At 43.8% G+C, this 72,089-nt stretch overlaps 1 protein-coding gene across 2 annotated transcripts; it reads right to left on the bottom strand.

Moving 5' to 3' along the window:
- Positions 1 to 20,001: 20,001 nt before the first annotated feature.
- LOC107380764 (POU class 2 homeobox associating factor 1) lies at positions 20,002 to 53,590 on the bottom strand. 2 transcript variants are annotated; one of them, XM_015952096.3, is made up of 5 exons: positions 53,471 to 53,590; positions 36,818 to 36,945; positions 32,772 to 32,811; positions 32,409 to 32,698; positions 20,002 to 22,855 (listed from the first exon to the last, which is right to left on the bottom strand). In XM_015952096.3, the coding sequence occupies exons 1-5, from the start codon at positions 53,484 to 53,486 to the stop codon at positions 22,436 to 22,438; spliced, it is 894 nt and encodes a 297-aa protein (XP_015807582.3). In that variant the 5' UTR covers positions 53,487 to 53,590; the 3' UTR covers positions 20,002 to 22,435. The 2 variants fall into 2 exon arrangements, with proteins under 2 accessions (XP_015807582.3, XP_070399490.1); XM_070543389.1 differs by lacking the exon at positions 53,471 to 53,590 and adding an exon at positions 37,088 to 41,512.
- Between the last annotated feature and the right edge of the window lie 18,499 nt (positions 53,591 to 72,089).

The raw sequence follows: 72,089 nt of genomic DNA, 5'->3' as shown, positions 1-72,089 counted from the left end.
AAATAAATAGTATTTTACTGTGTTCAGGACACAACAGGAGTAAACACAGGACAAACACAGAGCATGGTTAAACAGCAGACTAACTGACAACCAACACAAGAACAAACAGGGTTTCAATAAACGAGGAGCAGTAGGCAGGTGCAAACAATAAACTAATCAGACACAGGAAACAGGAGCAGGAAACAGACCGTGACACCCGTATTTTCAACGTCTGACTAAAACAACTTTCCTGCATTAGTTGAGAATAAAATCAGAATTGTCAAGGCAAGTTTTTTACCCCCGTTTATTTCTTATTCTCCTCTATAACTACTTCTCTCCCAATCCTGTTCCTTATTCCCTTCTGTAAATTTCCAGAACACCTGTCTCATTCAGAAAACATGAGGCCAGCTTCATGCCCTGTTGATATTCTCCCAACCGCTTGCTTCATAAAGATGTGGTTCTCTCGTTTAATCAATACATTAGCAGCAATCTCTTATAGGAATGAATGCCTTTTAAGTCATTCTCTGTTATATAAATACGCTTTACGTAATTACTTACTTACTTAATTACTTACTTACTTAATTACTTACTTACATACACCCGAGTTGCTCAGATCCGTGTTACTACTCCTCCATGACAAGAGGAGGCAGCGGTTTGGTCCAGATTTATAATTAGTCTTCTGGACTCCTGGAGGGTGTTTTGGACATGTCCTTCTTGAAGGAAGCACTGGGGCTGATCCAGGGCATGCTGGGAGGATTATCTCTCCAGACTAACCCGTGAGCCCCTGAAATGACATATTATCCTACCAGAGGAGCAGACAGAAGAGGAAGTTTTGAGTTTCCCTCCTAGGGCTGCTGCCCCTGTGACCCAGACCTGGATAAGGGGAGAAAATAGAGCACGAAACAAAACTGACAAGGAGTTCTTGAACTGTGAGTGATATTTGTTTTTCGGTATAATAAATGGAGGAAACTCATGGCTTTTGTTGTGTTCTGTAATCACTAGGGGGCAGTAGAGCTTGTACAGTGCAGATTTCTCCACTAACTTTGACAGTTTCAGCTAAATTTTCAGATAAGATTGCTCCAGTCAGACAGAAATTGCAGCGTCTGCCACTGTCAGTGTCAGATAAAAAACATGACAGACTTCTGCAAGCTGGGGTAAAAATCGATGCATGCATCCTCGTAGTTTCTCCCATTGTTTGATTCAGAAAAAAGGAATCTACTCTTGATTTGGAGTCTACTTATTTCCAGTAGCCCTTGCATGAATAAAGCAGAGACCCGACTGCTATCACTCAGAGTGCCATATAAATTGGCTTCAGCACCATCTGTGTTTCAAAAGATGCTAGCTGAAGCATTAGCTGGGGAACCAAATGTTGCTCATTACTTAGATGACATAATTGTATTGGGTATGGCACAGTGTCAACATGATACTGCTCCTGATTATGTTTTGCAGAGGTTAAAAGAAGCATGGCTACAACTGAACAAGAACAGATGTCAGTTTAACAAGACCGGTTTGCATTTTCTAGGTCACATTCAGCCTGATGATGATCACCTTGCTGCCATTGTTAATGCCTCTGATGTACCTATGGGACTGTTGTTATGGTACAGTAAGTCCATACCAAACTTTGCTACATTCGTCCAACCCTTATTGTAGTTTTTGTCAAGGGGTTGAGTTTCAGTGGTCAGCTGAAGGTCAACAGAGCTTTGACTCTGTGAAACAAGCTCAAGTTGACAGCCCAGCCCTAGCCAGCCTACTAAAATTTCAACTGATGCCTCTGATTATGGCTCAGGTGCTGTTATCACCCAGGGTCATGGTGACACCATGCACATAATTGGATTAGCCTCTAGGACACTGTCTACTGTGGAACATAAATACTCCACCAAAAAGAAGCCCTTGGCTGTGTCTGGGCTGTTGAACGCTGGCAGACTTATTTGTGGGTTTGTAGATTTACATTATGCACAGATCACTAGGTTCTAACCACACTGCTCAGTTCAAAGGGTACTGATGGTGCAGGCATGTGTTTGACATGTCTACCTGCTGTGTTATAACTATGATGTTGTGTACTGACCTAATTCTGAAAATTGTGTTGATGATTGGCTGTCATGTTTACCTCTTCCTGCAGACACTGATTCTTGTGTGGGCCCAGAACCCGAGTTTGTTGTCATGCTGTCTACAACTGACTGTGAAATCACCTATAGATTTTGCTTCTGACCTTACGGTGCAGGTCATTCCACAGATGATTCAATTTAGGAAAGCTAGAGCCAGGCTAGTGCAGCCTGGCTAACTCTTTAATAAAAGCTGTCGCAGAAGTCCAAGCAGGAAGTCATAAAAGCACGGACTACCATCTCCAAGTGTGCACACGTCACTAGCAGCTTGATCCTGGATAGGCGGAGAAGATGGAAAAAACAACAGCATTCCACCCCATTTATGTCACGGACTGGGTTTTCCCCTGCCATTCTCTGAGTGGTCGTTGAGTTTCCCTCTGCAGGTGGGGGTGTCGGGAGGTGGCCAAGCTGCAGATCATCAGCCGTTCAGGTGTACTTAAGCAGCTGAGAAACACTATCACTTCGCTGGATGATTACTCTACCTGGGTACCTCCAAACAGCCACTTGAGAAAAGTTCTTTTGAGTATTTTTACTCTTCGAACCTTGTTTGAGTTTTTGGATTTCACATGCCTGATCACCCCTTTGCCATTCTTTTCAGAAGATCCTCCACTCCCATCTTTGACTGACTGAATTTTGGATATCTCTACACACTGCTTGTCTCTCAGTCCGCCCCTGACCTTCCACGTCCTGTTGCTCCCCCACCAAGACCCACCTGTATCTGGACTTCCTCAAGACTCAGCTCCCTCAACCTCCTCCACTGGATTCCTATTCCCTGTAAGCCCCTCCAACCCAGACCGGACTACCCTCCCTCAATCGAGCCGTTACGCCTAAGACCGTAAGTCCTCCAAACCCACAACCTCCCTGTTGTTATTTTGAGCTGGACCTTAAACTGCCTTTGTCTGCAGATTCCTGCACCAGATCCCTGTCGGAAGAACTCAGTTATTTTGCTACTCCTTTAGTTTTCTCCCTTAATAAATTTTTGTTTAAAACTTTCACCTTTGTCTGAGAAATGATTCTGTATGTCATGGGTTAGTCACTTACCTCACAACATGACAGAATCATCCAGCTAATCCTCTAACCTCAGTACCGAATCAGTTCTTCCCGTCATCGCCGCAACCTTGTCTCAGCACATTTCCACACTCCAAGTCCTCTCGGATCAACTCACTAATACTAACCAAACCTTGTTTCAGCTGGGCATATTGGTGAAACAACTCAATGACAGACTAACCTCACTGGAACCCACTGCTCCTCCAACCCCGAGTCCGCCCGGACCTGTTTCTCCTGCACTATCTGGACCGCCCAACTTTCGGGTCGCCACGTCACCTCCTCCTGAGACGTTCAACGGCAACGGAAATGTTTGTAGGGGTTTTCTCCTCCAGGGCCATTTGGCTTTTCAACGTTCTCCTGAATCCTTTGCAAACGACGCAGCCAAGATCTCCTATATTGTTGGACTACTGCGCGGCAAGGCACTCAGGTGGGCAGAGACAAAGAGCCGTACCTCTAGCTTTCTCACGAGCTCATTAAGGTATTTCCTGTCGGAGTTTAACTTGACATTTGATAGTTCCGAGTCTGCTTCAGGGCTCGCAAGACAGATTTGGAGTTTACGCTAAGGTAAACAGTCGGTGGCTGATTTCGCCATAGAGTTCCGGATTTTGGCAGCCGCTTCAGCTCTTGATAATGCCTCCCTCAAGGGAGCGCTCTCACAGGCCCTCAACGCACAACTCCAGGATTAGCTGGCTTTTTGTCAGGAACCCCCGGATCTAGAGGGCCTGATAACATTATGTAACCGGATCGAGAGGAGACTCCTGGCTTGACACAAAGGTAATAAATCATTTGCTCTTTTCCATAATCACCACCAGTTCAGCTTATCCCAGTCAGCCGCAGCTTCACTCCCAAGCGAACCCATGCAGATCGGCCAGACAAAGCTAAGTCAAGAGGAGAGAAATAAATGAATGGGAGCTGGCCTGTGTTTACATTGTGGCTTATCTGGCCATTTTGTTTCTGAACATCCCAGACAGTTAAACCCCGAGGCCCATCAGTAGCTCCAAGAGTACTGGTGGGCGGTTCCTCAGCTAACATGACTTCTCGGTGTGCCTTAGATTGTACCATGTCTTATAACCAGAACACCATATCCACCCAGGCTTTGATTGACTCAGGTTGTGAACAGAACCTATTAGACCAACAGCTAGTGGAGCAACTAAAGTTCACCACCATTCCCCTGACAAACCCCCGTAGGGTTTCATCCTTGGACGGCAGTTCATTAACCCCATCACCCACAGGACTGCTCCCGTTCCACTCCTCATTTCAGGTAATCATCATGAAGAATTATCATTTTTTGTGTTCCCATCTCCTCAGTCTCCGGTCGTCCTGGGACATCCTTGGCTCGAGAACCACAACCCCCACATCAACTGGGTGTCCAACAAGGTCGAGATGTGGAGCAATACATGTCACACCACCTGTCTAGGCTCAGCCCGTCTCAGTTCCGAGTTTCAATCCACAGAGATATCACCTCCCAACCTCACCGGAGTTCCCACCATATACCATGACCTTCAGTAGGTATTTTCCAAGGACAAGGCATCCTCCTTACCTCCACACAGGCCATATGATTGTGCTATTGACCTGCTTCCTGCAGCACCTCTTCCCTCTAGTCGTCTTTACAGCATCTCCAAGTTAGAACGGTAATGCATGGAGAAATACATCTCGGGAGTCCCTGGCTTCTGGCATAATCCGTCCCTCTACATCTCCCCTTGGGGCGGGTTTTTTCTTCGTATCCAAGAAGGACGGTTCCCTCCGGCCATGCATTGACTACCGAGGGCTAAACCAGATAACAGTAAGAAATAAGTATCCATTACCCTTACTATCATCTGCATTCGAACCCATACAGGATGCAACCATTTTCACAAACTGGATCTCCAGAACGCTTACAACCTGGTCCGGATAAGGGAGGGGGATGAATGGAAGACGGCTTTCAAAACCCCGTTGGACATTTCGAGTATTGGTAATGCCATTTGGTCTCACAAATGCCCCAGCCGTTTTCCAGTCCCTGGTAAACTCGATTTTGAGTGATTATCTGAATAAGTTTGTCACCATTTATTTGGATGATATTTTGATTTTCTCGAGGACGCCCGAGGAACATTCCGGACATGTCCGTGCCATCCTCCAATGCCTGCTGGAGAACCATCTCTACGTCAAGGCGGAGAAATGCGAGTTCCACGTTCCGACTGTCAAGTTTTGGGGGTTTGTTATCGAGAGTGGGAGACTGGGACCGGATCCTGACAAGGTACAAGCAGTCCAGGTCTGGCCCACACCCACGACACGCTAGCAGTTGCAAAGATTTCTCGGATTTGCACATTTTTACAGACACTTTATCAAAGGGTACAGTCAAATAGCCACACCCCTAACTCATTTGACCTCTGACAAGGTACCTTTTTCCTGGAACCCCGAAGCCACCAGGGCTTTTTCTGCGTTAAAAGAGAGATTTGTTCAAGCTCCTGTTCTCACCCATCCTGACCCATCTCAACAATTTACACTCAAGGTTGATGCCTCCGATACAGGAGTGGGTGCTGTTTTGTCTCAAATCTCTCCCACAGACCACCATCTCCATCCCTTGCCTTCTTCTCTCGACCCCTCTCCCCTGCCGAGAAAAACTACGACGTCGGGGATCGGGAACTGTTAGCAATAAAACTCGCCTTAGAGGAGTGGAGACACTGGTTGGAGGGAGCTGAGCACCCCATCGAGATATGGACGGATCACAAAAACTTTGCCTACCTAAAGGAAGCCAAGAGACTAAGTCTGCGACAGTCCAGGTGGTCTCTGTTTTTCTCCCGGTTTCATTTCATTATCTCTTACAGACCTGGCACCAAGAATACAAAACCTGATGCCCTGTCCCGAAAGTTCTCTGTAAACCCAGATCCGGAACCAGCTACAATCATTCCCCCAGACTGTGTCCTTGAAGCCATCACCTGGGAGATCCAGGGCCAAGTACTCAAGGCCCTGAAGACTGCTCCCAGCCCAGACAAGGTACCTCCCAACACTCTGTTCCCCCCTCTGTCAGGAACAAGGTCATCCACTGGGCCCATACTGCAAGGTTTTCTGTTCACCCTGGAGTCAGCCGTACTGTGGCACTCATCCGACGGTCGTTTTGGTGGCCCACCATGTTTAAAGAGGTGAATGAATACATAGCAGCTTGCCAGACGTGCCAGAAATAAATGTAATAATCAACCAACCAGTGTCATGGTCTGGGTTTTCCCCTGCCATTCTCTGAGTGGTTTTTGAGTGTCCCTCTGCAGGTGGGAGTGTCGGGAGGTGGCCAAGCTGCGGATCATCAGCTCCTCTGCCGGCCAGGTGTACTTAAGCAGCTGAGAGACGCTATCACTTCGCTGGATGATTACTCTACCAGGGTACCTCCAAACAGCCACTTGAGAAGTTCTTTTCAGTATTTTTAGTCTTCGAGCCTTGTTAGAGTTTTTGGATTTTGGATTTTACATGCCTGATCACCCCTTTGCCATTATTTTCAGAAGATCCTCCACTCCCATCTCTGACCAACTGAATTTTGGATAACTCTACACACAGCTCGTCTCTCAGCCCATCCCTGACCTTCCACCTCCTGTTACTCCCTCACCAAGACCCACCTGTATCTGGACTTCCTCAAGACTCAGCTCCCTCAACCTCCTCCACTGGATTCCTATTCCCTGTAAGCCCCTCCAACCCAGACCAGACCACCCTCCCTCACTCGAGCCATTACGCCTAAGACTGTAAGTCCTCCAAACCCACAACCTCCCTGTTGTTATTTTGAGCTGGACCTTAAACTGCCTTTGTTGGCAGATTCCCACACCAGATCCCTGTCGGAAGAACTCAGCTATTTTGCTACTCCATTAGTTTTCTCCCTTAATAAATTATTGTTTAAAACTTTTGCCTTTGTCTGAGAACTGATTCTGTATGTTGTGGGTTAGTCACTTACCTCACAACATGACAATTTATATGACTCTCTAATTTAAATGCTGAGTCCTTCTTCTAGGGCGCCAGCGAAGAGAGGTTAATTTTCTACTTTGAGGCATGGTTATCACTGGGAATAAAAAGAATCAACTCTGTTTCACCCTTATCAAAACTCAGAAAGCTAGAGGCCATCCAAAACAAATGAGCTCTCAGAAGAAGAAGAAGAAGTCCCAGTCCCAATTATCAGGCACAGACGATAGACTACCACACAGGCCAGCACTACCGAGCAACTTCTTCTCAAATGCAAGATCCGTCACTCACAAAATGGATGACATAGGGCTACGGATGGCCCCAAATAGCTTTAAATGGATCTGCAGTGAGACAATCATCACACAGACATGGCTGCACCTATGAATCCCCAATGCACCAGGCCGCACGCTACAACGAAAATGGGAAAATATGTCTCAGACACAAACCACCAACAGGGCTGTGTCCTCTCTACTCTACTCTTCTCCCTCTACACTAACAGCTGCACCTCAAACCACCAGATGGTGAAACTGGGCAAGTTTGCAGATGACACCACTGTCGTTGGTCTTATCTCAGATGGGGATGAGTCTGCATACAGAGGAGAGGTGGAGCTTGTGTCTTGGTGCCAAAATAACAACCTAGAGCTGAACGAGCAGAAGACAGTGGAGATGATTGTAGACTTCAGGAGAATACCGGCTCCACTGCCCAGCATAATCATGAGAGACAACCATATTTCAACCGTGAACTCTTTGACTTGAATGTATGTTTGCACCTTGTCACCGAAACAAATTCCTAGTAGATGAGCCTCTCACCTACGTGACAATAAATCTGATTCTGATTCTGACGGGACAAAGACGGTAATTCATCTAAGAACAAAAGGGGAGGTTTATGTGATTATGTGCATAAGGACTGCTGCAATAACAGCAGGATCATTCCCACTAGCTGTACTCCAGACCTAGAGGTCCTGACTGTCTCATACAGACCTTTAATCACCCGAGGGAGTTCACAGTAGTGTTTGTGATGGCGATCTTTATCCCACCTGGTGTTAATGTCAACACAACCCCAGGCCTGATGCTAAACTTCACAAACATACAGCTGCTTCCCCATCCTGACCGGATTTTTATCATTGCTATAGACTTCAGTCAAGCACCTTAAAATTCAGTACTCTCAAATGTTGGCCAATATGTTCAGGATGCCATAAGAGGGGAAAATACTGTGGATCATGTGTACTCAATGTTAAAACATGCTTACAAATTCACCCCCTTCTCCAGTCTGGCTGGACCTGACCACCTCTGCCTGTCCCCCATCCCCACCTACACTCCCCTGCAGAGGCCAACAAAGCCAATGACAAAGTCAGTGAGAACATAGGTTGAAGCAATCACCTTACAACCACAGGACTGCTTCTCAAAAGCCTCTTTTATAAAACAATCGCCAAAAAAGCACCATGCCACCAAAGTGCTTACATAAGACACCCTGGAGACAGTATTATGCTGAGTCTGTGCGACTCACTCTGGCTCCTCCAAGAAAAAAACAGTTCTGATCGACTCTAAGCACCATTGTGTGTGCGACCGGCACATAAATAGTGTGGCTGTCAGAAACCTGACAGTGCTGCTGTGCTTCATTTACCTACATTGCAGTAAAGTGCCACTTTACACGCCCAGTAAAAGTAACGGTGTTCCATTCATTCATCCATTCATTTTCATCTTCCACCTATCCAGAGTCTGGTTGCGGGGCAGCAGCCGAGAGGCCCAAACTCCTCTCTCTTCAGACATTTGGGCCGGCTCCTCCGGAGGGATGCCTCCTGGACGCCTCCCTGGTGAGGTTTTCTGGGCACATCCAACCGGGAGGAGACCTAAAGGTAGACCCAGGTCACGTTGGAGGGACTTTGTCTCTCACCTGGCCAGGGAACGCCTTGGGAATCCCCCGGAGGAGCTGGCCCAAGTGGCTGGGGAGAGGGAAGTTTGGGCCTCTCGACTTAGGCTACTGCCTCCGCAACCCAACTCCGGATAGATGAAAATGGATGGATGGATAACGTTAGCTTGATATGTTAGCTTCCGTTCAGCCAGTGGCGGCTCCAGTAATTTTTTTCTGCAGGTGCTATGAAGGAGCTACTCTTTTATTGAGGGTGCTATGAAGGAAGTGGTCGTGCGTACCTATTGTTCTCTAAAATACCTTCAACACTAGCAGATACACACTCGTGCACAAAACCTCAACAACACCTGAAACAATCATTAATATACATCATAAACATATGAACAATCGCTGACTTTTCCATGAAATCATAAACACATACAGCCACACAGAAAACCATCTATAGTTGTTATGGAAAATTTTATGTTTATTAATTCTTGATCATGCACTCATCCAACTGGATGTAATATGTACTGCTTTATGCCTTTCTGCATCCTCTCATACACACACATACATTCTTGTATTCATACACACTGACTCTCCCTCTCACTCAATGACCTCACTCCTCCTTTCTTATCTTCCTTTCTATAAATAAAGTCTGTGAACAGATGTTCAGGGCATTTTGCTTCGACGTTTTGCCACAGTTATAACTGTTCGACTTGTCTGCTCATTGTCTCCTTCTCTCTTCACTATAGGAAATGGGTTATTGATAAACATATTGATAAAATCCATGACAATAGTGTTGCAAGGTTAGCTAATGTTAGTGTTAGCATTTCCAGCGGCAAAACCCTCAACTGCTGCGGCAGTTGAGGGTTTGACTCTCTTCATCCAGATCCGTAGATTTTTGTGGGTCTGAGATCACTTCCAAAGATTCATTCGTTTCTGACTGAACCTGCGGAAATTTGGGCAACATAAACCGATCCATTTTACAACTAGCTCTACCTTTCACTCGTTCACTGGTGGAAAATGAGGTCAAAGGTTAACATCAATTTCCTGGTTTGGTTTAAGTTTTTACTATCTATATGACAATTTACTGATTATTTTTGTTTTGTATGTTAAATATTATCACACCCGCACGTTAAATTAAAATAAAATTGTAAAAAAAAAAATCTAATATTTACTTGGGGGTGCAATGACTAATCCAGGGGTAGCTATAGCGCCCCCTAGCGCCCCCCTGGCGCCACCACTCCGTTCAGCTAATGGTGTGTTTGCTTTGTCCTCAGAACTCCGAAATTCCGACTAGAGGAAAGCGAACACACTCTAAGGTTTGGCTTTACTTCACTAAATGCGATGGGCTATTGGGTGATGAAACCAGCGACAACGATTTAAGTGCATCTTCATCTGCTCCAGCAGCAAATTAAACAGTTTAATATAATGTTAGCTTGATAAATTAGCTTCACTTTCTCCTCGGAAATTCCAACTTTGGAGTAGGAAATATCTGCAGTTTGAAAAAGAACGGCAAAAGTAATAAAGATACGCAGTAAATTTAGTTTAGAGCTGGGTTTTAGTTTGTGAAACACCAAAATATTAAAATGAAAACTGTTATATGGTATTGAAGTTTGTTTTAGTTTCATTTATGTTTATTTATTTCGCAGACGCTTTTATCTAAAGCGACTTACAATCTATTACCTATAGGGCATGTTGTGATCTGTGGGGGAAACCGGAGTACCCGGAGGAAACCCACACAAGCATGGGGAGAACACGCAACTCCACGCAGAAAAGCCGCGGCCGAGTTTCGAACCTGCGACCTTCGTGCTGCGAGGCAACAGTGCTAACTACTGCGCCACCATGCAGCCCTTTCGTAGATTATAATACATGGTTTCCTCATCATAGTTGTTCCAGAGAGCTTAGAAGAAGAATAGGCATACATGGAGCAGGGTTTCAATTTTTGCATCATTTAAAAACAGTTGTGGTCAAAAATTTTCATACTGAAAAATTTTGTACAACACTATGATAATAATGATGAAAAAATATGAAAAATCTTTTATTTATTGTGATATTTATCAAATATAGTTATATAATGAGAAAAAACATATTTAATTATAAAAGCTTTAATTAATTATTAAACACTTAAAAGTATCGAAAACTGGTACCGTTAAGTAACGGTATCCACAGGTACCAGAAATTGGTACTGTATTGATTCAAATATCAAAGGTGCCCATCCCTACTTACCTCACTAATTAAATTAAAAACAATGTTATCATGATAAAAACATTTTAAAAACCAATGTGCTCGGATGCAGGAAATTACATCTTTCTCACTAACTGATGTCCAGGGGGGGGCACGTTCTCCGTCACATTTGATGGATATTTAAAAAGGCATGGGCCATTTCTCTGTCAGCTTTTGCGAGCCTGTTGGGGAGCCCTTGTGCCGATGTGTAATGGCGCCGTTTGCCTTTGTATCCATGCAGATGGAAAGTATAAATCAGGCTTTAGACCTGGGACTACGTTACAACACAGCACTGCTGTAAGCCGCCAAGCTGCCATCACCTATCTACCACCCTACTATGCTGTCACTTCAAGAACCTGTAGTGGATATGAGCCTATTAGCCACGTAATGGTGTTTTTGGTAGCAGACGTCTTTTAGGACTGATGTCCATGCACAATGCAGCGGCGTTTTGACGTAATGTAGTCCCAAGTCTAAATCAGTTCCTGTAATTCTCTCATGTTACTTACTTTTCTCATTTGCAGTATTAAGGTATTATTAAGGTCACCAAGAATAATTAGGATTATTACAGAGTAATTTTCATACCCTTTTCACATGAAAGGCTAGCCTTTACCACTATCTTACATTGTTTATGCTAAGTTAAAGCAAACTGGATACTGCCAGATTAGAATGACTGGGCTGGTTAAGAAATGCTTTTTCTCACTTATCCAACAGTGGGCAATAAGGCAACAGACTCACTTTCACTTAGGGGTGGAATATTTCTTTAATAATAAATGTCATTTTTATTCACAGTTCAGAGTTTGGTATAGGCACCTGTTGGCTGTGTGTGTTTGTGTGTGTGTGTGTGTGTGTGTGTGTGTGTGTGTGTGTGTGTGTGTGTGTGTGTGTGTGTGTGTGTGTGTGTGTGTGTGTGTGTGTGTGTGTAGTCTATAAGGCTGTAAATGTGCCCTTAATTAAACATTTTACTATCTCACCAGCTGCCTTGCCAGGTTATCCATGTCCAAATTGTGCTCACACCAGGTTCAAAGTTTGCTAATACTTGTGCGCATTTTTCCATCAAGTTTTTATTTTTATGTAAATCACAAAGTTTGCGTGTAAATTCCCTCACACAGTTTTCAGAGCCGTTTTTTTGCTTCAGCAAGCTTTATAGATGAGGCCCTGCTCTTTACTTAGTAAAACATAACAGTTTTTAAAAGGGTGGGGCCAGCAGGTACATTTGTAAACATGACAGCAAAATGAATAAAAGGAGCATGGAGGGAAAGTGACATATGTGTTTTCAGGTTCCTTGAGGAGCCAGGTTTTGAGTCCCTGAGGCATAACCTTTCCACAGAGTTTAGTGTGTGAGCTGTCAGAGGTGCTGCATAGGCTTGTTTCTACAAAGGCCTTTTATAAGGAGTCGCTGGGGTTCAGTACAAACATCTTTCACCATATTCTGAACGTCTTCCAAAAAAGGTTGAGTTACTGTGTGAAATCCAAAGTAAAGAAGGTGGGTCAAACTGAACTACTCTAGTCACAGTCAATCACAATTAATAACGGTTATTCTTAGGAACACTACTGGATTTTATAGATGGGGAATGCTTGAGTTATGCATCAGACTGATGCATAAACTCTCAAAATAACACGATCAAACTGAATCAAGCCAAAATAAAAAAAATAAATAAAAAAATTGGACTTCATACTTGTGTCAACAACAGCACAGATTTATGAAGGCTCATTAGTTTCATTTAGTTTTATTTGTTTTATAAAGCCTCATTTTTTGTTTTATTTCAGTTAACAAAACATATTTTTTAATTTTTTTTAATTCTTGTTTTCATTATTTTGTTCATTTTCATCAATGATAACAACCTTGATTGGAGGTCTATGTCAAGGCGCTTGGCCTAGCAAATAGTTCCTGTTACCAGAGTTCCTGGTAAATAATGTGAATAAGATCCTGAGAGGTCGGATTATGTGACGATGGGGAAAAATGTGTTGGCAAACCCAAATGCAGATTCAGAGTGCTGGGTAATAACCAAGGTGGGACTCTAGGCTCTCAGAGATGGGTGGACTGGCCTAACTGGCATTCTGGCACTGTCCCGGTGGGCTGCTTACTCGACGTGGTGGACCAGCGAAGCCCGATATCCTCAGTCAGCTTACCTAGTTATGATATCATTACTGAGCAGTCTGGAAGTGCCTTCAATTTGGAGTCGCTCTACTGTGTTTCTCTTGCTAAAAATGCCCACAAAAACTCTGTTAGCTTCGGGTTAGCATACAGCTAATGTCCCACTGCTCTCCGACCGTGGATCATGAGCTGATGTAAAAGGCTACGGCTCCCAGCTATAATCGCAGCAGTCTGAGGCTCTGTTTGCAATGTAACAGTCCCAGTCCACATTAGATCTCTACAGGTGACCAGCATGACTACAGCCTCACACGGATGACTACAGCCTAACACGGAAGCCCGTCAGCCATGCAGATGGGCTTCCACGGAGCCCTTTCTTAGTTTCTTGGGATAAGCTGAGCTAGCTAGTAGCTACATTGGTTCATTTGTTCCAACCGTAACGACCCCATCCTCAGCTCCACCTCGTTTCCCATTTTTGGATTGTTTAGGCGTGATGTGACTTTTGACATGGTCAAAATGGTGGTGGTGGGAATCCCACATTTGAAATTTAAAAAATGTACAATTTGAGCCTATGGACATTATTTGTCCAGCATATATGTCGATGGTGATAACAGACAGGCAAGTTATGCTACGAGCGGCTAGCCCACAGGAACAGGCCAGGATGGCCAGCTGGCTGTCAGTGTTGCTCAACGGCAGCCAGGGTCCGTGCAGCATGCTGAGAATTAGACGGTTTAGGAGGATACAAGAACCTCAGATAGAGATGAGAAAGCATGAATGACTGAGCATTTGCAAGGCAAGAAGAGAGCTTATGTGGGTCTTAGCATGAGTGACGGAACAGAATATGTCCAGTACCACCTGGCAAACTCAGGTAGAAATAATTAGAAACCAGAGAATAGCTAAAACATGCATGAACAAAACACATCAAAGTTGTACTTACAAGTGCAGTAGGGTGATTGTTAGGTCTGCATCCAATTAGATTCCTTAGCTATCATGATTCAGAAAACTCCTGATGTTAACTCTTGATTGACCCCTATTGTGGTTGGATGGTTTGTTTTCTTTTTCTTTTTTTCACTCCATAACAAAAATGTTTTCTTTCTTTCTTCTGAGGCCCCATCATGAAGAACATGTTACAATAAATGCTAATTTCATGTAGCTCATCTGTTCTGAGGTATAAACCTGGATTAGAGCGTTAAAGGGGACAAAGAATCTAAACCAACATTTTTTGTTGTTTGTGAATGAAGACAGCTTGTGGTCAAAAGTAGCAACTTTTAATCTTCAAAGTTTAAAATTGCAAGATAAAAACTTATTTTCTGAGAAACCTCTCATAAAACAACGTGGAACCCATTCTCCTCCAAGCTGCAGTCTCCAGTGTCTGAGGCCTTCTGGTTTAAATCAACCAATCGGCAAGCAGCTCATTAGCATATTCATGTCCAGGATTGTAATGGTGGCAGGATACCCCAGAAAAGTGCTACGGCCTCTGTTGGCCTAGCAGGGAATTGCTTCGCAACACCCCCCAGGTAATGGAGAAGTCTGAAAGACTGTGTGCAACTTTACTCGAGCTGACATAAAGAAATAAATTAGGCTTGACTGCTTCACGCAAGATAAAAGACTTCAGCAGAGCAGTCTGGATACTCTGAAGTTGCAAAGTGTGGTTTTCTAGCCACAAGGGGTGGAGGAGGCTGAGTGACTTTTTATTAACCCTGTATTTTTTGGGACATTTTACTTTTCTGTGTCTGGTGCTGTGAAGCTTGGAGGATTTTTACTGCTATTTTTTCACTTTTTGAGCATTTGTTATGATGTGTATCCATGGCAACAAGCTGGTTTACAATCGGGAGCAGCTGATTAACATTGGGAAGGCTGAAATGATACCTCAACTGAAGCCACAAATCCCAAATGAGCTAAAACGCAAGAAGCGTGGGTGCAGAACGGGTGCAAAACGGAGACAGAGAAAGAGGAAATTCAAACCATCTCTTCCATCAATCATAATGGGCAATGTTAGATCAGTGGCCAACAAGACGGATGAACTCGAAGCCCTTTCAAGGACTCAGCCAGAATATCAGCAGTGTAGTGTTATGTGTTTCAGTGAGACGTGGCTGCAGGACCATATCCCCAATTCCAGTGTCTCTTTGCCAGGATTCTTGACTGTACGAGCAGACAGAGTTCTGAAGAGGACCGGGAAAAGAAAAGGAGGTGGAGTGGTAGTGCATGTCAACAACAGATGGTGCCATCCATGTCATGTTTCAGTGAAATGTTGTCACTGCAGCCCAGATGTTGAACTCTTGGCAGTAAGTTGTCGCCCATATTATTTGCCAAGAGAGTTCACCAGTGTTGTCTCGGCAACTGTTTATATTCCACCTTCAGCCATTGCTGAAAATGTATGTGATGCCATCAGTTCCGTTGTGGCTAAGCTACAAACCCAGCACCCCAATGCATTTGTGGCTATATCTGGTGATTTTAATCATGCCTCGCTCTCTGCTACACTTCCAACATTTCAACAGTTTGTCAGCTGCTCCACCAGAGAAAACAAGACATTGGATTTGTGTTATGCAATTGTAAAGAATGCATACATGTCCAAAGCTAGACCTCCTCTGGGACAATCAGATCCCAATCTTGTTTTTCTCTGCTCAGAATACGGACTGTGAGAAAATGGTAACAGGATGCCGAAGAAGCCCTGCAGAGTTGCTTTGAGACCACAGATTGGATGACTCTCTGCCAAGGATATGAAGAGAACATCAATGCCATGACTGGATGTGTCACTGACTATATAAACTTCTGTGTGGACAATATCATATCCACCAGAAGAGTGAGATGCTTCGCTAATAACAAACCCTGGATCACCAATGAACTGAAGAATATGCTAAATGAGAAAAAAGAGCCTTCAAGGAGGGAGACAGGGAATTATTGAGGAGTATACAGAAGCAACTGAAGAGACAGCAAAGGGCATACAGGAAGAAGCTGGAGAACAAACTACAGAGGAACAATATCAGAGATGTCTGGTCAGGGATGAAGAAGATCACAGGCTTCAAGCTGAGGAAGGATTGCACAGATGGCAGCCAGGACACAGCCAATGAACTGAACAAGTTCTTCAATAGGTTCTGTAACTAACCCTAAAATGACATCTTCTTTTGCTTGTATTTTAATTTGGCACAATGTGCCTTTATTTATAATCCGTTTTAACTTCCTGTTTGAATGAAATGCTTTTACTTTGAAGGGTATATTTCCTGTTCTAACAGTTAATGCAAGCTAGCTTAACAGCGATAAAACGGCCAAAGCAGCTTTGACGGAGATCTAATATGGATTTTGCTATCAGCAGCCCCCTTGATAGAGGCACAAGGTAAATTTATTATCTCAATGTACTTATCCATCCATTTTCTGAACCCACTTAGTCCACGTAGGCTCGCGGAGGGGCTGGTGCCTATCTCCAGCAGTCAACGGGCAAGTAGGCGGGGTACACCCTGGACAGAGAGCCAGTCCATCGCAGGGCAATACAGAGACACACAGAACAAACAACCATGCACACACAAACTCACACCTAGGGACAATTTAGACAGACCAATCAACCTAACAGTCATGTTTTTGGATGGTGGGAGGAAGCCGGAGTACCCGGAGAGAGCCCATGCATGCACAGGGCGAACATGCAAACTCCATGCAGAAAGATCCCAGGCCGGGAAGCGAACCCAGGACCTTCTTGCTGCAAGGCAACAGCTCTAACCACTGCGCCACTGCGCAGCCTTAATGTACTAATGTTTTAAAAAAGTTTTGTTATAAAATGGTTAGATCCAAATGCATTGATTTATTTTATAAAGCTAAGGAAATTGTAATTTATGGTGTATGTTGCAAACTGTTGTAAACTGTTAATAACAGTTGTATTGATGTAAGAGTATGGATCTATTTACATGGGTCTTTTTTGTACACATCTCCAGCTCTTACGGTGAAATTGAGGGTCATCGTCATTAAATCCAAAACTTCATCAGTAAAGTGTCATCCTTCATGTATGCTACAGGTTCAGGTCAGTAACAAACCCAGCATCTTCATCGCCTGTCCCCAGCCAATCAGACATCCCATCCTCCTCTGATCCAACATTTTCCTGTCACACGCCAGCTCTTTTGTCCTCTAACGCAGTCATGGACTCTTCTGGTTCTATAAATCTGTCTTCAATCAAGTCAGGAGATGCTGCTGCCCCATTTACCTCCCCCTCCCACCTATCTGTCTCTAGAAGTCAGGTGAAGGGGCAGCTGGAGAGACTGAACAGGAACAAGGCTTCAGGTCCAGATGGTGTCAGCCCCAGAGTACTGAAGGCCTGTGCAGAGCAGCTCTGTGGGATTCTGAAGCACCTCTTCAACCTCAGCCTGGCCCAGGAGAAGGTTCCAGTCCTGTGGAAGACATCCTGCCTTGTTACAGTTCCAAAGAAAACTCGCCCATCAGTCAATGACGACTACAGACCGGTTGCCCTGACATCCCACATCATGAAGGTCCTGGAGAGACTCCTGTTGGTCCACCTGAATAAGCGAACAGGACATATCAGGACCCGCTGCAGGTTTGCTTATCGCCATGGAGTTGGAGTTGAAGATGCCATCATCCAGCTGCTTCAATTCAATTCAATTCAAAAATATTTTATTAATCCCAGAGGGAAATTGATTAACCAACCCACTGTCATCTGGACAAAGCAGGCATCACTGTCTGGGTCATGTTCTTTGATTTCTCCAGTGCATTTAACACAATTCAATCTGATGTACTTTGCCAGAAACTCCAGAAGGCACAGGTGGGGAACTCAACTATCGCCTGGATTAAAGACTACCTGACAAACAGACCACAGTTTGTGAGGCTGAAGAACTGCATATCAATCACGGTGATCAGTAACATTGGAGCACCACAGGGGACTGTACTCTCACCATTCCTTTTCACCCTGTACACCTCAGACTTCCAGTACAAATCAGAGACCTGTCATCTACAGAAATACTCAGATGACTCTGCAGTCGTCGGGTGTATCAGAGATGGACAGGAAGCTGAGTACAGAGAGCTGGTGGAGTGCTTTGTGGCATGGTGTGGAAACAATCATCTGACCTTGAACGTGAACAAAACAAAGGAGATGATTTTAGACTTCAGAAGAAACAGGGTGCAGTCAAACACAGTTTCCATCATGGGAGAAGAAGTGGAGGTTGTTGAGGAATACAAATACCTTTGAGTTCACCTGGACAACAGACTGGACTGGAGAAAGAACAGCAAAGCCGTTTACAAGAAGGGACACAGCAGACTGCACTTCTTGAGGACGCTTAGGTCCTTCAATGTCTGTAGCAAGATGCTGCAGATCTTCTACAAGTCTGTTGTTAAGAGTGTAATCTCTTCAGCCATCGTCTGTTGGGGTAGCAGCATCAGAAGCAGGGACCTGAAAAGGCTAAACAGCCTAATAACAAAGGCTGGTTCTGTTCTGGGGACGACTGTGGAACCACTGGAGGAAACATTGCAAAGAAGGATTCTCCAGAGAATCAAGAAAATTATGGACAACCCTGAGCATTCTCTTCAGAAGACTGTCCAACAACGGAAGAGTGTCTTCAGTCAGAGGCTTCTTCAGTTTCGCTGCAACACTGACCACTACTGAAGATCCTTCCTGCCCACAGCCATTGTAATATACAATAACTCTTTGATGAATTGATTATTATTATTATTATTATTATTATTATTATTATTATTATTATGAGCTACTACAGCAATCAATTTCCCTCTGGGATTAATAAAGTATTTTTGAATTTGAATTTAATAAAGATAATTTTAGCACATACTGGCTCAAGTGTTTTTAATTAAAATTAAATTAGGATTAACTTACTTAGTTTCCCTTTATTCAGTATTGGCAAACTACCAATTTCCACATTGCGAGCATTCTTTAATTTGATGTAGTTTTGAGACAACACATGTGCAAAATGTTCCCTTTTCTCTACATAGTTTTTGAGAACAAAAATGACTAAAAATGTCAGAATTAAAGACAACATTTTTCCAACTTCCCTCAGATCACTTCGACTCTGACGACCCCTACTGACATAAACTATAAACAAAGTTTAAGTATAAACACCAAGGTGTCTTATCAAATCAAATGCACTTCTTTTCTCATTCATTATTTTAGTTCTGCAATAAATTAAAAAGAACATTATAAGCTTGTTAATGTGCTCTTTTCCTCAGAATCTATCAGCTACAGTTCTGGGCACTGCATTTAACATTTACATGTTAGGATTAATTTTAATGGTGGATGATTTTACTTTTTTTTTTTTTTTTACATTCTTGTCATTGCTTGCATCAGTCTGTGGTCCCAATCGTCACACGATTTGTTTTGTTGTTTTTACAGTTTTTGCCATCTGCATGAAACAACCCAAGCAACACCCGCCTCTGTTCACACGTGTGCAGCACTGCCGCATTTCTCCCTCTGATAGGATCTGCACAGTTTCCAGGTCACGGATTTGACAAACGAGTTGCTTTTCATCCCATCATGTCAGTTTCCCCCGAGGCAATCCCCGAAACAGGGAGGTCTTCACTGCCAAGAGCAAGTCAACTGTATTTGCTGTAATGCCAATAAAAGCATTAAAGCAATCACTCGACTCTCATTTAACCAACTAGCAGTTTTTTATTAAAATAAAACAGCATAGATTAAAGTCATGAGGTTGGTCCAAAAAGAGAAACATTCAGGGAATGCATCATCTCTCAGAAAGTCGTCTTTGTTTTGGTGAGGGTGGATGAGTCGCGTTCCTACGTCTCTGTTCTGTCGCTTTCAACACAACTGATCATTCTCAGGACTTACAGACATTTACTAAAGTGTTTTATTATTTTTTCTTATAATGTAATAAATATTTAATTTTCTTTGTTAATGACAAACATGACATTTTACAAACACAGACAAAAGTAAAGGCATAAATTCTGTGTCTAAAACATCCATTATTAAAGAATTAACTGCTGGAAACATGAAAACATTTAAAATCCGTAACAGGTCTTGTACTTACTTATCTTTAAAAAAATCAACATGAGTTATAATTATGGATTTTTATAAAAGGTATGGGAAACGCATTTAATCAGTACATTTATAGTGGCCTGTTGTAGGAATGAATGCCTTGCAAGCCGTACTCAGGGCAAAAAAAAAAAAAAAAAAAAACAAACAACAACACCCAGAATCGCTTAGATCAGCGTGGACAAGCCAGATTTGGAGTCTTATTTCCTGATATTTAGACAGTTCGCCTCTGATTGGATAACAGCACTACCACTGCCTTGCAACATGGATTTTTTTATCCCCACAAATAACACAAGCCTGAATAAGTTCTGCTGTGTGGTGGAGTTGCTAATGGTTAGCTTCTACCAGTAGGGACATTCGCTGCTGTCTCCTGGACACTAAACCAACAACAGCCTTCTCCGTCATGAGCCAAGATGGGTGAGTCCATGAATGCTCAGTGACAGTGTGACGTACATCTGTCAGGGTTTTCAAATCCTAGAGTTTCACCATCTCAGAAGTTAATGCAGAAGGTAGGTGGAGGAGACCTTTTTCATGTTCAGCCTGCAAGAAAAACTCACAGTGACCTATAGAGCTCCGGACGTCACGTCACTCTCAGAGAGTAGAAGCCATGTTGGCAGGCAACAAACGTAAACAAAATGAACGGGATCGGCTTGAATTTTACTCCGCTGGACTTTACTTCACACTTTAAAACTGAAAAACTCATTTTTTATAGTCAGAAATTAAATAGACTAAACATCTCCGACCCTTACAATGCCCCTGGGATACTTTTTAAAAACGCCAGATGCTGTCGGAGCGGACTTCGGACCTGGCTGGGGAACCCCTTGGGATTCCCCCGGAGGAGCTGGCTCAGGTGGCTGGGGAGAGGGAAGTCTGGGCCTCTCGCCGCTACTGCCCCCGTAACCCGACTCCGGATAAGCGGATGAAAATGGATGGATGGACAAATAACTGATTTACATGTAAGTAGTTTAAATAGAGTGCTGTGCTGTTTGAATGTATAAACTGAACGCCAAGAGAAATCACTAGTCTGATTTTTTTTTCCGTGAATAAAATAAATATGTAAGTCAGGAGCGTCTCAGGATCTGTCTGAGATCTGTCTCGGTGAGACAGATAATAGCAATCCAAAGTGCTTTTTATGTGTGATCTGACACTTGATCAACCATTGCTTAAAAATTAAATACAGCTTAGCCGGTTAATTGCTGTGATCATAAAACATGTAAACGGCAGCACGCAGAACTCACGAGGCAACGTTTTACGTGATGTTTACTTGCTGTTATGAGTAATAAGACAGAAAAAGCCACGCCAAAATAAGTTTAGGAAGCCCACTAAGAATCGTAATAAAAGCATTTAAAATAAATACAATACACAGTTGAGGAAACGTTGGTTTAAGTACCTGATAAGAAGTGGTCGCTGCATTAATGAAAACCTTTACTCTCGGGATCCCACAGTTTCATTTTAGCCCGGTCACTAGTGCGTTTAATTACAATGATCCAACGTTTGCGGCGCTCCGGATCTTGGGGAATCCTGTAGAAGGCTCATTCCTTATGTCATCTGCGTCTGTTCTGCATCCTGGGGCACAACAGGAATCTACCGTATTTCCTGTCTGATTGAGTTTTCTGACAATAACAAATAGCCCAGCTGCCGGCTTCTGCCTGCCAATATGGCGCCATTTCGATTTGAACTGTTGCATGCCGGGAGAAGTGACGTCAACTCCCGGAGCTCTATTATAATCAGAAATAATCACTAAAACGTTTTTAGAGCTCCACACCTTAAAGCCTTAGATAGGTTTGAGGTTTGTAGTTGTAGAAGTTTGCATCCCACCTTTCTGAGCTTTCCAGCAATCGTCTGCCAGAAAACATGACTGCTGCTATAAACACCTGAGTGGGGGAGGATTTAAACATCTGTGGGGAGGGCTGCAGACATGCAGCAAAAAGAGATGGTTACAACAATTCCCAAATATCAGAAGAACTGGACACAGGTCTGAAGTGACAACTAAAAACAATTATTTTAAAAGGAAACTTGTGGCATTTCATGATAAAAATGCAAGCGAGTGTATTCCATGTTTCTTGTGTTTCAAGAATTTCAGGAGATCATGGTGACCCATCTTTGTTTCTGAATGTTTCTAGAGCCACACCTACAAAACAGACCCTCAAAAACACTAACAAGTGGTTATTCATTCACATATGTGAGAAAGAAAAGGACTTAGTTTCATGGAGAAACTACAGTCAGTTTTCAGATGTTAGGCAAAAAAAGGGAGTTGGTGTATGAGTCTTTGTCCTCTTCTTCATCGTGCCTTTTCTGATCCTCCAGAAGTTTGTCCAGCAGGTTGGATGATTCTGATTCTTCTTCTGTCTCTTCACTCAAAGATTGCTCTTGTGGTTCTGGGTCCAGCTGATCCTCTGAATGATGTGGGAGGTCCACGATTTGGGGCTGAGGGTTTACACCCTGGGCATCAAGTTGAGGGATCACAGAGGTTAAAGGCAAGGACAAGGGCATGTGGATGAGAGGGGATGCTGAACCAGGAGGAAACTGGACTCCTGGATTGGGTAAAGTAGATATGGTGGTGAGGGGCTGGGCCCACAGAGGGTAGGCTAGCCCCGAATCTGGGAACTCCACTGAAGAGAGGGATGATTGGCCGGGGGCCACTGGTATCTGAAAGGAAAATGTATTCAGTTTTTATTAAAACTTAAAGACTGACCAGAAAACAAAAGAAAATCTACAGCTTACAGACCAATGTTGCTCTCTCGGTCTAAAACACTGAGACTTTTTATCACAACAACATGTAATACGATTGTTGCATCAATATGATTTTTTTTTCTTTTGCAAGCTCTAGTAAAGCAAAATAAATAAATATAAATATACACAGTAAGCCTAGCCTCTCTGTTCCAAACACACCCTGAGAACATGGCATAAAACATAACCAATGACAGATAAAATTTAGAACAATATTCAAGTTTCAAGAGCAAAACGGTCCCAAACAAGTCCTGACTACATATGACTAAACCTTTTCAGATGATGGATGTTTCTCTTTTGAAAACCCTTGATTTATTGATTTCATGTATAAAAATGAAATCTTGAATTTGTTGTCAAAATCTGTCAACTTTATCCATTCATCTTTTTTGTCAGTAAATGCCTCTTAAACTGAACAAGCTCTCTCATCTGATGTTGACAATAGTGGACACACAGACAGGAATATCTGCATGTGCAACAGTGATTTACATTGATATGTTGTTGGGTGTTCCAGGCCAGCTCCAAACAGTGCTGCAGAAGTGTTTACAGATAAGGTGTCTCTTTTATTTATTGTGATTGCAAGTCAAACTTGAACATTTAGATTTTAGTACAAAAGGTAATTAATTTCAGTAATTATGCAGTGAAACTAGTATATGAGATGGAATCATTCCATGCAAAGTCAGACATTTTAAGCCTTTGTTATAATTGTGATGACTATGGCTTACTGCTTAAGAAAACCCCAAATTTTAAAGTTAGAATGTTGTGAAAAGGTTCAATTCTCTGCCTTCTTCCGATCAGAGACGAGCTCCTGCCCCAAGTGGAGGAGGGTGGGTATGTCAGGGCCTTGTTCACAAATGAGGGCAGGAGATCGACGGACGGATTGGTGCTGCATCTGCAGTGATGTGAGCATTGCACCAGTCTGTTATGTTGAAGAGAGAGTGCAGATGGAAGGCGAAGCTTTTGGTTTTTTGGTTGATCAACATTCCCATGGTCAGAAAAAGCGATCACGAATATAAGCGGCTGAAATGAGTTTTCTCCGCGGGGTGGCTGGGCTCTCCCTTACCCCGGCTTTCCACGGGAGCCGTCAGCAGCACGTTACTGCAGCAGCACGTCATAGCTGCTGATAGGACCCGCTGTGGTCAACAGAACCTTTTCCACTGGAGCCGTCAGCAGCGCGAGTTGGCCGCGTCTCAGGAGCAGCATGTCGCGGCCTTTACGCGCCGGTTCTATTTCCTACGCGCGACGCCTCTGAAACGGGTCAAGTTCGACATTTTTTTTGGGAAGGAAAGACAGGAAATCGGACGCGGAAATGGAGAGAAGCTACCGAGATTTTCAGAATAAAGAACGTACTGCCTTCCGGTTGCTTTACTTTAAAAAAAGTTACTAACTGTGCGGCCCCGTGAGAAGTTATCACCTAGCTAGCGGTCTCCTTTGTTTTTCAGGTCCGTATTGGCGATTATAAAACAGACAGAACATAAAACACAAACCATGTTGTAGTTTTCTCCTGCTTGTTGTTGTGTTTACTGACGAAGTCACTCGTGTGACTTCGTGCTCGGTCGGTGACAGCTGCTCCCCTGCTGCTTCGCGTCTCGTGGGAAGGGCCAAGCAGCAGCTTACGCGAGCAAGACGTGCTGCTGCAGTAACGTGCTGCTGACGGCTCCCGTGGAAACCTGGGGTTAGAGATAGGGTGCGAAGCTTGGTCATCCGGGAGGGGCTCGTTGTAGACCCGCTGCTCCTCGACATCGAGATTAGCCAATTGAGGTGGCTCGGGCATCTAGTCAGGATGCCTCTTGGTCGCCTCCTTTGTGAGGTTTTTCGGGCATGTCCAATCGGGAGGACACCTAAAGGAAGACCCAGGACACCATGGGGTGGACTATGTCTCTCAGCTGGCCAGGGAACACCTTAGGATTCCCCCAGAGGAGCTGCTCCAGGTATCCGGGAAGAGGGAAGTCTTGCCCTCCCAGCGTACGCTACTGCCCCTGCGACCCGACCCCGGATAAGTGGTTGAAAATGGATGGATGGATTTATTTTGATGCAGGTCATAGCTTCAGTGATAAACTGTTTTGAATGTTACTGCTGAAAGGATATTGTGGATGTGCTTAAATGTTCTAAATAAGTGGTGGGGACACAGAAAGTCCCTCACAGCTGTATTGGTTTGAAATTTCAATGAACCTCGACTTGACCTGCTCCACCTGTAGGCTTTATAACTTTACAACAACGTCCCCATTAACTCCTTTGTCTGTTTTATTTATGCTATCTGAAAATCTCTGAAGCTCACACTGAGGAAGAGTGATGGGGCTGTAAGAGCCTTGTGATTTTTATCGTGAGAGGTGCTGTATTAAAACATTTTCACCCCTCTTTTGTGTGTGTGTGTGTGTGTGTGTGTGTGTGTGTGTGTGTGTGTGTGTGTGTGTGTGTGTGTGTGTGTGTGTGTGTGTGTGTGTGTGTGTGTGTGTGTGTGTGTGTGTGCGTGTGTGTGCATGTTAACACAACAGCTGGTGTTTCTCTCAACACTCTGCAAAACCCATCAGTGGATGACCTGCAAAGGCGTGTAAATGGATGATTTTTTTTCTTAAAAGCAAGTGTTTGTTTCAGTTAAAGTGTCATCACAATGAAAGGTCCTAACACCATTGTGTATGAACAAGAGAGACATACAGCTCTGTCATGTTCTTCTCCTATCTCTGGCACCTACTTCACACTGGAAGCATCAGTGATGCGGAACGGCAGCGCAACGGTTTACTTGCAGCTTCCGTTGCGTGCCAGTGCATACTGGGAGAATCTCAGCCACAGAGCAGCTTCTCTGCCGCTCTTCTTGCTGGATTCTCAAGATCACAAAATCAGTCAAGACTTCATAGGTCATGGTTTGTTTATGCCATCTGCCATTAAACTGAAAAGAAGGAAATTGCATTTGGTATTGCTGTTTGATGTCATATATGATGTTGTTCCTCTCCACTGCCAGGATTAAAGCCATGAAAAAAAAAACCACACTGCTGCACTTCTGGAATGATACTGGGAGTAAGTAAGCCACTAGGTCACTTGTATTGACATAATCTATATATATTTGAAATTGCTTCGCTGCAATAGTCTTATTTTTAAAATTACTGGGGGGGGGGGGGGTTACTCTGAAACCGTTTATGATTTCTTGTCTAGCACTGTGTTAACTGCAGAAATTGTGTCCCAGAAGTGGCTCGTGGCTAAAATAGATCCTGATCCTATTGCCGTGAGCCGGGGTGAGTACTCGCTCTCACAAACTATCTCTGAGTATGTTCAGAGGAGAGGGAGCGGCAGCTGCACCACATCGGATGATTAGCGGGTCGATGGAGCGAGTCTTCTACTAAAGGAGATGGTGAACACAGCTCGACGCCGGATGATTACTGCGACTTGGTAGTGCCCAGCCCTAGCTCTAGCTCTCTTGGTTTCTCGTGATTACTCTCTGTGTATTTTTGGCTCTTGTACATTTTTGGACCTTGTGTAATCTTTGTATTTTTGGACTCACCCACCTCAGGCTCTTCGCTCATCTGGAACTACTCACTCGAACTCCATAGGACTCCTGGACTCCGCATGCAGCCACGTTCATCATCCTCCTCCCAGACCGCCCCGCTCTCACTCTCAAGCCCTGCGCTCCCTCTCCAGCTCAGGAGATCTCCCTTCTGGATCATCCCAGACTCTCTACCTCCCCTCATTACCCAAACCAGATCATCTCCTGTAAGTCCCCTCTCAGTATTCCTGCCTCAACTGTTTCATGATAAATGACCCGCACTTGTATAGCTCCTCTCAGAGTAAGGACACCAAAGCGCTTTACACTACAGTGTATCATTCATCCATTCACACACACATTCATACACTGGTGAGGATGAGCTACGATGTAGCCACAGCTGCCCTGGGGCGCACTGACAGAGGCGAGGCTGCCGAGCACAGGCGCCACCGGACCCTCTGACAACCACCAGCAGGCAAGGTGGGTTAAGTGTCTTGCCCAAGGACACAACAGCAGCATTCTTTGTCCGGAGCCGGGATCGAACCTGCAATCTTCCGATTACTGGACAACCCGCTCAACCTGTTGAGCTGCAGCTGCCCCCAAAATTACATGCCAAGCTGACTGCACAACCACTTCGCCACTACATCTTTATCACGTGGACTCACCTCTGGTTTGCTCTCCCTCAGACCCTGGTTCCCGTATTCTTCCCCTAAACTGCTGGAATTCTCAGCGCGCCCTAAGTTCCCCTTAAATTGTTCTCTCCCAGGTATCTTCCTCGACTCCACCCGTGTGCTTTTATTCTCCCGCCGACTGACGCCAGCTGAGAGCCGGTACGACGTCGGGGACAGGGAGCTGCTCGCAGTGAAGCTCGCCCTCGAGAAGTGGCGGCACTGGTTGGAAGGAGCAGAGAAGCCATTATCTGGACGGACCACAAAAATCTGGTTTACCTGAAGGAGGCAAAGAGACTCAACCCCGTCAATACAGGTGGTCCTTGTTTTTCTCCCGGTTTTATTTCCAAATCTCATATTGCCCAGGTTCAAAAAACACAAAACCCAATGCCCTGTCCAGGCAGTACACTCCCGACCAAGAGGCAGAACCCTCCACCATCCTTAACCCGGCGTGCATTGCAGGTGGAGTCACCTGAGACATCAGGGACCAGGTGTTGGAGGCCCACAAGAATGACCCAGGTCCAGGGCATGCCCCCCGGACAGACTGTATGTACCACAAACCCTTAGGAGTAAGGTGGTCCACTGGGCCCATACAGGCAAGTTTTGCTTTCACCCTGGAGTGGGATGCACCATTCCACTCATTAAACGCAGTTTTTGGTGGCCATCTATGTATAGAGACGTCAAGGACTATATTTCAGGTTACCACACGTGTGCTCAGCAGAAAGGAGACCATCGTCCTCCTTCAGGTCTGTTTTGCCCACTACTGACTTCTTCTCGCCCCTGGTTCTATATAGCCCTGGACTTTGTATATGTATTACCCGGCTCACATGGTTACTCCGCAATACTCACCATTGTCGACCAATTTTCCAAAGCATGTCACCTGGTTCTTCTCAAATCTCTTCCCTCCTCTGCTGTCACTGCTCAATTACTCAAACACATTTTCCGTTTACATGGCATCCCCGAGGAGATCTTATCAGATCGCGGACCCCAGTTCATCTCGAAGGTCTGGAAGGAGTTCGCGGAGACCCTGGGGGCCAGGGTCGCTCTCACTTCGGGTTACCATCTGCAGTCCAATGGCCAATGCGAACAGATGAATCAAGAGCTGGGTGCCATGCTACAATGTGTCTGCTCTGCTCATCCCTCTTCCTGGAGTTCCCACCTCGCCTGGGTGAAATACGCCCACAGCAGCCACATCTCCACAGCCCCAAGTCAATCCCCATTTGAGTCCTCTGTCGGTTACCAACCTTCACTCTTCCTTCTGCAGACATCAGTCACCTCCTCGGTTCCCCAGTTCCTCCGCAGTGCCAGGCGTGCCTGGTCCACAACCAAGGCAGCACTGGATCGCACGGACATCCTTAATAAGCAGTTGGCAGATCGGTGGCGGCGACCGGCTCCAGCCTACACTCCTGAGCAGAGTGTGTGGCTGTCATCAAAGGACGTTCCTCTGAAGGCCACCTCCCGGAAATTCATGCCGAGGTTCCTGGGTCCGTTCAGGGTCCTGGCGGTTCCCACTCCCTCCACGGTTCGGCTGGACCTCCCGCGCTCCCTCCGGGTTCACCCTGTCTTTCATGTCTCCCTCATGTGGGGGGGTGGGGGGTGGGGGGGATGAGTACTCGCTCTCACAAACTATCTCTGAGTATGTTCACAGGAGAGGGAGCGGCAGCTGCACCACATCGGATGATTAGCGGTTTGAGGTAGCGGCAGTCGCATCGCATCAGCTGATTCAGCGGGTCTACTACTAAATGAGATGGTGAACCAGGGGCGGATTAAGGACTGAAGAAGATCCGGGGCTTAACACACGCGCGCACGCACACACACACACACACAAGCGCGTGTGCGTGCACGCACGTGACACGCACTAGTCAACATCATTGACATACATACTCTTTATATTTGTCTTGTACCACATAATTTTTAATCTGAAGCTACATATTAAGCATATTCAGGGCAGAATATTGTTCCTGTTAGTGTTTAGTGTGAGATGATAGTAAATATTCCCTTTCTTTCTCCATCAACGTTACCTGATAGTAAACTAACTTTAGGCAAACCAGCAGCACAACAAATATTTTCAAATAAGACTCACAAACCTGAGTCAAAACCAGTCTCATCAAAGCTGGGGTCCTGTTGCGGTATTTTTGGTCCAAAAACGTCCTTATGTCCATCTTCACTCATGCGTTTCAGGCAGAGTGTAGAAAAAAACAGGCACTGCAGAAGAAGCCGGCTGCTGAAGGGCTTCTTCAGTGGTGGAGGCTCAGGCAGGCTGTGTACAAACTACTGCTAGCTGCGCCCTCTCTGTTGGACTTTGGTACTGCATGTTACTTCCACGTTTGATATCCGGGGCTTTTCATTAAAGATTCGGGGCTTCAGCCCAAGTAGCCGGGCCTAACGCCACCCCTGTGGTGAACACAGTTCGACGCCAGATGATTACTACGACTTGGTAGTGCCCAGCCCTAGCTCTAGCTCTCTTGGTTTCTCGTGATTAGTCTCAGTGTAGTTTTGGCTCTTGTATGTTTTTGGACCTTGTGTAATCTTTGTATTTTTGGACTCACCCACCTCAGGCTCTTCGCTCATCTGGAACTACTCACTCGAATCCATAGGACTCCTGGACTCCGCATTCAGCCACGTTCATCATCCTCCTCAAAGACCGTCCCGCTCACACTCTCAAGCCCTGCGCTCCCTCTCCAGCTCAGGAGATCTCCCTTCTGGATCATCCCCGGCTCTCTACCTCCCCTCATTACCCAAACCAGATCATCTCCCGTAAGTTCCCTCTCAGTGTTTCTGCCTCGACTGTTTATCTCCTGGACTCACCTCTGGTTTGCTCTCCCTCTTCCCCTGATCCGCTGGAATTCTCAGCGCGCCCTAAGTTCCCCTTTAATAATAAATTCTGTTTTACTTACCTTCATTCTGTGTATGGAGTTGTGATTCTGCATGTCTGGGGTTAGACTCATGCCAAAAACCATGACACTTATCTTTAGCAGTGAAGCGTGTTGCTTCTGGGATAGGCCTGAAAATTCCCATGTCGCTGCTAAATAACCCCATAGAATATGATGGATGAATTTTAAGCAGTGACATTCCTCTGCCGTTCCGTGCCACTGATGTTTCCAGTGTGAAGTACACTGTCAATCCAAATTGTTGAAAATATTCAAATATTTTGAGTAGGTGAAACTCATAATAATAAAAATAATAATGTGTTTAGTTAGTTCAGCCTTTTATTTGTTTTAAGTGCATAGAACTCAAACGTTTGAATTAAACTGAACTATTTCCTTTTTTATTAAGCGTAACCTAAATAAATTAATAATGAACAACTTAACTGGAATGAGTAAACATAACTAATAAGTGATGAATTTATAATTTTATGCTCAATTTTTTTCCCTCTTCACGTCACCTGAAAGTGTGTTTGATAAACAGACTTAAATATTTTTTTTTTATATATTTGTTCTTAGTTATTACTTTGTTCAGTGTTGCAAATGTGGTGTTACTTGTTGTGCCATGTTGGCACCATAAATGAAGAGTTTGGTCAAGGGAATGACCACGCTGTGATGTTCCTCTATTAATAACGATTTGGTGGTTTATGCCAAGTCCTCTGGACTTGGCTTTGGGCAACCATGGGTGTGTGAGGCATTCAGTGTTTGTGTTAGTTTCCACCTTCACTCTTCACCTGCCTGCCACTGTGCTTTATTAAGTAAATTCAAATTATCTGGGTTAACAGTAGCATTGTTAAAAGTATTTTATATTTTGATATAATGTCCTGAAATCCTGTCCTTAAAAGTTATGAACAGAATTGATGACAAAGGGCAACCTTGATGGAGTACAACTCTCACTGGAAATGAGATTGACTTACTGCCTAACCAAGCTCTAACACCTGTCATACAGGGGCCTAACTGCCTGTATCAAGTGGCTTGGTACTCTATACTCTCAAAGTACCCCCCTTCTCCAATCCACAAAACACATATAGATTGGTTGGTTGGGCGAACTCCCATGCACCAGAGGTGTGACCAAGTCACTGCTTTGCAAGTCACAAGTAAGTCACAAGTAAGTCACAAGTCTTTCCAGTGAAGTCTCGATTCACGTCCAAGTCAAAGACAACCAAGTCCAAGTCGAGTCCAAAGTCAAAGATGTGGAAGTCCAAGTCAAGCCTAAGTCTTTAACTTTGAATTTTCAAGTCATAATCAAGTCATTTGTCAACTTTAATTTAATGGCAATGATAATAAATAAATAAATTCCAGAAATAAAGCTTCTTAAAGCTTCATTTATTTGCTCCAACAAGCAGAAAGTGCAACTGAAACTGTTTATAAACAAAGTGCTGCTGCATTTAGCAGAACAAGATCAAACCCAGAGCCAAGAATGATTTATGATTTTTGTCCATGTCGAGTCACTTTTGTGCTAAAATATCAAATATGCTCAAGTCATCATCAAGTCAACAGATGTAAATCGATTCAAGTCGCAAGTCATTGGCGTTCAAGTCCAAGTCAAGTCGTAAGTCTTTATACATTTTATCAAGTCACGTCAGAAGTCATTCAAATAAAGACTCGAGTCCACGCCTCTGCCATGCACCCTCCAGAAACCCCTCAAGAGTATAGAGCTGGTCCGGTGTTCCCCGGCCAGGACAAAAACTACATTGCTCCTTCTGACCCCAAGCTTCAACAAACTGACAGACCCTCCTCTCCAGAACCCTGGAATAGTCCTTACCAGGGAGGCTCAGGAGTGTGAACGCCTTTTAGTTGGAACACACCTTTTTAAGTGGAATTACTGAAATAAATTGAGTTTGCACCAGATTCAGATTTTTTGAGTTTCACCAAAATAAAAAGGTTAAAATGCAACACTAGCGGCTACTTTCAGACATTTATTTAGTCGAGTTGACTCATCTGGCTCTGTATATCCACTGAACACAGCTAAACTCCACTGCTGTAGATCAACTATATCTGTTTATAGTTTTATGGTCTTTGCACAATCTCAGCAGCTCTATTCTAGACATTTTCAGAATCAGCCATTTCCGGGCTCTGTCATTTTTATGTAAACAGGCTGTTGCTGGCCACGCTAATCCACATCCTGAGTTGCTGCCATGAGGTGAAGAACTTTAGGAGGGGCTCAGAAAACTTCTTAGTGCAGGGGCCTCCTTTGTTCTATGCTAAGTTCCCTTATTGTGATGTCACAAAAAGGGATATTTTCAAATGGCTTGTAGAAGCACCTGGTTTTTAATTATGTCCGGAGGTGTATAGAGTCAAAAAGGGAGATGTTCATAATACGTTGCCTTTATTCAAAATATTTATCATAATGTCTTATCTTTGGTTCTAAATCTGATTTTAGGTTACCATTAGGATCTCCTACTCACCCCAAAGTTAGTCAGCAGTGGTGTGTGAGTGTAGGTTAGCATGGTGTAGCTGGGGCACAGTGTCTGCATGTACACATCAGCAGCAAGGGCTGGGGCAGCAGGGTAGGCCAGAGTCTGAGCAGTGGGGTCCTGCTGGTTGTAGTCAGAAGGAGACCAGGCCATGACAGCAGGTTGCGGAGCAGCATTGGTGACAGAGGACATTGTTTTCCACCCAGCACACAGCAGCCCTTCATCACCAGCTGCAGCCAGCTCAGCTGAGGAACCAGCTGCAGCATCAGAGCCAAAACTTCCTGGGTATAAAACAGTGACGCATAGAAAACCTTCTTCCTTTCAGTTGATGTTTAATAAATGTTAGACACTTACCTTGTGTAAATGATGACTGATTGTTATGAGCCTCCACATCCTAACAAAAAGACAGATTACTTTAACAACAGCCAGGTGTAATGACCTTTAATGACCGGGTGTAAGCAGCATATTTGAGTTTGTAATTACAGCCTGACAGTTTATAAGTGGCTCGTGTCCCATTAGCTCTAATGCAAATCCAGCAATAGACACAAGCCTCTGTTAATGTCTACATCCAACCGCTGAAATCATAGTTGAGTTTGTGACGTTTGCACAAAAGCAAAATATGTTTAATGTTCAAAAACAGACCGCTGTGTAAAATTATTTCATCATTTGGTCTCTGCTGACATGGAACTGACCGAAGATCATCTGGAGGTTTGTAAATGTAAACATTTGGTATTTAACCATTCCAAAAAGACCACAGTGGATTCATGTCTTCCTCAGCCTTTGATTCTCAACAAGCTGTAACCTGATCAAGTTTGTAAACTGATGTGTTTCTTGAAAGCAGCATAAGGTCAGTCTGCAGTCACAGGTAGATTAACTGTTCTCAGAAGCATTCTGTTTGATTTATTAGATAGCAGAAACAAGACAAAGCAAAAAAGCATCAACTGCTCCCACTTCTGAAGCTTGTAGTGTTGGGAAAGTTTGTTTTACAAATGAACTAGTTCAAAGTTCAGTTCACACATATTATAACAAACTAGTCCAGCTCATGGTTTTTAATTACAATTGTTAAAAAGCAGCTGAAAACTCACCTGTTCAAGCTGACTTTTGAGTGATCTTCATCACCACCCCCTCCTTATTCTGCTCTTTCTACTTATTCCGCCCTCCCTGGGATCCACTGCTTTCCCTCTTTCCTATTCACTCCCTCTCTTTCTTTGCATTTTTAAATGACAATTGTCTATTTTTGAGACTGACTGAAAACAGTTGCCATAAAACATGTCCCCCTTGCCAGGTATGTTCACAGACCGGGGGGGGGGGGGGGGGGGGGTATGTGGTGTCAGGCACCTGACTGATGTTAGAAGAAGAGAGGTTAAAACTACAGCTTTGACAGGAGGTGAAGGGTTAAAGCACCACGCCAGTACAGGAAAGACAGGTTGCTTAACTTCTCAATCATCACTTTTACTTGAGATCTGAGGGAAGTTGGAGCTCTTTTGTGAGCAGCTGTTTTGTGAGATATGTGTGAATGTACAACCCATTCACTAGATCTGTGGAGTGTGTGTGCTTGTGGGGGAATAGGGGATAGGGGTGATTGAACTTATCAAAGCAAAAAAAAAAGCCATAATTGTTGCGGTTAAGTATCCGAACATGCTAATCAGATTTGTCTGTAAACTGGTTGAACTGAGACATGAGACTCTTCGTGCTCCCTAAACACATCTGGATGTGCACTGAGAATGAGTGCATTTCCTTTGTGCGTGAAAGGACACTTCAGATTGATGGAATGAAAACATAAATGAGGTTTGACTGTAGGCTTTCAAATACTCCACTAGAATTGAGAAACTGTTAGTTTTTTACTCTGGGAGATAAGAGACCAGAGTTTGTACTGGCCAGGACATGTCACACTTCACAAGAGGCTCAAGTGAAGATCTCTGAGGAAATAACTGTCAAAAAACAGACAAGAAAGAGGTTCAGCCCCAAGAATGTGGTGAGAACAAAGTGTTAGAGAAATTCACAATTCATTTAATACAAGCCCAAAAATCATTTGATGCTCTTAGCTTTGGTATTAGCAGCAAATCACGAACATCAATTAACTAACATATAGTTTTATTATATTGATGAATGAAATGAACGACTATTAACTACTATTATTGTTATTTATAAAGTCCAAGAAAAGACCTCTAAGTATGCCCTCAGTGACTCTTTAGGTTAATATCATAGAGGTGGTCCACACATACAAATACATTGTTGTCTGGCTTGATGACTCCCTCTTCGTCAAGCACCACATACACTGAAAAAAATATAAATACAAACAAAACACTTTTGTTTTCACTCCCATTTCTTATGAGCTGAACTCAAACTTCTGAAAACCGGGCCGGTGAAAACTCCGCTGGTGATTGATTCAGCCCCGGGGGGTGAAAATACTATGGCGCCTAAAGGGTTAATGAAGGTGACCAATGTCCCAACCTCCTGGTTGATAGAGAAGGCCATCCCACTCGAGAATACAGTTCATAATGATGGGTCAGTGGTCTATGGTTAGTAATAAACCTCAGCGAGGCACAATAACCCACATCAATCTTACCAAGAAACTGTGCTGAGGCATTCATATAAAGGTCTCCATAATCCAGAATGGACAAAAATGTTGCAGTAACTAGGTTTATTTATTTATTTATTTATTTATTTTGCCTCAAAAGATAAACTGTTTATTTGAAAAAAAAAAGAAACCCAGTCTGAGTTTGAGTTTCTTCACAAGACTATCTATGTGGGGCTTGAAGGAGAGGGAGCCGGAGCCAGACACCAAGGTATTTGTGTGTGTGGACCACCTCTATGATATTTATCTCGAGAGGGGTCAATGAGGGCATACTTAGAGGTCTTTTTTTAGAGTTTGAAAAACAACATTTGTTTAGCCTAGTCAGCACTGAGGACCAATTTTAACTGCAGAAGTGTTCACTTTTATTTTCTGTTCTCTTTAAATTGTCAATATACATGTTTGGTTACACATCCTGACATTCCTCCGTCCGTTTATTATGTTTAATGAATGTGTATGACTCTAATTTAAATGTGTTCTAAGAAATATATTTCCGGCTACATTTTCACTGGAAACAGGAAATATTAGAGTATTAATTTTACATCAGAGTGACTAAGATTTCAGCTGAGTAGGAGCATGGACTTCAGACAAAATGAAAGGTAAGACCATACAAGATTTTCAACCTTAATTACGACAGAGAGAGATCAGCCCCAAAAATAAATTAATTTAAAAAAGTCTAATTTGACCATACATGTTATTTTGTATTGTTGAGAAGTTTGGAATTGATTAAAGCATAGTTAAGATACTTAAAAGCAATAAAAGTAAAACATCAGATTCTATTTTGGGGTCAAAAATGTGTATTCAAATGTTATACTCCAGAAGTGCCTCACCAAGTCGCTGTCCAACCCAAACCCATCCTGAACACGAAGCAGGAACTGATTGCTTTTAAATGGCCCTGCAGGATGTTTCTGTCAGACACCAGCAGGCTTTTACTTAATGTCAATGGATGTTCTAAGCAAAAATAACTTCAGAGGTTTGAAGAAAATTTCAGATGTGTGATCTCAGATGTGACTTAACAAATGTAAAAATTGCTCTCACGGGGTTGGGTTTCATCATTTCAGTATTCAACTGAATTTTCAGGAACAACAAAAAGTAAAGGAACCCCAATCCTTCAAGACATTTCAAAACACTTTCTTTTTCCACAGGAATGTTAGCTATCAGAGAATTCCATGTATCATCAGACAGAAATCATATCCACGTGTAGATAGTTCCTGTTATTTATTTTTGTTTGGTTTCTTTTCTTCTTTCTTTATTTATTTTTTTGTCTTCACATTGCATGTATGATGCACATGTGTGCTGTGTTGTAAGTGTAATAAATAGCAAGTGGGAGGGTTCATTGGCAAGACTGCAAGTTAATTTGCATAGGGCTGCATGCCCAGCCCTGGAGCCATGCAGAGAGAGAGGGTTCAACTGTAATGGAAAAACACCTGGATTATATAAGGATCAAACCCCCTCTTCACTCTCGAGTGCTGCCTCCCAAAGGCTTATTTGCACAAAGAGGTATTTTCTTTTATCCCTCAAATATCTTGTTTAATTTCATGAAAGTGTATCAGTAATAATAATGTTTTTCTAGTCTTTCGGAGCTAGAGTGGGTTGTTTAAATGCCCACACATACATTTCTCATCAGTTTTAATAAAGGTTCTCTGGAATCTGCTTTGTTTACGAAATGGGTGAATAAGTCAAATGTTGGTCAAAGACATGGGAAGCATTTGTGAGAAAAGTTCCCCACTTCAGAAAATGTGTTTTATCACAATAAAAAGGAAAACTTAGATAAAAGTTAAACAGAAAATGAACATGAGAGGCCATGTAAATCATATGTTCTCACCGCTGCAGGAAGTGTGTTCTTGGTGTTTTGGAGCTCCAGACTCCTCTTCCTCCTGAGCAGCTCTTTCACAGGATCTCGGACTCGGACTCCTTGGTAAGGTCTAGACCTGCCCAGTTCTGATGGAGATGCTAAAAAAAAACAGACCCATCAAAAAGGAAGGGAGAAAGAAAAGAGAAGAAAAATAAAACCAATCTCCACGCACATATCCACGCATTATGGATGTTTTATATCTGCTTTTTACTGATATCCAATAAACCAATATAGTCTCACTGTCACGGTACGGTGTGGGTGGAGGCGGACCATGTGTGGTGGAGCTGGACCAGGAGGCAGAAATGCAGCTCAGGTAAAAATAAAACGGATTTAATGAGTACTGGCAGATAGGATACAGCAGGAGCAACGTAACAGGGTGGAGACACAACAATGATCCGACAGGGGACAAGTGCAGAACAGGGGGTATAAATACACAAGGATAATCAGGAACACATGGGTAGGATAACAAGGGGCAGGTGAGTACAATAAGCATCTAATTAGGGGTAGACGGGACCAAGAGTCAGAGGGGTCGGAGCAGATCCTGACACTAATTCTTATTTCTGATACCAACATTCACCAATACCAATTTATGCGGAGTCAGACTCACATAAATAATTAAGCAATACTAAAGCATTCTAAGTTACTAACATCAGATTGTACTTATCTTTGCAAAATATAACAACTTTAATTTTAGTTAGGCTATGTAAAAAGTAGTACATTTCTTTTGTCTCCAGCAACAGCTGAATCACAGGGTTTAAGCCTGACAAATGCCTTCCACAAAGGGCAAATATTTCCTTCTTCATAAGGTCTGCCAAACAAGCAATAATATCTCTAAAATGAGGGCATAGTCAAGATGATGGCAGAGTATGTTTCGGGGGCTCTGAGCATCATATTTCGTTCAAAAGTGTTTATGTAAATTTTGTGATGAAACTCAATACCTGGGCTTTCCAGTGGAACTGGCTCGTTTTATTGACTTTGAGAGTTTTAAGATATAGCAGCAAACTTCAAGGAAAGCAAAAATCCCCATGCTATGAGATAAATGAACCTACTTTTCTCAATCAAACCAGCAAAAGATGTGTTCCCCAACCCTGCTCCTCAGAGCCACTATCCTACATGTTTTCCATGTGTCTGCTTCAGCACACCTGACTTATGTATTTCCATTGCCTCTTCAGGAGGACATCAAGTGCTGCAGATGACTGCTAATCACTCATTTGTTTAAGTCAGGTGTGTGGCAGCAGGGAAGTACTGGTGTTTGAAAGGGCAGAATGGGAATCATGCGGGACAGTGTGCCCTGACGACTATCCAGTCCCATCCAACCATTGGCCAATAACCTGTCTCTCCACAGGAAGCTCATTTCAGGCATCATAACAACTAAGGTAAGTGGAAACTAGAACAATAATCAGCACAGCACAGAAGGTCATGGCCAGAGAAAACTGAGGAGCAAAACAACAACTGCTGATAGACCGAATAGTCGCCCAAGACTGCAAACCCTGACACGCCAACCTGTGTATGGCCTGGATAGAGTACAAGAAAGCTTATGACTCAATGTAGAACTCATGGATGATTCAAAGCTTGGAGATGTACAACATCAAGAGGAGTCTGGGACTGCAAACTCAATGGGGCTTGGGAAAACCACCCTTTAGGCCAATTGCCAGCCAATCACAGAAGGTTGCATCAAATTAAAGTCATCCATCCTAACTGCTTGCCTCAGACTTTCTGCCTCTCTGTCCTGTTTGCTCCGGTGAAAAGACACCCAAAACCACACCCCCCTTCACGTGGTCACACACGCACACAAGTTCGATGTGTGTGTATGTGTGTGCGTGTTCGTTTGGTTTTTCTGCAGTGTCTGTTTAAGAACACATTTGACTATTGCGGAATTTTATTTTGAAATGCTTTATTTTGTTAACTTTACCGGCCTGCCTCTTATGTCTACGTTTGACTTCCTGCCAGAATTCACGTGATTCACCCGCGGCTCGCGTAAAAAATAGAGCCAACGCTGAAATGACCGCTGCACGGCGCGGGCTGGAGCGCCGGCGCGAGGCGATTCGTGGCGCTTCGGCGGCCCATGTGGTCTATAGAATAGCTTAACAAGGGCGCCGAATGAAGGCGGTCCCATTTTCGCGGTGCTTCCGCGGCCAGTGTGTCCCCGGCGTGATGCCCCCCTGGTTCAAGTACCTACAAACCCAGCCTTGATTTGAACATTAACTCACATATCGGACTTGGACCCTGCCAAACCAACCACATACCTGTCATTATCAGCAGAGAGCGACCAATCAATCGTAAATCTAGCAAACCCAACTTCAATAACCTTAAACAGCAACCAAACACCTCAAGTTCAATAAATCACACAGCCACTCTACCTCCAGCATCTGTCAATATGACTCTTTTTAATGTTCGCTGTCTGTAATGTACTGCAGCCGCTTTTAGCATTCTTCAGATTTTATGTGTCACTGTTTACAGGCCTCCTAAATAGAGTGCACCTTTTATTCAAGAGTTTTTATCAGTTTTACCCAACTCCTTTGATGGGATTATTTTAGCTGGAGATTTTAATCTGCACATGTATAACCTTTTAGACCCTTTAGCCACAGATTTTTTTAAACTTCTTGAATTACCATATTTTCCAGACTATAAGCCGCTACTTTTTCCCACGCTTTGAACCATGCAGCTTATAATGAGGTGCAGCTTTAGTCAACCAGAAAGGATGGATGCTGGAAAGTCTAATGAAGGAATGGTTAAAGGAGTGCTACGGAAATCGCACAGGAGGGTTTTTTTCACAGTAAAACAGCAATGCTTGTTTTCCCAGCTTCACCCTGGGATGATGAAAGTAACACAGACATCGACACAGAAAAGGTATGTGACAAAGCTCTTGTGAGGCTGTTCAACTCCGACACTGAAGAAGATAACTTCAGTGGTTTCAGTGCGCAGGAGGACGATGAATAAACTAATCAATAACTTTTCTGTTTTGTTTGATGCTGATCAGTTCAGTTACATTCAGTTAAACTACGTTTTCAATTCAATAGATATCTGCAGCTTTTAGCTTGGTGCGGCTTATATTGAGGTGCGCTCTATAGTCCGGAAATTACGGTATATGGATTTTACCCAACATGTCACGCAGCCAACTCACGACAGAGGACACACCCTGGACCTGGTCATCACGTATGTGTCCACTGGTGTGTCCTCTGTTGTCGACTTGGCAGTATCCAATCACTATTGCGTATTTTTTAACATCACCAGCATTATCCAGTGGGGGCCCTCTGTGAGAACTGTAAAGAAGCGTCATCTAAGCCCTGACATGGCTGCTGGTTTTCTTGAAGCTTTTAACAATATCCCTCCAACTAACGTCTCCGCCCCTGGTGATGCCATTATCAATGATTTTAACAGAAGACTTGAGTCAGCTCTTAACTTGCTTGCTCCACTCAAAACCAAAAACTTACAGTCAAATCATACATCACCTTGGAGAAATGAAACCCAAAAAAACTAAAGAGAAACTGCAGAGTGGCGGAGAGGAGATGAAGGAAAAACAAATTAACAATAAACCATCAGATATATTCAGAACTACTTAAATCATACAAAAATGCCGTAAGAAATTCAAGAAACGCATACTTTGCCAAAATTCTCTCAGACAATAAAAGTAACCCTAAAATTATTTTCTCCAAAATTAATAATATTCTCAACTCCAACTTAAATTCAACTCATAAAACCCCCTAAAACCCCCTCTGTGAGGAGTTTGCAGCCCACTTTAGAGGGAAGGTAGACACCATCAGATGCAACATTTTACCCTCCCAACGTAACGTGGTTTTAGACACATCTGAGAGTGTGTGTCTACCTGAGGAAACACTGGACAGTTTTGTTCTGGTTGAAGCTGAGAGTCTTGATAAAGTTTTCTCCTCAGTGAGGCCCACCACATGTGTCGTGGACCCACTGTTTTTTTTTAAACAATTTTATGATTCTTTTAGAGATGAGGTTTTAACTATGATGAATTGCTCCCTTCAGACGGGGGGTCTTTCCTGCCGCTTTTAAATGGGCGGTGGTGAGGCCCCTGCTGAAGAAAAGCAATTTAGATTTTAATGACTGAAACAATTATCGACCGGTATCCAACTTACCATTTTTAAGGAAAATTTTAGAAAAGCTTGTTTTAATTCGACTTAATGATTTTATCAACACCCATAATGTCTTTGAAAATTTTCAGTCTGGTTTTAGGGTGAACCACAGCACCGAGACGGCCCTTCTGAAGATTTTAAATGATTTTAGTGTAAATTATGATGCCCGGAGGGTGACTGTGTTGGTTCTACTGGATCTAAGTGCTGCCTTTGATACAGTAGACCACACTATTCTTTTAACTCGTTTGAAATGGATCGGCCTCTCGTGCTGTTCACCAATGGTTCACTTTCTACCTCACAGACAGGACTTTTATGGTGAGTCTGGACACCTGTTCCTCTAGGGCTCATGGGATTACATGTGGTGTGCCCCAGGGTTCAATTTTAGGCCCAGTGCTTTTTAACCTTTATATGCTCCCTCTTGGCAGTGTCATCAGGAGACAAGGGGTGAATTTCCACAGTTACGCTGATGATACACAGCTGTGCATCTCTGTGTCCCCTGATGACACACAGTCAATGGATGCACTGTTTAACTGCATTTTAGACATCAAATCCTGGATGGCAGAAAACTTTCTCCAGCTCAGCCAGGACAAAACTGAAGCTTTAGTTATCGGTCCTGAGGCCCAGAGAGAGAAGCTTTTACCAAAATTCCAATCACTGTCTTTTAATCCATCTTCACAAGTGAAGAACCTGAGTGTCACGTTTTACTCTTAGCCTAATTTTATCCATCATATTAAAATATCACCAAAATAGGTTTTTATCATCTAAAGAACATCGCCAGAGTCCGCCCCATTCTCTTTCGAGCCAATACGGAGATGCGGATGCATGTTTTTATCACCAGTAGCATAGACTACTGCAATGCCCTGCTTTCTGGTCTTCCTAAAAAGAGGATTTCAGGTCTACAACTATTACAAAACTCAGTAGTGCCTGTCCTGATGAAGACCAGGTGGCGGGAGCACATCACTCCAGTTTTAGAACGACTGCATTGACTCCCCGTATGTTTAAGTATCGATTTTAAAATACTTTTAACGGTTTTTAAGTGTCTTAATGGTCTTGGGCCTTCTCATCTTTCAGAACTGCTTTTACCGTATAAACCCACGCTGTCTCTGCGCTCCTCTGGCAGCCGTGTCCTTGTCATCCCTAAAGTCAGGACTCATATTCACGGCGAGGCGTCCTTCCAGTACTACGGTCCTCGCTTCTGGAACAAGCTGCCAGGGGACCTCAGGGCCGCAGAGAACGTTCATGTTTTTAGAAACAGGCTCAAAACCCTTCTTTTTAGCTTAGCTTTTAACTGACTACAATCACTTTTTGAATAAATTAGTAAATTAATTAGGTTATCTAGTTGTAACGTCACGAAATGAACCGATTTTAAAGATCCCACAGGTCATATGCAGCCAGAGCAAATAACCCTGGCTACTACATGTTCTGCTGTATCTTCCCTTGTCAGGAGTCTGTGAGTCTGCACAACTCAGCATTTTAATCAGATGACTTCATCACAGACAGGACTTTTAGGGTGGGTCTGGACACCTGTTCAAATACGACCTTTCTGTGCCAAAGGTCGTATTTGCCCGGCTGGGTCAAAGCTGGGCCATGCAGCACCTTCACCCACAGATTAAGACCTAAGCCGCCAGCAAGTCTGAAGGACTCCACAACATCCAACACCTGCATCTCCAGAAGAAGGACTTCACACACAGCCTAGTCATAATAAAACGGAGTCTTAAGCTTTCTTTGTGTATTAATGTTAAATAATCATTTGATCACTTTGCTCATTATAAATGTATTTTAATCAAATGAATGATTATTATGCTTTGGGTAATCATAATGAACTATAATGAATCAGTATACTTAATTAAATAATGTTTTTGAAGATGTTTAGCAATGACCTTCACACCTGCTCATACAGGTCCGTATCCACAGTAACTTCAAAACACATTTGCTCTGACGCACAAGTTTGCTTTGGGAAGAGAAGAGGTTTCGGTAAGGAGTCAGTAAGTTTGGATGAGAGCAGGAGTGCGGAACGAACGCCACGGGGAAAGGAGCCCGGCAGGCTCCTTTTCTCCCACCACGCTATTTCTGTCAAGCCAGACAGAATAGCTGAATGCAACCCGCTAACGCAGACTCGTCCCAGAGTCTTTTGATTTCTGAGTTCATTTAAACATGAGAAAGCGCATCTGCGGAAACGCTTCAGCAACGTGTACCGAGGTCAACTCTGGACTGGACCGTCGCACACCTTCGTCTTCTCTGTCAGCCAAGGTGTGACCTGGATAAACATCCTCCTTCGAGGTCCGGATCTAAAAGAGGGTCCTAAGTGTGGTGAGGCAGAACACGACCAGATAGCGTTCTGATGCTGTTTTTCTAATCAGAACTAAAGTTTAATTGCAAAACATCATTTTTCACTCAGTTCACCTTCCCTCTCCCTGAAGCAATCTCAGACACCTGCATGCACGCATTCATAATTCCATCATCCTCAATCTTAGCACATTCAACACAAGGTCTATTTGAGCAAGCTTAAAATATCAACTGTGAAAGATTGTCCAAAAAGGTTGCCAATGTTGATTGTTTTTCCTATGATTGTCATTTCAAATCGTTAGTTTAAATTGAAGAATTAAATCTCTTAAAATTTAAACTTGTCTTTTCATTGAAGTGAAACACAGACAAACGGATATGATCGTCAGTTTATCGATGAAAACAACCTTTGAGTCTTCTTATCTCTATAACATTTGGTTATTAATTTGTTAAAATTAATATTCCAGATTATTATGTAGAATGGTTCATCTTTCATAAAAGAGCCAAGAACCATTACGCTACATATATATATATATATATATATATATATATATATATATATATATATATATATATATATATATATATAATTGGTTGAAATATGACATGGTGGCTGGTGGAGTTGGGTTCCGACTTTCGGTATGGTCTCCCTCCCCTCAGCGGCAGCTCGGCGCATCTCTGACCGCAGCGGTCCCTGTCTGCTGCGTGGGCTGTCCGCTTGTGGAGCTCTCGGAAGACCTCTGTGTTCCACCCAGCGGTCAGCCCGGCGTATCTCTGACTCAGCAGTTCCGATGTTGAGCTCAGTTAACGCCGGTTGTAGCTAGGTAGCTAACTACGTTAGCTTAGCTCCCACCTCCGCATTACCTTTGGGTTAGCTTGTAGCTACATCGCTTCAGTTCGACAGGTTTTGTCATTTGTTTCCAGCCTTACAGCCCCACCCTCAGCTCCACCTCTTTTCCCTTTTATGGAAATGTCTGGGCTTGACGGAACCTGTGACACGGTCAAAATGGCGGTGGTGGTCACCTCCCATTTTGGCACAAAAACTTATAATTGGAGCATATGGTAACAAATTGTCGATGGGCACAGCAAGGCTGGCACTGTGGAAAATGGCAAGTCAAGCAGCTGCTTCTGAGCCCAGAAGATGATATTATCCTTCTCAGAAGAGGATCGATCATACAAATCTAAAACCAGAGTGATTTTAGGTGAAGCCCAGAACAGATGGACACAAATAAAAAATGGCATGTATCGTCATCAAACCTGTTATCCCGACGACTAGAAACATTGTTCTATTGTTGCAACTACAACCTCCACAGACTAGATGATGCTTTGGTGTTCATGTTCCATGTTCAACCTTTAAGCAAATCTACACTATCAAGCTATAAAATTCTAAGAGTGTTAAATTAAATGTCAATTTTCCGTAAATTTCGAAATCTGGCAGAAACAAAGCAGCAAAACTTTTTAACACTTTAATTTATATACACATGATGCATAATGTACTGGTTCTGTCTTGTTGTGTGAACATAAACACACACATTCTTATCTAGCATTCATTGTAAAGACCGTCATTGACTTCCATTCATTTTAGTGACTGGATTGTACTTAACCCCAACCCTAACTCTAATCATAACCGGTATATTCCTAACCCTAATCTGAACTAAAACTAAATTCACACCATATCTCTACAACTAATGAGTAGAGCTCTGTAACAAATGAGGACCAGCAAAATGTGTTCACTTTGCAACAAAGTTCCTCAGTTCGCAGGTCAAAGCTTGCCATCGGTCTTCACTTTGATGTATAGACAAGTACACACACACACACACACACACACACACACACACACACACACTTACATTCTGTTCAGTTGACGGACTTTACTCACTCCCACCCAGAAAAGACTGTGGGCTGCTAGCTAGCTAACCTTAAGAGTAGTGGTGCACCGATATGAAATTCTAGGGCCGATACCGAAATCCGATATTGATATCACTGTTATGACTGATAATCGATATTTGCCGATACCGATATGCTGACAATAATTCTTCAAAACTCAGCTATTTTGTATAAAATGAAAATTATTAAAGCTGAATTTGCATTATTATGTACACACACATTTATGTTTCTGAGATGATTTCATTCACTGTTCACATGACTAAACAATTACACACCACCCCCTCACCCTCTGAAACAGGCAAACAAATGGAGACAAGATGTAAAAAATATTGGTTGTTAATATCGGCCCGGTTTTATTTATCGAACCGATACCGATATGTTAAAAAATGACTAACATCGGCTGATACCGATATTGATGCCAACATATTGCCCATCCCTACATAAGAGGCTGGAAAACCCTTTCCTGGTCTGACGAGTCTGAATTTCAGCTGTAACATTCAGATGGTCGGGCCAGAATTTGGTGTCACCTGCAGAAAGCATTAACCCATTCTGCCTTGTATCAACGTTTCAGGCTGCTGTCGCTGCTGCTGATGTAATGATGAGGGGATGGGGGTGTTCTTGTCCCACTTTGGAGCCCATATGTCATTTTAACATCTGACGTGGCCTGGTTCAGTTTTGGTAGCGTTGGTCCACCCCCATGAGGCCAGGTTTAGTCCTACTGTTTCAGTGAGACTGCTGTGTGCTCCTCACAGCAGTCTGTTCTTGCACTGCTGCAGCTGGAGCAGCGGTTCGGGAAACCGCTGCTGGCTTATTCTACCCACCAATCAGAGGCTCCCTCTATAGGTAGGCGTGAACTTCAGCTGGCCAATCAGTTAGTAGTGAGTGCAATGGGTCGGCTTCACACGAAACTGACCACCGGAGAGCAGGTCCAAAAAAGAAAAAAGAAAAAAAAGCCAAGCACGAAAATGCAGAGATTACCCAGACGTGAACACATTTAATGTACCAGGCTAGGCTGGGCCGACCTAGATGTGAAAGCTCTATTAGTACCACCTGAGCCTGGTTTAAACACTGCAAGTCAGCCCATATGAATTCAGTTGTTCAGCTTGTGGAACTGGCGTGGAGCAAAATAATGCAAGTCATGCATAACATGACACAAAGTACACGCGTAGCTCCCAGCTTTACTTGTTTTGTTTCGTGTAACGTCCAACTACGCTATGTATGCTGTAGGACTAATCAGGATTAGAGCCTCAAGTTGTGCTTCCAGTAACAAACACAAATCTGTCTTTTGATCAAAAGAACTGATAAAAATGAGAATTTAAAGTATCTGAATGACACTTGAGCTGTTATTATGTTATGAGTTGGTGATGTGTTGTACTTGCATTAGACTGAACTGTAATTCAGCCAACAGGAACAAATAGCTTTTTCACTCAGACACACAGTTGGATCCACACCAAATGAAAGTGTCAAACTCTTTGTTTTCGAAATGCCAGAACATGTTTTATTGTTATTAATTATCACTATCTCCAAACACCATCGCCAGTAAACCATATCAAACTAAAGTAATCGGCTCCATTATTGTTTGTGGTTGCCTTCCATCTAGATGAGTCAATTCCACACTTCACCAAAGAATCTAAGTAATGTGTTATTGGGCTAGGTGTAGGTCTGACTAACGTGTGGTCATTGTAAAGTGTTTGGGGGTAAAGCATCTTCCAAGCAGCATTTGTCCCAGTGCTCAGAAGAGCTCTACTGACACAAAGCTCAAAGGTTTCTTACAAAAAGAGATTGACAAGGATTTTTTTCTGAAAAGCTAAAAATGTGTAAAACTACCTAAATAGCATGTCCTGACGAACAGCGTGTGAAAAGGTAACAGCTCTTGATGGTGAGGCGTTTCAACTGCTGATGGAGGCGTTTGTCTCTCTGTCATTTTTCTGTTTGACCTTTAACCAGAGACTAGATTTCCATCACTCTGCACTCCCCAGTCAGTCCCGTACCTGCTGAGCCTCCGCTGCTGTTCACACATCACTCCCAGTGACATGGACACCTGGACTGTCCTCTACCTGACCCGCAGCATGTTCTTTGTGAACTCCCATAGGCAGCTGGCACTTTCACCCTCCAAGGGCGAGGTTTTTCTACCTTCACACAAACACAACATGATGACACTGTACCATGTTAAGACAAGTACTCAACAGGCACCATTTTGTATTCGCTCCACCTCTCTAGTAACTGTAGCTGTCAGGCTTGCTGTTCGTGGAAACAAATGGATATTTTTTTTATTGCAGAATTATGCAGGTGTAGGATTTCCCTCTCACTTGAGGTCCCTAAAATGGCAGGATCTTTAGACGGGTTTGACTTTCTGGGGAAATTTTTTCATGCTGAAGTTTATTGGTTTTCTCCGATTTCCTTGACCTGAAGCAGTTTTTATTCCAAACCCAAAGGAGGACATGTAGGTGCTGCTGGTGTGTGGTTAGTTTACATTTATACCTACTTTAATAATAAAATGACAGCAAACATGACAATCTTATGTAATAAGTAAATAAGAAATATAAACTATTTTGACATTTAGTGCTTTTAGTTTTTTTAAATAGATAGTTTTTTAGAACAGTTTCCTTTGTTAAGCCACTCAACACACACCTTTGAACTCTTAAGATATTTTTAAAAAGACGTCTAACATTACATAATTAGCGATTAGGTCTGGAATGGTTTTCAGATGCATATCTGAGAGTTTTGGCATCAGCAGAGTTCTAGTTTGCTTGGTTGCATCTGTAAGAAGCTGAAACTCAAAATATTAGAATAAGGTGCAAAAGTGAATTTATTTCAGTAATTCAGTTTTAATACAGTTTAAGTCCATGCAAAAGCAGATATTTCAGCTTTTTTGTTATAGATGTGATGATTATGGCTAACGGCTGATAAAAAGCTCACATTCAAAATCTCATACAATTTGAATAGAACAGGGGTCTCTGACCTTTTGGAGACTGTGAGCCACTTTTACACAATGATAGAAGAAGATACTGCCATTTGATTTATTCACATTGAGACTTCGATGTGTGAATGTGCTTACGATGCTAAAAATGCTATGCTAACTAAATTAACATCATCGTATTCTCTGTACTTCAGTATGTCAATATTGCAAAAAAAGTTAAAGGAAAAATTATTTACCAGTCAATCTACCGCCTAGTTCTCACCTATTGTCATGAGCTTTGGGTAATGACCAAAAGATCAAGATCATGGATACAAGCGGCCGGAATGAGTTTTCTCCACAGGGTGGCTGGGCTCAGCCTGGTTTATGCTTGAAGCATTTACTTTCCGCTTGGAGATGCGGCTCGCGAATGGAACGTGCTTCACAACTCGCAGCGTTTATGGTTCATGCGGCTTGTCTCTGCGGTGAGCCAATATTCTCCCAAACTGTAGGGGGCATCATGGAGCTCTATGGCATGCATCCAACACTACACCATAGTAGAAGTAGAAATTACTGTTGTTTACAACATGGCATTCCAGCATTTTTAACAGTGTCCTCGTCTTTTCCGACAGTGCGAGCTATTTCTCTCCAAGAATTATTAACAACACATTGATCACAGTGATCTCTGAGAGCTGAATCATACAAATGTCTCTATTTACGAACCTCTGCCATACTAGTTCTTGCCAGTCCGCCATGTTTTTCCGCTTCCGATCATTCGCGTGGTTAGAAAATTTCCTAGGTGCGCGGTGCGGAAATTTTGGGCCGTGCGGAGATGCGGTGGAGGGGCGTGGTTGTTAACAATGCAATTTCGCTGCGCGGAGCCGTGCGGACCTCGCGGACGCATCAAGCATAAACCAACCTTTAGGAATAGGGTGAGGAGCTCAGACATTCGGGAGAGACTCGGTGTAGAGCCGCTTCTCCTCCATATCGAGAGGAGTCAGTTGTGGTGGTTTGTGCATCTTGCTAGGATGCATCCTGGGCGCCTCCCCAGGGAGGTGTTTCAGGCATGTCCTGCCAGCAGGAGGCCCCCTGGTCGACCCAGGACATGGAGAAAGTACATCTCCGAACTGGCCCAGGAAAGCCTTGGGGTCCTACCGCAGGAGCTGGTGGAGGTGGCCGGGGAGACGACGGTCTGGAACTATCTGGTTGGGATGCTGCCCCCATGACCGAGACCCAGATAGGCGGAAGAAGACGAGACGTAAAAGGAAAAAGTGACAATCTTGTTTTGAAACTCAAGCTAAACAAAACAGATTTTGTCTTATAACTACTCTGATTATTTCAGAAAATGAATAACAAATCTGCTTCATGTGAATGATTTGACATTTTTTAGAATGGATCAGTAACAACTTTTTAAGCACATATGAACAGCTAAGCTGTTCCTGTTCAGTGCCTGGCTCTGTGCCCCGCCTTAAGCAATTTTGTCATAAATGAACAAATTCTTCAAAAAACTCTAGAATACAACTTAAAGAACACTTAATGTTCTTTAAATTATATGTAATACAAAACCTTTCAAGTTATTGTTGCAACAGATAATTGGTCTGACTGAATACATCGTGAAATCAAGAAAGGTGAAGATATTTGAATAAAAACAAGCTAAATGTGATGAAAACACAAAATTATGAATAGTTTGAACTGAAATAAAACTGTTAAAACAGAAATAATGTTTCTTCCTGCTTTCCTGAATCATTGAATCATTTCTATGGGTCTTTGCTTCTAAACCTGCAGGTAAATGGTGCTTTGCTGCAGTTTTTGTTGACAATAGTAAAATAATGTTGGAGGTTTGTCCTTCCTCTCTGCCTCTGGATCAGCTGATTCATGGATCTGATGAATGATCTGCGTCTCCCTCTCTCAGCGTGCAAGTGAGAGATAGAGAGAGAGAGAGAGAGAGAGAGAGAGAGAGAGAGAGAGAGAGAGAGAGAGAGAGAGAGAGAGAGAGAGAGAGACTATTCACAATGGTGTTTTATTACTAACTGGGACAATCTGGATGGACTAAATTTGTAAAAACTAAATCTCAGGAGACATCTCAAGTTTGGAAGCCATTGTTCATCATGTGTTCAGAAACGAAGACATTGAATCTGCGTTAACGAACTGTTAGGACTTTACTGTCACCCAGAATATTTTACTCAGGATGTTTTTCTGCTCAACATCAGACTCTCTAAACCCAAACCAGGTCTGTCACTGACATTACCCCGTCTTCTTTAAAAGCACGTCTTCATCCACTCGCAGCTGCAGCCGCTGCGTTCAGGCGAGCGTTTTCTAAGTGTGTCAGGAGTTACTGGTAGCTCACAAGCAACATGTTGGAGACCCTTGTTCTAGACTCAAAGTGTCACACTTTAATCAGCAAAGGAATTCAAAACACCAACAAAGGGTTTTTGATTCTTTAAAGGGGCAATGTGTAAAAACATTTGATTCTTTAGCGCCATGCCGTTCAGAGAAGGTATTGCAGTGACCTTCATCCACGCGCAGCAAAAAGGCAATGAGTTCCAGCTAACACACATCTGGTCCATTTTTCACAGTTTGCCAATCTCTATAGCCTAACCCACAGAAAGCATGAAACTCAAACACTTAAGCCCATTTTTAATTATGACTAATGTTAACCTACTAGTCTACTGAACTGGATCAGGAGCTCTGCCAATAAATGATGAATGAGAGATTTCAGGTGAGTGGGGGTAACTCAGCCGAGACTGGTGTACAGCTAATGGCGGCTGTCGAGAGTTGGGTGTGATGAGGTCCTGACAGGTTTGGTGTGTCTTTTGATTTCTTTGTTTGTTTTTCAAACTAACCGAGTACAGCAATGGTGCAGAGTTCTCAAAACTGGTCCAGGGGGCTTGTATCCAGCATGTTTTCATTTTTCCTCTGTTCCAACACACTTGATTCAGCAGCTGAATCACCTGATCAGCAGCTCATCACGCTCTGCAGATGCCTGCTGATCACATACTCAATAAAATATGGTGTGTTGAAGCAAGGAAATAACTAAAGCATGATGAATAGTTGTCCTCCAGGACCAGGACTGAGAATGCCTGGTGTATCAATTTTCTTCTTGGTTTGGCACAGTGCATGCTTCCAGGGCATACTGCTGCCCTCTGATGTTTCTTTCAGGTTAAATCATGTCAAAGCGCAAATGTGAAACGCGGAGCATTATGTCTTCTATGTCCCTAATCAGCCACCATATTGCAAGATGGTGCATGACTATAGAACGTCAACCACAGTTTATGTGTATAGTAATGTAAAGTTTCCAGCTAAGAGGAGTACTTCGAATAGTGGTTGGCGCAAAGTATTAGTAAAAAGGGGCAACTCTGTGAACAGAACACACAGAATTTTAATAAGTAAAAATATTGCAGACTGTGCCTTTAAATATTCTCTCAGTCCGAGTTGAATTATTGAAATAAATTACTGGTGGAGCCCACATAGAACTGGAAACTCTGGTTTTATACTGAGACTATGATCTCAACACACAGCAGCAGAGTCTTGCCAGTGCAGAGCCCGTGGCATGCTTTGTTGGGTGTAGTTGGCTCATGTAACTTTCTGCATCTCAAATACTAGAAAATGTGAAGAATGAAGAGTCATATGGCTGACAGCTCTCTGGATTTTATAAAGATTTATACAGCACAAACTTGGGCAGTATCATATTTACTCTGTACATGTATACCACATGAAAACCTTCTATTTAGCTCATAGTTTCTGCTACTGCTTACCCTGACACAATAAAACATCTGGTTTCTATCCAAACCTCAAACTATGCTTTGGCATATTCAGAAAGGGTGTTTGAGCCAGCAGAACAGTAGTCTGGTCACATAAAGGAACGTCACTAAATTATTTTAGTCCTTCAGTTGCCATGAAAATCCAGAAGCTTATCTCAGGGATGACAAAATGCAGGAAAAATGTCAATTCGATAAGCAGCAAGAGTCTGGCAGTATTATGAATATCTTCACATAAACCAGAAAGAATGTGGGGAGAGCAACAGGATTTTCTGATGTTGGAAGCTTTTGTTATTCTGAGTGTAAATAAAAAATCTTGATCTGGTGTTGCAACAGATCCATTTGGTGGCTGAAGCCAGCAGAAACTAACGTCTTGTAAAAATTCCTGGCAAGGCATTAAAGGAGTGTGCAGCTAATTAAGGCGTGGTGCTTATCATGAGGAATGATTAACAGCAATAAAGTTGAGCAAAAGAATAATAGAAGACGTGTTTTAAAATTGCACAATATAATCTCCTAATATTTGCATTTTTCAGTATTATTTTAGTTATTGTTTTAGGAAAATTAGTTTCTAGGAAACCTCAGAGAAAAACATCCAAATGAATGTGGCGCTAGATGCTTTAAAGCTCGTCTCTCCTTGTTGTAGATAAATACACTTGTGCACACACACTGGTTAATACACGTCATGCCAAGTGCAAGGGGAGACAATCAACACAAAAGAGGAAGCTGTACAGATGCGTGGTGTTTTACTGTGGTGAGGGGCTGCCCTGCTGCCGTTTTGCATAATCAAGATTACAGCCTAATTGCAACATGCTGCAAGCTTTCAGATGACTCCCTTCCTCTTTCCAACAGAGCAACAGCTTCAGCAGCGGTCTCGACTCAGTTCAACAACAGGAAAAGCTTTCATTCAGTGTTGCTGAAGTCACAATCACAAGCATTGTCCTATCACTGTGTGTGTGTGTGTGTGTGCGTGTGTGCGTGCGTGCGTGCGTGCGTGCGTGCGTGCGTGTGTGTGTGTGTGTGTGTGTGTGTGTGTGTGTGTGTGTGTGTGTACGTGTGTGTGTTTTCATGTGTGTACGTGTGTGTGCGTGCGTGCGTGTGTGTGTGTGCGTGAGAGAGAGAGAGAGAGAGAGAGAGAGAGAGAGAGAGAGACCTTGGATGGCGTCAGACCAATTTCCACAAGATGCAAAATTGCTAGATGAGCGTGTTCTGACCACTGAGAACTGTCTATAAGTCGACCAAAACAAGAGTCTAGCTGCTACGATCCCATCTGACGTGACCTCTGACCTCTCAGAATAGTTTGACAAACTGAACAACTATGGCTCTAAACAAAGGCTTATAAGATTACATTGTAGTTTAAGGCATGCAGAATATATGTAAAATAGATCAACTGTGAGAATAAATGCAAACAAATTGAAGCCAAAGTGAAAACATTATGTTCTACATTTTTTAAGAAGGTAACATTAAAGCTATCCGTTAAACAAAATGCACCATATGTGAGAAAATCTTCATAAAACTATACATTGCACCATATCGGACAACTCGACCGCAAGATCTGACTCACCTTCAACAGTTTTTTTTATCTTACCTTTCATTAGTTAACTTTAGCAAAAATGTAAGTATTATATTTTAGTAATAAATGCAAAACGGTGCAGATGTGAAACATTGGGGTTTTAAAGCAGCAACAGTTTGTTCTACTTACATTTCTCCCAGTGCATACTGCTTATCAGACCAAAATATCAAACAGCTCAACTGAAGAAAATCAAAGTGGCGGGAGGACTGCCGAGCTTTATAATAGCCTCAAGCTAGCATCCCCCAGGGACACTGCAGCTTTCCTAACCACAGCTCTCCTTCATGCATTGAGTTTCAGTGTTGATGCCGTTTGAGCCGACTAAACTATGAAGAGATGTGTAAAGGTCAATTTAACGACGGTGGCAAAAATGCATTCAGATGTTGGTTGATTAATGCAGCTTTCATGCTGATGTTTTTATACTTCAAACTTCCTGTCGTGTCTTGAAACAAGGATGGCAGAATTTTATTTTATGTTTTAATGGTGTCAATAAACAACATTTGAAATGTCTGTGATATAATCCACCTACTAAAGGGCAGGTTTCTGTACCTGAGGACTGGTGTGACTGTTTATATTACAGATGAACTCCATCTGTAACACCTAACATCTAGTTTTAGGGTTAGTTTAACCCTAACCCCAGAGGGCTGCTGGTTCAGTCCCAGCCACATTCACCCCTTCTCGCCCAAGATGCACCGAGGACGTACTATCCTGTTTGTTTATCTGAGTGGCGCACTGGCCCGGAGCCAAACGACGATCCCGACCAGCGCGCCTCCAGCGATGTTAATCCGGTCCAGGGAAAGCGTCGGAGGAAAAGAGGTAAACGAGCAGGAATCCAGGCAAGAATAAGACTACTCTTACAGCGTGGTTTATCTAGTAAACATCACCATTGCATTTTCTTTAACTTGTCAGTTTCTGCGTCCCCACCTCCTGCTCTTCGTATGGTTAGTTCTCGTTTTCTTAATGAAAGCACAGCTAGAAATTTTTCTGCTGCTTTTGATCCACCCTGTTCTGATAATGACCCAGATTCCTTAACTTCTCAGTTTAACTGTCACGCAGTCTCCCTCACAACCATCGACCTCCTCAAGGGAGGAACCGCAGAGCCGCTCAGACCATCCGAACTCCATTACCCAGCGTCCCCAGCGCCAGTCTTCCGGTTCACGTCACCCGCCAAGTCTACTTAAGGAAGAGCCGCACAACGCCGACTCAGTCATCGTTCTCACCGAACCGAACTCAGAGTCCAGACCAGATCGTCTCAGATCACTCAGCCTATGCAAACCAGATCAGCCAGATCTAAGAGACCTGACAACTCTTAGAAGTCAGCCCCGGGAGCCGCCGTGCTCAGCTGTTTTCTTCACACCGCTGCGCACCTGGCTCCTAGATTAATGAGCGTGCTCACTCCACCTGGCGTCAGTTCACTCCGCGCTTGGGTTAAGAAGCCACGCCACATCTCCAACTCTCGCTCAGCTCGAGTCAGCCACTACATTAACGAGCACTGCCTCTCCATTCTGGACAACAACCGTCTTGTCAGAACCAGATCAGTTCCTGCAGTGAAACCTACTCCCTGGTTTAATGACAGCCTTCGCAGCCTGAAGCGCCAATGCAGAAAAATTGAGCACTTATGGAAGAAAACCCATCTCCACGTCCATCTGCTGCACCTAAAGGATCTTCTGACATCCTTTAACTCTGCAGTCAGAGATGCCAGGGTTTCCTATTTCTCCAACCTGGTGTCCCAGAGCAAAGGGAACCCCAAGGTGCTGTTTAACACCATCAGCAGCATCGTCTCTCCTGCCTCTCCTACAGCCTCCATCCACTCTGTTACAGACTGTGAGAACTTTCTGTCTTTCTTTGTGGACAAAGTCAATAAGGTTAGATCTAGCATCTCTCCTTCAGCCTTATCGCTGCCTCTCCCGACTCCAACCAGGCCCATCATCCTAGATAGCTTTGCTCCTGTTTCTTTGCCTGAGTTAACCAAACTAGTTAACTCTATGAAGACCTCTGCATGCCCCCTCGACATCTTACCCTCATCTTTGTTTAAAAGTGCTTTTCAGTCCATCGGTCCCAGCGTGCTCTCTATAATTAATGATTCTCTGGTTTCTGGTCAGGTCCCTGCTTACTTTAAGAACGCTGTAATCCACCCGCTTCTTAAAAAAACGAGTCTTGACGCCTCTCTTCATAGCAGCTTCAGACACATCTCTAAACTTCCGTTCATCTCCAAGATCTTGGAAAAGGTTGTGGCTAAACAACTCACAGCTGCTCTCGATGAACATAACATCTATGATAGCTTCCAGTCAGGTTTTCGTAGAGCTCATTCTACTGAAACAGCTCTTCTTAGGGTCTCTAATGACCTTCTGACTCACAGTGATGCAGGGGACTGTTCTGTTCTGGTCCTGCTGGACCTGACTGCAGCCTTTGACACTAATGACCATCACCTGCTACTGGAGAGGCTCAGAGACTGGGTAGGCCTATCAGGAACTGCTCTGGAGTTGTTCTCCTCTTATCTCTCTGAGCGCTCCTTTTCTGTGGCCGTCTCCAAGTTTAGGTCCTCCACCACCTCCCTTACCCATGGTGTCCCACAAGGATCTGTGCTGGGGTCTCTGCTCTTCCTCCTCTATCTGCTCCCTCTTCAGCACATCCTGAGCTCCTTCAAAGGAATCTCCTACCATCTTTATGCAGATAACATCCAACTCTACATCTCCTTTAAGTCCCATGAGATGTCTAAGCTGCAGCTGTTACACACCTGCTTAGACTCTATCAAAACCTGGATGGCTGGGAGCTTTCTACAGCTGAATGAAGATAAGACTGAGATCCTCATCTGTGCCCCAGACAAGCTGGTTCCCAAAGTCAGAGACTCTCTTGGTCAGCTTGCTTCTCACACCAAACCTTCTGTCAGGAATCTTGGCGTGACCTTCGACCCAACTCTCACCCTGGATTCTCATGTCTGTTCTCTTGTTCGCTCTTCCTTCTTCCATCTCTGGAACATTGCTAAACTGAGTCCCGATCTGAACTTGAGACTGTTCTCCACACCTTCATCTCCTCACGCTTAGACCCTCCCTGAACAGTCTGCAGGTGGTTCAGAATGCCTGTGCTCGGCTTCTGACCAAGTCATCCAAACACACCCACATCACCCCGCTTCTCCTCCAGCTTCACTGGCTGCCAGTCAACGTCAGGGTTCATTTTAAGATCCTGGTTCTGGTCTATAGGGTCTTACATGGACAAACACCATCTTACATTGGTGATCTTCTTAGTCCCTAAACCCCCAGCAGGTCCCTGAGGTCCAGTGATCAAAGAGTACTGGTTGTGCAGCACCAGGCTAAAGACATAAGGTGACAGATTATTTGCTGCTGTGGCCCCCAGACTCTGGAACTCTCTCCCCCTGAGCCTGAGATCAGTGGACTCCTTTTGAAAAACAGCTGAAGACACTTGTTCAAGCTGGCTTTTGTATGACCTTCTTCACCACTCTCTTTATTCTGCTCTCCCCACCTATTCCACCTTCCTCAGGATCCACTGATTTCCCTCTTTCCTATTCACTTTCTCTCTCTTTCTTAAAATTTTTATCACAATTGTCTATTTTTTGCTCATTTAAAATATATTTTTAACCATTTTCTAAATTCTTTTTTATATTTTTTGTTTTTGTGAAGCGCCTCGTGATTTTATTCATGAGAAGCACTATAGAAATTATATTTTCTTATTTGTCTTCTTTCACCTCAAAAAGTTCTTCTCAATGTTGCCTTCCTGGATTTACAAAAGTTTTCACTGAAAGGTGCAACTTAAAGATTTTCTCATCCATTTTGTCCAGCTACTTTAATATGGTGCCTAAAGACAGAACAACAGAAACATTGTTTTAATCCTTATTTACCCGCCAAAGGTACTAGATTATCATCTGAGTGACCACTGTTAAAAAGCAGGAGATTCATCACTTTGCTGCTATGGATCATACTGGTGTGTGTTGACAGAATGAAGGCTTCTGTTTTTCAAAACCAGCACTCGCTCACATAGGTCCAATGCTAATCTCCAGCTGGCTGTGCCTAGAGCTCATACAGAATTAGGTAAGCAAGCATTTAGGATCTCTGCTCCATCAGCCTGGAACCAGCTACAGAAACACTTACAATTAGGAAACCTGGTCTCTTTTGGTCAATTTAAGTGGCTAGTAAAGGAAAGGGAAGCAGGCACATCCGGCCCATGTCCCTGCTTCCGAAGTTAGGAGAGGGTACAGGAAGTGGGTTGAGGAGTCCGTATGGAGGTAGGTTACTGGTCTTGTTACGGGCACAGATGGAGCAGGCGTTGATGTATTCGCGGATGTCTTTGTACATGGATGGCCACCAGAAAGTCCTACGGATGAAAGCTAGAGTACGACTGACCCCCGGGTGAATGGAAAATTTTGCAGTGTGAGCCCAATGGATAAGGTCTCCACGGACTCGGTTGGTACGTACATCCTTTGGGGTGGTCCAGTACCTGGGTCTGGTTCGGACAGTTGGGCCTCCTGAACTTTCTTGGAGATGTCCCAGGCTACTGCACCCACGATACAGGATGGTGGCAGGATAGGTGCTGGTTCAGGGTCCTTGTCAGGAGAGTACAATCGAGATAGGGCATCTGGCTTTGTATTCTTGGAACCGGGTCTGTAAGAGATGAGGAAATGGAAACGAGAAAAGAATAGGGACCAGCGGGACTGTCGGGGGTTTAACCTTTTGGCTTCCTTCAAGTATGCAAGGTTTTTGTGATCGGTCCAGATGATAATGGGGTGTTCTGCTCCTTCCAGCCAGTGCCGCCACTCCTCCAGAGCCAACTTAATGCCCAGTAGTTCACGATCCCCAACATCATAATTCTGTTCGGCAGGAGAGAGTCTTCGAGAGAAGAAGGCACATGGATGGAGACGGTGATCTGAGGGAGAGACTTGAGAGAGAACAGCACCAACACCAGAGTCTGAGGCATCGACTTCTAGGGTAAACTGGGCAGAGGTGTCGGGACGGGTAGGAATTGGTGCTTGGGTGAATTTGTCCTTATGATCCTGAAATGCCTTCTCTGCAGCGGGAGACCAGATAAAAGGTTTATTTATCGAAGTGAGTTGAGTGAGTGGAGCGGCAGTATTACTGTAATCCTTGATGAAGCGACGGTAAAAATTTGCAAAACCCAGAAAACGTTGGAGTTGCTTACGAGTAGTGGGAGTAGGCCAGGAGAGAACTGATTGAATTTTGTCCGGATCTGTCTTCAACCGCCCGCTCTCGAGGATGAAGCCGAGGAACTTAACTGATGAAACGTGGAACTCACACTTTTCTGCTTTCAGATACAAACGATTCTCCAGGAGGCGTTGAAGTACAGCTCTAACGTGTTGCCGATGTTCTGCTGAGGATTTGGAAAAGATTAGGATGTCATCGAGGTATACAGTGACGAATTGGTTGAGGAAATCGCCCAAGACTGTGTTGACCAAGGACTGGAATACGGTAGGGGCATTTGTGAGGCCGAAAGGCATAACTAGGTACTCGAAGTGACCTAAGGGAGTTTTGAACGCGGTCTTCCATTCGTCGCCTTCTCTGATGCGAACGAGATGATAGGCATTGCGCAGGTCGAGTTTTGTGAATATTGTTGCATCTTGTACAGGTTCGAAGGTGGAGGAAAGTAATGGGAGTGGATATTTGTTTTTTACCGTTATCTGATTTAGGCCTCTGTAATCGATACAGGGTCTCAGGGAACCATCTTTCTTAGAAACGAAGAAAAAACCTGCGCCCAGGGGAGAAGTGGAGGGTCTAATTAAACCAGATGCTAGAGATTCTTTTATGTAAGTGGACATACAGAGTTGTTCTGGTTTAGACAGATTATACAACCTGCTGGCTGGGAGTGTGGCGCCAGGCAGAAGGTCGATAGCGCAGTCATATGGTCTGTGAGGAGGCAGTGAGGAGGCTCGGTCTTTGCTGAAGACGAGGGAGATATGATATTCTTCAGGAACTCCAGACAGATCGGGGGGAACCGGTGGATCGGGGTTAGAAGTAGAACTGGAAGGAGAAGCAGAGCGAAGGCAATTAGACAAACAATGAGCACTCCAGATGGTAACTTGGGACGTCCTCCAATTAATTTGGGGGTTATGGGTAACAAGCCAGTCATGTCCTAGGACAACAGGAGAGTGTGGAGATGGAAATACAAAAAAGGAAATGCTCTCCTGATGATTACCTGATACCTGTAACGTTACGGGCACAGTCTGGTGGGTGATGGTGGTAAGTCTATTGCCGTCCAGGGATGATGCTCTCAGAGGAGTAGGAAGAGGAATAGTGGGGATATTCAGCTTTTGAACGACTGATAAATCCAGCATATTACGCTCACAGCCTGAATCCAGTAGCGCCTTCAACATACAGCTCTCTTGATGAAACATGATGACACAGGACAGAGTACAGCGGGTTTCAGAGGCCACGTTACCACCCACCAGTATTCCCGGAACTACTGGTGGGCTTGCCCTTTTAAACGTAGAACACAGTTGGAGAGACGGTGACCAGGTTGGCCGCAGTAGAGGCAGAGGTTAGAGGTTAAACGGCGTTGCCTTTCTTCGGTGGTTAGTTTAGTTCTGCCTATCTGCATGGGCTCGTCTCCTGATGGGGCAGAGGCTGGTGGCAGAACGTTTCTGGTTTGGGTTAGCGAAAGATTAGATACTGGGGACATCTTAGAACGTTCCTTCAGACGTTTCTCTATTTTTATTGCCAAGGATATGAGTGATTCAAGGTCGGGAGGTTCTTGGCATAGCACCAACTGGTCCTGGAGGCGTTCATTCAATGCCTGGGTGAATGCTCCCAGGAGTGAACCATGATCTAGAGAGGATACTGCTGCCAGTGTGCGAAACTCGATTGCAAAGTCAGCTACGGACTGTTTTCCCTGACGGAGGTTCCATAAGCGCTTAGCGATTTCAGCTGGGGACTCAGAGTGATCAAAAGTCTGCTTAAATTCCGTCAGAAACCGTGAGAGAGGACCATGCAAAAAACTGGTGTCATGGCTCCTAGCCTCGGCCCAGTCTAACGCCTTGCCACGGAGTAACCCAATTATGTATGAAATCTTAACTGAATCTAATGCAAATGCTTCGGGAGATCTTTCAAAAGCCAACTGACAACTAAATAAAAACCCACGGCATTTGCCAAACTCACCGGAATATGTTTCAGATGGGAGAGAAGTGGGTATCCGGAAGTTTATTGCTGGAGACGGAACCGGATGTGCGGACGGAGGAGAAACAGGAGGCGGCTGAGCAGATGGTTCCGAGGGAGTTAGCCTAGCAGTAAGGGTGCGTAACATACTGTCCATATGGAGTAACCGTTGGTGGGAGTCAGAGGATTGTTCTAGCAAGCTATGGATGGCGTGTTCGTGACGGTAGAGTGTTTCTGAAACGGCAGACGGAAAGTTAACGGATGGATCAAATTCTGCAATGGAGTCAATGTTATGGCCGGATGATTCTGACATGGCAGGAGGCAGTTTCTTGACCCACGACATGCAGAATCACACACGGAGAGCAGGATGGTAAGTAAAAGGTTTTATTTTTGGAAATAACGAGCAACGGAGGTTCCGGACTCGACGGGATGCAGGACTGGCAGCAGGACGCCAGGAGGAGGTTTCTAAGGAGGGAGACAGAGTGAATAACTAATGGAAACAGATGGAATTTAACTGGAGACTGGTTTTACTGTTTCTTGGGAGTACTAAATGCACCGGGAGGGTTGTCGGGTCCGGGTGAGCTTAAGGATATCCAAGAAAGGTGGTTGGTTTGTCCAGAGGTGTAGGAGCCGAAATGGATGTGGTAGGTGAGCGGCTGAGAGCGGTCAGTCAGAGGATGGAGCAGTGTGGCAGGTAGGTTGTGATCCGGGTTTGTTCTGGAGAGGCTGAGGACTTTAAGAGGAACCTGGGAAAGAGCAGGAGAGGGCATAAAGGGGTTTTCAGACGACAGGTTATCACGAGCAAAAAATACAAAATGTCAAGGTCTTGTTAGTGGCTAGAGATACCCAAACTGAGTAAATCATCCGGCGTGGTGAAGAGTCACACTGCTCCTTAAATCTCCTGGCCTTGATGATGAGATCAGCTTCAGCTGGGAGCTCTCAGACACGCCCACCTGTGCAAACAAGCTCAGAAGAAAAACCAGGTTACAGGCAGGCAGCTCACCACGGACCATGACAGTCATGAACCTTGAGACTTTGCCTCCTGTGTTCTCTGACCACTCTCCAATACTCTGTGAAGTTACGTTGTCTAATGGGAAATAGAGTTATGTGGGATAAATAAATTGCTTAAGAGCTATTTATTTCTATTTTCATTATTTTGTGACCAATAGCTGTAATCCTCTATTATTATAGAATATCACCTTGCTTGGTCTGAGGATGATTAATTAGAAGGTTCTAGGATTCTTTTAATTATTAAGGGATCGTCACACTTCACTTGTGATTCAAGAAACAGTCAAGTTTGCAAGCAAAATAAGAATTTATTTTGCAAAGAAGTAAGAATAGACAAATGGTTTAGACTACTATACTTGTGAGTGGATGATACTAAAAGATGGGTGTCTGAAAACTGGGGGGTGGGGGGGTGGGGGGTGGGGGGGTGATGATGTTTTAACGGAGCAGTTCCAGAGCAAATCCAGAAAGCTGTCAGCCTTCAGGGTTTTTGCTCTTCCTGCTTTGTAGAATCTGATATGCAGAAAGCCACTTCTTAATCCAACCATGTACACCCACTGTTGAATGGCACCCTGGGCTCTGCACCGGCAAGACTCTCAGGATGGAGCTACAAGCTGGAAGATGCTACTGTGTGTTGGAATGAAGGGGGAAACTCCTCCTGCCACACGAGTGAAGCCAAATGGGAAGTGACAAAGCTACAGTTTCACTCTCATCCTCTAGGGGCTAGATTCAGAAAGGAGCAAGTTCACAACATCACACCATGTTGAAAATGCCAACCTCACAGCAGACATGTTTACAGCCTGGTAAAAAAAAAAAAGCATTGTATGTTTAATTGGTGAATTTTACCTTCATGACAACTCTTTGCTTTCCTGCATGCTCCACGGAGGACCTCAGCCTCGGCCTTATGTTAGAAGTGCAGCCAGAGGTTGTCACTCAACCACATTTTCCTGGCTTAAAGCGACCGCAAACCTTTGTGAGCTTTGGTGGGTTAGGTGAGTTTTAGTGTCCAAATGGAAAAGCCTTTAAGAGTGTGCTTGATTTGGTGCTGCTAAAGTCTGTGGAGGGTTTTTCCCCTCATCCAACAACCTGACATTCCTGATATCAAAGTGACAAAAACCCTAACCTATAGGTTGGGACTTGTTGCAGAAACAATTAGCTCATACTTTAGGAATGACAGGAGCAATGGGAGCTGGATCTCTACGGTTGTCGCATCAGGTTGGGGCATCTTAATCAAGACAGCTTGCCAGCATTACCTGTTCAAACATGAGCAAACCAACTTAGCCCATTTTAGTGTTCGTGTGGTATGGTATCGATAAGGTGTTTGACAAGAAATAATTCCTTTTAAGATTTAAACTGGAAATATGGTCTAAAACATGTCTAAACATGTAATAAGGGTTACGGTTGGGTTAAAATTGGGCTAATCTGTAATATACTGGATTATGGAGTGTAATGTGCTTGTTTGGAAATCAAAGACAAGTTTTATCAGGCTCACATCAGCATATAAGGGATTAGCCCATGACTCACTCCTATGTTCAGACCAAACAAGAACTCTCCTCATTTAAAACTCACTCACATGTTCCTGACGCTCACAATCCATGGATAATTTCAGACACAACTGAAATTTAGAATAAAAGAGCAGATGTTACCATGTCTACCAGACAGAGCTCCATGGTGGCTCAACCTATCAGTTCATAACACCGGAAGTAGTTCTGTTTACAGCTATCAACATGTGACCTTTGCTTGTGTTTAGCACAAATAAGACTCCAGATCTATAACAGAAGACATCTGCTGCTGGTTTTGGGATGGTATTGTTGTCATGTTTGACTTGATTGGTGTTACACACTCACCAAAACGTTACCACTGTTATATGTTCAACCAAAAGCCTGTCTATGATTAGTTTACAGTGAGGACAAGACTATTCCCTCAGCCAGGAGAGTTGTTTCTCATCAACTAAATAACATATATTTTCCTACATTACTCATAAATAAACAGCTTTATACTAGCACACTCTGCTTTTGCAATGTTAGCCATTTAAATGTGCGAGAGAATCCTGAGGCATCGGTGTAGATTTGCTCATAACATTGTTGGGCACTTGTAAGTCTACCATTCTCTCAGGACCCTCGGTTACCCTCACTCACTTTTGACCCCATGTGTCACTCACGTCGCATTGAAACACAGGAGTCTTGCATACGACTGGGACGTTTTCCTTCCAGCTCTGGTGCTGCTAACAACTGGTTTGTCTCACGTGAGTCTCCGGTGACAGCACGTGCAGCCAATCACACTGACCAAATGCGTTACAAAGGTGGGACTTGAGGAGAGAACGTCATTTGACCCTTTCTGCACCTCTAGGGTAACGAGACATTGAATTGCTTGTTGTTGAGTGGTGGCGGTCAAATTATTGGTGGGGACTATTTGGTCATCACTGGATATTGGTGGGGACACGTCACCTCTGTCCATGCCAAATCTACGCCTTGTCCTGAGGTCAAAATTGGGTACTGCACCCCATTGTTCTAAGCATAAAATGACTCCTACTGTTGTTCCCTGGGTTTCATTGCTTTTGCCAGATATGGATCAGAAGATTCTAGATGAGGAGTGAAGGTGAGCCATCCACTGTAAGGTGATGAGGTGATAAATACATTCTCCTGTAATATTGAGTTGTTGGTAATTGAAAAATAGTGTTAAAAGAGGACACATGTGTTATGCAAAACTCACATTTTGCATCATTTTCTGGTGCCACACGGGACTCTTCCGGCTCTAAAAACACTTCAAACTTTAAAAAGATATCCATCAATCCATTTACTGTCAGGGTATGGTTTTAGGAATTGTGTGCATAAAACAAGCCATTTAAAAAGTTCCCATTTGTGACATAACAAAAGGGGAAAGTAGATTAGAACCACCTCTTACCTACAAGGGAGAGCTGCTGCTGGAGGAGGAGCAGCTCTACTCTGAGCCCCTCCCAGATATCAGTGTTTTTCAGCTCAAAGTAGCCTGAGCTGTTGATGCGAGGGTGTGGCCAAGTACAGCTTGTTTTCTTAAAGGGACTTTTCGGACTTTTGAATTTTTATGCTCGCGATTGCCCCCTCAGGCCAAAAGCGTAACGGCAGCTTCAATAGTAGGCTCGTGCACGAGGTGTGCATGCTGTACGTGTACACTCCTTAACGAAAATAACAGCTGAGACAGTCCTGTGTGTGTGCTGGGACGTAATTTTGGGGGGGGGACGGGTGGGACATGTCCCCCCCACTTTTTCAAAAGGCAGTTTTGGTCCCCTGCACTTTTTTCCATCCAAAAACAATGTTACGCTCCATTAAATGGATTTGGTTGAGCACTAGGACCGAAACGGAAACCGGTTTACTATTAGACCCGCCCAAAAGCTAATCTATTGGCTCTGCTGATACTTGCTAACGTATTATTGGCTGTTGCTGCTGTCACTCAAGTTGTAAACAGTCAGAACGTGCTCACGTTGTTTTGCTAGTTTGGAGCCGCTAGGGAACACCGGTACTGAGTCACATCGTCAACTAGACGCTGTGTAATATCAGAGCTCAGCTCAGCTTCCATTACATAACATTTGAATAAGTGTTCATTTGTGAGTCTTTGGTAGTTAGGCACAGCCAGGAGTCAGCATGACAAGAAAACGAAAAGTGGATATAAGAGACTTCTTTCAAAGTCAAAACGTAAGTTGGAACATGTGACACCGCTGCATTAAGCTCAGACTCACCTCCTCCTTCACAAACATACTCAAAACTAACTTTTACAAACTCATCTCCTCCACATAACTGACTCCTCAGACACAATTTATTCGTATTATTATAATTATTTTTTTATTATTATTACTATTATCATCATAATTATTATTACTAGTAGTAGTAGTAGTAGTAGAAGTGTAACTTCAAAACTTTTATCATTTAACTTTATTGTAAACTTATCTATTGCAATGTATATGTTCACATTAAAAAGCTCTGAAAAATGAACAGTATCATCATCGTCAACAGATTTCAACAGATTTTTTAAGCTTAATGTCAAAGATGTACACTTTTCATTAGATTTATCTTATTTTTTCCATTTATTTTTTGTGTGTTGAAATGCAACAACTGTTTAAACACTTATAAGGGAAAAAACATATTTAATATGTTTTTATACACTCAAATGTTAGGGTGATGATCATGTGTAAAACATTAGTTCAGCATGTCCTCTAACACAGCAAATGAACAAACGGCCAGATCTCAGGAGGGACCGTTTATGTATAAATAATTTTTATACTTTTGACTAGGCCTGGGAAAGTAACAAATTTTGCTGGACGATATTTTGTCCAACAAATTGTTGATGATAAACGATATTGTCAACATTATCTAGACCAAAATAACCACTAATATAATGTTAATATATCATAATAATGCAAGTACACCCTTTAAAATGCAACAAATAAACCTTCATTTAACATTGAAATGTCCAGAACCAGAACTTCTAAATGAATAAAAATAACAAACAAAAATTAAATAAAAAAGGAATCTCACTCCCTGTTAGAAAATGTTGCACCAAAAACCCTTAAAAAAAGACCCAAAACAATAAATACAATGGCCTATCCATTGTCAACAGCCAAAACTGCACTTCAATAATGATAATAAATAAAAATAATAATAGAGTTGTACATTTTTTAACTTTGATATATATATATATATATATATATATATATATATATAGAGAGAGAGAGAGAGAGAGAGAGAGAGAGAGAGAGAGAGAGAGAGAGAGAGAGAGAGAGAGAGAGGATGGAAAAATTATTGAGATGGGCACATGACGTGTCAAGGGGTCTTTACATAACACCACCCACCCCAAATCCGCACAAGCCTGCTGTGTCCCCCCCACTTCTGAAATCAAAATTTCGTCCCTGTGTGTGTGTGTGTGTGTGTGTGTGTGTGTGTGTGTGTGTGTGTGTGTGTGTGTGTGTGTGTGTGTGTGTGTGTGTGTGTGTGTGTGTGTGTGTGTGTGGGTGTGGGTGGCCCGGAGGACAGAGGGCAGGAGAACGCGCAGCTAATTAATTAAATAATTTGGTTCTGTACCTTTCTCTTCAGCACAGCCGACAAAGGTTTATGATGGGTCAGTCTTCCTGCATGCTCAGATCATTCCCTTCCCTTGCTTGAAAAATTGTTCCAAAATGAAAGTTGAACCCACATCTTTTTTATCCGTGAATTCAATGCCTTTTGTCGAGTTTCAAAAAAAAATTTGGGCATTTTACTGTAAAAAAAAACAGACCATTAATGTAAAAAAGAAACTCTAAAATGCCCACACCCAGAATCAAACCCAGGTCTTCTGCATGGGAGTCAGACATCTTACCAGGTGAGCTACACTCTAGTAACATTCAATCTATCTGTAACATTTATATTCTTGATGACAGCTGAAACAACGTCAATCCAAAGAACGGTTCGGAGCAAAAATGGCTATTTTGTTGCTAATTTGCAGGAAATATCTAGAAGAAAGTTCTACAGAAAGTGGCTAAGGGTCCTCAGAAATGTAGCTAGGTTCATCACTAGGCGTTAGGAACAGCGAAAAAGTCGTTGAGTTGGCACTACCTCTCTCTCGCTGCTGCTAAAGCTACTGATAGCAAATGCTACGGGCTATGCCTGAGTGTGAACGCGCATGAAGCAGCCTGCTCGACCCGAGCAGCTCTCTTTTTCTGTGATTTTACAGAAAAACAGACAATCTCAGTAAAAATGCCAGGGCTCATTCTACAGGACCAGGGCATTGCAGGAGAATGTATGAAGAAGAAATGTATTATTTCTATACATGTTTTGGCTGTCAAACTTCCATAACGTCGTCTTCCTCCGCTTATCCGGGTCCGGGTCGCGGGGGCAGCATCCCAATTAGGGAGCTCCAGGCCGTCCTCTCCCCGGCCTTGTCCACCAGCTCCTCCGGCAGGACCCCAAGGCGTTCCCGGACCAGATTGGAGATGTGACCTCTCCAACGTGTCCTGGGTCGACCCGGGGGCCTTCTGCCGGCAGGACATGCCCGAAACACCTCCCCGGGGAGGCGTCCAGGAGGCATCCTGACCAGATGCCCAAACCACCTCAACTGGCTCCTTTCGATCCGGAGGAGCAGCGGTTCTACTCTGAGTCCCTCCCGAATGTCCGAGCTCCTCACCCTATCTCTAAGGCTGAGCCCGGCCACCCTACGGAGGAAACTCATTTCGGCCGCTTGTATCCGCGATCTCGTTCTTTCGGTCATTACCCAAAGCTCATGACCATAGGTGAGGATTGGGACGTAGATCGACCGGTAAATCGAGAGCCTGGCTTCCTGGCTCAGCTCCCTCTTCCCCACGACAGATCGGCTCAGCGTCCGCATCACTGCAGACGCCGAACCAATCCGCCTGTCGATCTCCCGATCCCTCCTACCCTCACTCGTGAACAAGACCCCGAGATACTTAAACTCCTCCACTTGAGGTAGGACCTCTCCCCCGACGCGGAGGTGGCAAGCCACCCTTTTCCGGTCGAGAGCCATGGTCTCAGATTTGGAGGTGCTGATCCTCATCCCAGCCGCTTCACATTCGGCCGCGAACCTACCCAGCAAGAGCTGAAGGTCAGAGCTGGATGAAGCTAGGAGGACCACATCATCCGCAAAAAGCAGAGACGAGATTCTCCTGCCACCAAACTCGACACACTCCACACCACGGCTGCGTCTAGAAATTCTGTCCATAAAAGTGATGAACAGAACCGGTGACAAAGGGCAGCCCTGGCGGAGTCCAACCCTCACTGGGAACAGGTCCGACTTACTACCGGCTATGCGGACCAAACTCACGCTCCTCTGGTAAAGGGACTGAATGGCCCTTAACAGAAAGCCACCCACCCCATACTCCTGGAGCGTCCCCCACAGGGTGCCCCTGGGGACACGGTCATAAGCCTTCTCCAAATCCACAAAGCACATGTGGATTGGTTGGGCAAACTCCCATGCCCCCTCCATCACCCTTGCAAGGGTATAGAGCTGGTCCACAGTTCCACGGCCAGGACGAAAACCACATTGCTCCTCCTCTATCTGAGATTCAACTATCGATCGGACCCTCCTCTCCAGTACCTTGGCGTAGACCTTTCCAGGGAGGCTGAGGAGTGTGATCCCCCTATAGTTGGAACACACCCTCAGGTCACCCTTCTTAAAGATGGGGACTACCACCCCGGTCTGCCACTCCCTAGGAACTGCCCCCGATGACCACGCAATGTTGTAGAGACGTGTCAACCATGACAGCCCTACAACATCCATAGCCTTGAGATACCCAGGACGAACCTCATCCGCCCCCGGGGCTCCGCCGCTGTGTAGTTGTTTGACTACCTCAGCAACTTCTGCCCCCGAGATCGGACAGTCCATCCCCAGGCCTCCCAGCTCTGGTTCCTCCTCGGAATGCGCATTGGTGGGATTGAGGAGCTCCTCAAAGTATTCCTTCCACCGTCCGACTATAGCCTCAGTTGACGTCAGCAGCTCCCCATCCCCACTGTAAACAGTGTGAGCGAGTTGCTGCCTTCCTCTCCTGAGGCGCCGGACAGTTTGCCAGAACCTCTTTGGAGCCGATCGATAGTCTTTCTCCATGGCCTCACCAAACTCCTCCCACGCCCGAGATTTTGCCTCGGCAACTGCCACTGCTGCACCCCGCTTGGCTATCCGGTACCTGTCTGCTGCCTCCGGAGACCCACAGACCAGCCACGCCCTGTAGGCCTCCTTCTTCAGCCTGACGGCTCCCCGAACCTCTGGTGTCCACCAGCGGGTACGGGGGTTGCCACCACGACTGGCACCGGCCACCTTACGACCACAGCTAGCAACAGCCGCCTCGACAATCGCAGAGTGGAACAAGGCCCACTCGGACTCAATGTCCCCCACTGCTCTCGGGACGTGGTCAAAGCTCTGCCGGAGGTGGGAGTTGAAGACCGTCTTGACAGGTTCTTCTGCCAGGCGTTCCCAGCAGACCCTCACTATGCGTTTGGGTCTGCCAGGTCTACGTGGCATGTTCCCTTGCCATCTGATCCAACTCACCACCATAACGTCCCTGTAAAGTGACAGAGCCCTGAAACGGCTCATTCTGGAAGGTACTGAAACTGCTAAGAATAAAACAGCTGACATTGCTTCATGTGAGAGAGATGTGCAAACATATTTTGGATCAAACATAGAATTGCTGTAACTTCTCCTGTATGATGGATTAGATCAGTCATCTCTTCGGCTTCAGAAATCAAGACATATTCTTTTTAATTTATTTTACCCCCTTTAACTGTAACCAGCAGTACTTGGTAATAAATGTAAGTCCTTTATTAAGTTTAGGACATCATTGATGTTTCATTCTTAAATACACAGGAAAACACACAAATGATAAACTGCATCAATCGGGAGTTGAACCACAATTTTGAGCTAATGCTCAAACCTGAAACTGGCCTGCTGGTTTAAACTGCAACAGGAGGGAAACACCTGCATGTACGTCAAGGTTCACTGACCAGCAACGGCAAAAACCACAAGCTGAAATTATGACATGTCTGCTTGTTTCAGTATCTAAATGAAAGATTCACTGAGTTCAGGCATCTGTAACTGATGTTTGATTGGTCAACAATGGACAGGTGAAACTATCCCAGCTCTGTTCAACAGATGGGCAGTATCAAGAAGAGTGTTCACCTCTATAAGCTACACTGTCACCCTGGATGGGTACAATCCATCCTGCGGAGTATGCGTAACAAGTCTGAGAGAGAGGGAGAGAGAGAGAGAGAGAGAGAGAGAGAGAGAGAGAGAGAGAGAGAGAGAGAGAGAGAGAGAGAGAGAGAGAGAGAGAGGAGAGAGAGAGAGAGAGAGACTTGTTGATGAATGCATGTTTCTCTGGGACCCTGGCGTTTAAAAAACTTTGAGAACCTGAAAATTATCTTGTTAGGACAATAAAACTGATATGGCTTTAATTTTATTTTGCATGAGAGGCAGCTCTGTTTTCAGAAAACCTCCCCCAAATCACACGTTTTACATTTTGAAAGCAATGCATCAATTACATAGATCCATCCCTAAACTTTATGTCATTTAGGAATGACATGGTGGAATTCAAGCAGCTTTAATAATGTAGTACAGTAGGCCTATCTATAAATATAATACATGTGTTTAAAAGGAAGTTGTGCAGACCTGATTTCTGATGATTTATTATTCCAGAAATAGAAAAAACACTTTGGACCAAAGACAAAAGGACCATATCAGCAACCAGCGATTATGTGCGATGAAGTAAACTCCATTCACATTGTGGCAGACGTTTCACCATTTGCTGTTTATTTTATTTTCAGTGATTTATGAAGGAATTTTATTAGTTTCAAGTAGTAATAATTTAACTGTTTTGCGTTTTCCAAAATCTGTGCTGCTCCGAAATGTAACAACAGATGTACGGTTTAATAAAGTGTATGCATTGTCATGCGTGAGTGAATGAGATCTGCAAAACAATTAAAGCAAATGCAAATATAAAGCACGCTTATGTTGTAAGTGCAGTGTACTTACAGGGACATGTAAAGTGTACCTACTGTTACTTCTTATCACAGCCCATTCCCGGTGTACACCCGTGTGCACCGTTGGCCAGTGTCCGAGCGTACTCCAGCATCCCTGTGGCTGAACTAAATTAAATGAACAGAAAACGCAGCCAGCAGGAGAGGAAAGAGGTTTAAATGAGGTGATTAGGTCAAGTGTGTTAGTCTTTTTAACACTTAATAACATAAGCCACACTTAGCCTTTTCCACACAAGCCACGCCCCTAAAGGTCAGCACATCTGTCCCCATCACACACGATGACAGATTAGCGTGTCAGGGTCAGAGTAAGTTCCACCGTCTCACCTAATGACACTTCAACGTGTGGCCTGGGGAAACCGTAGAGTTCAGTTCAGTGACCCTCTCGAAGGAGAGTCCTACCTTCTGGGCCACAGCTACAGGCCAGGCCCCTCTCTGCTCAGCCAAGCCTTCAAGGTTCTGCAGCGTGCTCGGACCTGCACAGTATATAAATCCTTCTCTGGGGGTGCAGCTTCACTTTCACAGCTCCATTAGTGACTCGCTCAATCTTCATGTCGGGGACTCATTGCTCACACGTTTTGTGTTGGTGGAGGAGGAAAATAGAACCGGCCGGTCTTTCACTTTTGCATCCTAACCTGAGCTGTCAGGGCTTAATGGATGCACAACCAATGGGAAGGGTGAAAGTGCTTGAACAGCTGCTGCAGTGAGAAGATGGAGGGGAACGGTTATCTTTAAAACACACACACACACACACAATTCAAAGTTCATAAGTTCATGACCACATCAGAGTTTGATAAAAGCTCATCTTTCATAGCGGCGACATTTTGGACTCTTCTGGAAAGTCCCTGCAAGTAAAACATGTACAGTGTTTATCTATCGAGCGCTAACGTTCTAACTATGAAAATGTATTAGTTTTATTTATTTGACTTGTATACAAACCGCTTAAGATGTAACATCTCATCTTCGAACGGGTCTTTAAATTCTCTTGTACGTTCATTCTGTTTAGCTCCGTTGTGCTTTTTTGTTATTTTCTTAGTAAAACATTGCTGTTTACCTGACATGTTTCAGCTTGTATCTCTAGCCGTCATCAGAGATGGCCGGTGTTCACGTCACTCCCTTTTATCCGCAGGCAGCAGAGAA

This window comes from Nothobranchius furzeri, chromosome 13 (genome assembly GCF_043380555.1).
Source record: "Nothobranchius furzeri strain GRZ-AD chromosome 13, NfurGRZ-RIMD1, whole genome shotgun sequence".
Classification (NCBI taxonomy): Eukaryota; Metazoa; Chordata; class Actinopteri; order Cyprinodontiformes; family Nothobranchiidae; genus Nothobranchius; species Nothobranchius furzeri.
The sequence above is the reverse complement of the archived record's forward strand: the minus strand, read 5'-3'. Positions and strand labels throughout refer to the sequence as shown.

What these genes read in the sequence shown, in the direction of transcription:
- LOC107380764 (XM_070543389.1), bottom strand. Translation starts at nt 37,340, where the DNA reads ATGCTTATTGTACTCACCTGCCCCTTGTTATCCTACCCATGTGTTCCT. An exon ending in AGAACACACTTCCTGCAGCG is followed by an intron (nt 32,812 to 36,817) that starts GTGAGAACATAT and finishes TCTTTTTGTTAG; the next exon opens with GATGTGGAGGCTCATAACAA. An exon ending in CACTGCTGACTAACTTTGGG is followed by an intron (nt 22,856 to 32,408) that starts GTGAGTAGGAGA and finishes TTTTCCTTTCAG; the next exon opens with ATACCAGTGGCCCCCGGCCA.